Raw genomic sequence first — 70,159 nt, 5'->3', positions numbered from 1 at the left:
GCCCATGGCCCAAGTTAGCAACGGCATACGCCGTAAAGTGCGCTTCACGGTAGACATGACTGAAAGAAAGAGTTCAACTGTGGCGGCTAAAAAATAAATTAAAAAAATCAGCCACCTAGTGTAATGAGGCGGGTCCTTTTTTTAAAATTTAATTTAATAAATAGTACAGCCTCACAGCTATACTGGGGTCTTTTTTTTCTTTATTTTTTTAATAAATAGTATGGCTACGAGGCTATACGGTTAAATGTAATATATTTAAAGAGTATTGCCGCTCGGCTATATTGGGGTCCTTTTTTTTTAATAATTTTCTTTCCCTTATTTTCGTTTAGAGCATTATCCATTACTATTAGGCCATTACTCAAGTCTCCATAGTCCCTTTTTGATTTTTTACATTTCTAGAGTTATTACCCGTATAAAGAATTTAGTATTTTCCCATTTAATACTTGTATTATACACGTATGTACGTGTCTTTCAATAAAACTTCCATTTTCCGTACACATATTAAAGACTCGGTAAAATACACATGTAGCACTCGAGAGAATAGGGTAGATCCAAGGCAGACGTTCGCACGGAAAAAAAAAAAAAAAAAAAAAAAAAAGAAGAAGAAATAATTGAACTCTCATATTGATTTATTGTGAAATTTCCATTTTTTCAATATCTGCTATAGATATGTTGAAACTAGCAAATTAATAACTATAAAGTATAAACTAATGGAAGTAGGCCACATAATTTCAAAATTTCTAGGGCACCCTTCTTTGCAAACTCACCAATTAGAAACTTATGTTTTGCTTCCAACATAACTTCTCTCTGTTAACTGTCTTTCCCGGGCAAAAGGGTACTCGCAAGATGCTCCAATTCAATTGCATATTGAAGTTCCAATTAACCAATGAGTAGATGAAGTGTGCCAAAGAAAGATTTATCAAATGAAGAAGTGATAATGGCATTGATATAAAGAAAACAAAAAGCATGAAGGGTGCTGCCAGCACTAGAAAGAAAAATAAAGAATGGGAAAGAATAGCATGATTATGTTAAAAGTGGAATCCCAATGTCTTAGTGTTTTAATCAATTAAATTTTCTTTAAATTAAATCTTGCTTAAATCTACTTCTTTATCTTAATTGTTCTATTTCAGCTCTGTTATTTTTTTTACACCGCTTTCTATGGATACGACACTCGAACTTCTGAGCTACACTGCTGTATGACACCTCCTCTTGGGTTTTGCAAAGCTGTCAAATCAAAGGCCATTGATATTGCTCACATGTCCTCTCACCAACAATTTACAGATATCTTTACTAAATCTCTTCCAAAGCACAAGTTCAAAGAGTGGAGTGTCAAGCTAATTAAGCTCAACCCGCATATTAGCTTGAGGGTGGATAATAACATTAACAATAATCATCTGCACTCCTACACCCATCAAGACTATAGGAATATTCCATGGCCACGTGAAGTTGTCTACATCCTGATTAAGACCCATCTCTTTTTCTTTCCATGTCTTATAATTTATTCCCATCACATTTTGTTCCACATGCTTTAGTTGTCTTTCCTTTAATACTATATAAACCAACTTTATATAAACAAAACAACACTACAAAAACCAAACGGCAACAATTAATAGAAAAGGAGTGCTTTCACTTTATACCTTTCAACTTTCATTTTCCACTTTATACTTTCACAAATCATTACAACCAGATAAATCATCATCAAATTCAGCATTTGAATTTGCTATAATATAATTCCATTACTCAATACTTCCAGTTTTAAAAAACAAAGAGAAAAGAACAAATGCGTTTAAATTGAGCATCACCTTTCTTTTGCTAATTTCTTCCCATGTTTAGTGGTTTCCGGTTGATATTTTGTGCTCAAACTCGTAATTTACTAGTTTTTGAATATTTTACTAATACTTTAATGGGTAATTTGTGATCAGGTCAGCAACTCAAAGCCCTTGAATTCAATATTTCAATTGAATTCGACAGTTATAAACGGTCAGTACTTTTTAGAACAAATTAATACTATTTGATTGACATTAGTCTGTATAGTCTGACATACCAAATGAGCCCTTAGTGCTTACGCATACCCAAGAAAAACCGCATACATAAGGCAACTTTTGACTCTGTTCAAATTTGAGCTACTTTAGCTTTATCCAGTACCACCCAATTCTAAAATTGCTCCAACATTACATTATTTTTTTATTTAAATAAACTATATTGCATATTTAGAAGGGGAATTTATTTATAAAACCACAGACGTACAAAGAGCGACATGATACAGTGGCTTCATTAAAACCTTCCTAGGACAACCTCATGGGACAAATCTCAGGGGAGGAAAGAGTACCACACACGTCATGGACTAACAGGAGAATCCAATTCAGGTCACTTTGGACCATTACAATAAAAGAACAAGTCAAAACCAAAACCTAACACAAAGACCTCCGACGAGAACCACAACTAGAGACCAACAAAGTAGACCCACATGAGAGGACCGTAGAAATCCCAAATAGTAAACACATAGGAAAGGACCGCAGAACATCCCAATTGTTAAAAGAAGCCTTCTATGAGCAAAATCATAGTCCTTTGACACCCATACAAACTGTAAGTCATACTATAGCAGAAACCAAGAGAGAACACAGAGGACGAACACATAAACAACAGTAAAAAGACGCATGAGAAGTTCTCCACTTCAACTCGAAACCTGACAAAGAAAACCTCATATGACCAAGCATAGTTCTTCGATCAGCGCAGAGTAAAGAAGAGCACCATATCCCAACAACAACCACCAGTGTCACTGCTGCCGCCGCCGTTAAAACAAAGACAAAACATTAGCCACCAGGTATCACAACCCTCCCAAGGAAAGACACAATCCAGCGTCACTACTGTCGCCGATGCCGATACAAAGACAACACCAATCACCTAGAACATTGCAAAAACAACCAAACAAAACAAACAGACAAACAGACCTTGATCCAAACAGATCTAGACTGTCTGAGGAGGAGAAGAGGAGATAACAGGAAAGGAAAATATGGGAGAAAAAGAAGGGAAGATGAGGAGAGGAAGGGTAAGATGGGCAAAGGGGATGAGGGGCAGTGGCCACCTCCCCCCCTTAACTTCCTCACGGTTGGTTGTCAGCAAGGAACAAGGGAATCAGAGTGCAGCTAAGGTTTCTCAGTCGCATATTGAACAAACTTACGCAACCATACAATCCTGAAACAAAAAAATTCTAAATCTAAACGGGACGTTGCATATACCAAACCTAATCATGATTAGTATCGAGATCAAAAAACATACCAAACTATGAGTTATTGCAAGTACGGGGCACATGAGACAGCGATGCACTTTGGAACCATGAAAAGATCTCCATGCAATTTTCATATATTACACCAAGCAGAGATGAATTCAGACCTCCCTTGGTGAACTAATTATGTGTCGATACAAGAGAAATGAAGTTAAAACGACACCTTTTTTCCCCTCCTTATTGTACAATATTGAGAAGTTATGATCACCTTTGATAAATTGAATGACTATAAGTCAGTCATTAGAAAACAATATATATGGTATGAGTCATGCTAATCTTACCATAAAACTCAAGTACTTTTCCTGTGTAGCACTATGAATTATTATGAAAGATTGTTAGTTCGCTATTTTATCCTTATTTAATAATAATTTATTCTCACTTCTTCCTTTTTATTAACTAATAAGGATATTTTATAGAATTTTGTATACAAGATGGATAATTATATTTTGAAGTTAAAACCTTCTATGATCACAAATTAATTAAAAAAATTTAAGGTAGAAATACACACTTTTTTGAAATGAGCAAATCAACCGTAAGCTGAAAATGTATGAATATTCTAGGGGCCCATTTAGTGAGTTGGATTATGTAGTTTGATAGGATTCATAATCCTAGTCAACTATGTGGTGGCCTAAAAACAACATGGATTGGATTATGTCGAATCCTACTAAAGCCAAATGTAGTAGGATTATGAATCCTACCAAAAGGTGGAGATTAAGTTGGATTGAATTATATCTAATCCTACTATAAGCCATGTAATAGTACATTTCAATTAATCCAACCCCTTAATCATGTGTAGTACCAAACAGATCATTGAATCAGTGTTATCATTTTCAATCCAATGTAATCCATTGCAATTCAATTCTACCTTATAATTCAATCCAATCCCAGTCACCAAACATGACCTAGTGTATAGCATTATTGTCGCTTCATCAATTTTTGTACAATTATTGATAAGGGTCAGACCTTTCCTTCACTGTTGTATATAGCATGAGATCAAGAATAAAAAATATTGATGGTAATGTCAATATCAAGGAAAGACATTCCTTCACAAAAAGCTCCAATAGCCAACATTTTCATAACTATCAAAAATAAGTTTAAAAGCTCATCGGCTTCTTGCCATTTCACAGGTTCCGCATTGTTAGGCCAGAATTAACTTGGATGCAATGTAACGAGTTCTTTGATAAAGCAAGCGCTGTCAATGACGTTTTAAAAGAATGATCACTCGATGAGGCCCAATCCATGTCTCGCTTACACGACCAAGGTGACGAAGGACCTGTAATGAAGATGCACAAGGATTCAATTTTATTCACTCAAGTAATTGAACATAAGCAACAAGGGATGTAAGAGAAAGTGGAAAACAAAGTACAAAAAGGATTCGATTCCTTGTTATTCAAGTATTAGCCAGCAAATCCTAATTTGATGAACTTCAATTTCTTAATCTTTTCCTAAAAGGATTCCGATTATCATAGCCATCTTACTAGCTTATAAATAACATGAGAGCTGGTTGTTTGTTCAATCATAATTAGTGAATAAAAATTATTTGTTCATATCAGAGAAAATTAACCATGTATGCTCGTCGAGAAGCACTTGCTCCTAGAAGAAAAAGAATGACAATAGGGCAAAGACTAAGCAGCATCCATGCACTCATCTTGTTATCCTTCCTGGGGATGACGTTTGTAGCAATGCTGTGTTTAATTTTCGGATTAATTCACTCTTTGATTTTTACCTAATGATGAGCAAGGTATTGGCTTTTGCATCAGCTAGGTCTACTCTTGTTTTCAGTTTTCAGCTTTGGTTAGGTTTGTTGGACTTTTATATTGTTTCTCACTTTTTCAGCTTTGAGCTGGTTGCTTGTACATTTTTTGGGCTGCCTCTTGGTTTGTTTGGTTTCAATAAATTTACTTTTTTTTTTTAATTACTTTTTAATTGAAAGACATTTGTGGCGTTTCTCATCCTAAGGTTAGAGCCATTATCTTATAATATTGGAATACTATTATGTGATATAACTTGTGATAATACAAGTGGATTAATTACCCATAAATTTATATATGGTAGAAATACTTGGTTCTATCCATAGGTTATAAATTCATAACTCCAACTTCACCACTTACACTTTTTTTTTTATAAAGAAGAAGAAAGGGAAAATAGAATAAATAAAAATAAATAAAAAAATCACCGATTTTGATTAAAAGGTAGACAGTGTTTCCTAGGGCAAAAAAAAAATTTGATGATTTGGTGTTTTTCTTTATTCCCTACGAATCCTAAACTTATTCTTATAACATCACCACTGGTGGAGACTGATTTCCTATGGGGCAGGCAATGGAAATGGGAATACATGGGAAAATCGTATATCGATATTTGTAAATTGTAACTTATAAGAAACAATAATAAAATGTGTGCAAAAAATTTCAATTGGAAAATAAATAGGATTTATTTTAGAAACCCAAATTTACTTTTATTTTACAAAAATATTTATATTGTAAAATAAAGAAATTTGTCTCCGTATAGAATTCAGTTCAGAAGTGTAAACCTAGAAGTGGGTCCACGGCCATGAAATGTGTCATGTCATGTAGAAAACTTTTGTACAAAACAAAGACACCCAGACAAATGTCATGTCATGTAGAAAACTTTTGTGTGACTCTAAGCTTTCTCCAATATCCCACTCAACTAACTAAAATAGTCCAGTTATTTTTTCTCTCTTTTTTTAAAGATAAACTATATTGCATTGAACACTTAAGTAACAATACAATCAAATTCTGAATCAAAACAAGAGTTCCTCGAACCAAACCAAATCATGATCAGTATCGAGATCAAAACATACCAAACTATGAGCTCAAACGGGGCCCATGAGACAACGATGCACTTTGAACCTATCTCAATCCTCATAGAATATTACACCAAGCAGAGAGAGATGAAATATTACTCAGTTTGAGCTCTAATGTTCCAATATGCCCCACCACTCTCAAACTCTCCAATTTCTCATTGAAGAAAAACTAATTATGTTGACATGAGAGAAATGAAGTTAACACAACACCCTTTTTTCCCTTCCTTGTTACAATGTTGAGAAGTTATGATCACCTTTTGGTTCATTTGTTTATTAAGTATGCATTGTGTTAAATTGAATGACTTAAGTCATAGTAATTAGAAAATAATGAATATGATATGAGTCATGCTAATCTTACCATAAAAGTCATGTATCTAACTTTTTATTAATTTATGGTAACTTTGTAAAGAGGAACCCACTATGAACTTTCACACTATGTAAAGACACATGCTCCCTCTATACAATATATGTATTCATAAGGGTAATGATAAATACTTACGTTGTAAAGATACATACTCAAGTCAGGAGGTCTCAAATATCGACTTTTGATAACTAGAGTGCAATGCATGTGTGGTGATGTAAAATTAGATAAAGGAGAGGGAGGGCACATGGAAATTGAAAACAGGAAAATTGGACTCCTTTATTTTGTGTTTACTTTTTATTTTGCATTTTTCCTTTTCATGTAGTTTTTCTTTTTCTTTATTATATAATTTTAGCTCATTCTATTTTATAATTTGTTTCATCTTGCTTTTATTTTGTCTTTACTTACTTTTGGTTTTCAAATAATTGTATTTCCAGTTTGAAAAGTTATTATCTTGCTTTTTCTTTCGGTTACTAAAAAAAACAAAAAAAAGTAAGGTTGAATACTTCGATACGATTTTAACCTCGATGATTACATTGTTGATTGTCTTTATAATTTTTCATAATAGGTTGATAGGTTTAAAGTTGCTTACTTTTGGCGTTGGATTCTTTGGGGATTAGTTAATATAAGTTGTGTTTTTGTGGATTGGTTAGTATAGTTAATAACAATATGATGTATTGGTTAATATGTGTTTTGTAATGTAGTTTTTTCAATGAATTGTGAATGATAATATTATTTTTCGTCCCAAAATATTTGTGAGCTTTTACATGTCGATCCCCGAATGATATTCCTGGATCCACCACTATTTAAGTCGTAATTAAACAATTAAGCAGAGAGTTTATAAGAAATTGTAGCTAACCTTCCTTATAAGCTGAAATGAAACTACACATAATCTTCTTATTTTCAAAGATACCTCATTCCCATACTGTAATAATACAACAACAAACATAAACACATACATAATATATAGAAATTATATATATAATAATCATAGATGAGGCAAAGCAGTGAGGGTTTTTGGGACTAGTTTGCCACGTTTGGAGTTGTTGCTGTAGCTGCATTTTCCACTATCCCTGGGCTTGAAGTTGAATCCATTTTCCTGGCAAGGGCTTGTTAAGGACAAGACCAAGGCTTGCAACCTTCATGATCATGACACCACTAAGCGCATTGGAAGTCTGTTGGGACAGACTTACCACAGTAATTCAAAAGCAAGCTTAAGGAAACTGGCACATTAAGATTGATGCCCAAAACGTTGGCCTTAATGGCAGTGCAAAGGCAAACAGCAGCATCAACATCAGCAAGACCCGCAATGAGGCTACAACAAGGGGTCTTTCGTGGGGTCCCCACAACAAGGTGCACCAAGTCATTCAACAAATCGCCACATACCCCTAGCTTAAGGGTGTCCTTAGGGCAAGAGGCTTTAGGGCTAGGGCTAGGGCTAGGGCTTAGGGTTGGGGTTGGGGTTGGGGTTGGGGTTGGGGTTGCCGTTGGAGTTGCCGTTGGCGTTGGGGTTGGAGAATATTGTGTGGGGGTTGGGGTTGGCGTTGGGGTTGGGGTTAGGTTTGGGGTTGGGGTTGGTGTTGGTGTTGGTGTTGGCGTTGGCGTTGGGGTTGGGGTTGGTGTTGGTATTGGGGTTGGGGTTGGAGGAGATTGTGTTGGGGTTGGGGTTGGCGTTGGGGTTAGGGTTGGGGTTGCTGTTGGAGTTGGGGTTGGGGTTGGGGTTGGAGTTGGTGTTGGTGTTGGTGTTGGCGTTGAGGTTGGGGTTGGGGTTGGAGTTGGCGTTGGAGTTGGAGTTGGGGTTGGGGTTGGTGTTGGTATTGGGGTTGGGGTTGGAGGAGATTGTGTTGGGGTTGGGGTTGGGTTTGGGGTTGGGGTTGGTGTTGGTATTGGGGTTGGGGTTGGAGGAGATTGTGTTGGGGTTGGGGTTGGAGTTGGCGTTGGAGTTGGGGTTGGAGTTGGCGTTGGCGTTGGGGTTGGTGCTGGTATTGGGGTTGGGGTTGGAGGAGATTGTGTTGGGGTTGGGGTTGGCATTGGGATTGGAGTTGGTGTTGGGGTTGGCATTGGGATTGGAGTTGGCGTTGGCGTTGGCGTTGGCGTTGGCGTTGGGGTTGGGTTTGGGGTTGGAGTTGGCGTTGGGGTTGAGGTTGGTGTTGGTGTTGGTGTTGGGATTGGAGGAGATTGTGTTAGTGTTGGGGTTGGAGTTGGGGTTGGAGTTGGGGTTGGGGTTGGAGTTGGAGTTGGCGTTGGTGTTGGTGTTGGGGTTGGGGTTGAGGGAGGAGGGCATTTTGGGGTTGGAGGAGGTTGTTTTGGAGTTAGGGTTGGGGGAGGGCATTTTGGGGTTGGAGGAGGTTGTTTCGGAGTTGGGGGAGGTGGTTTTGGGGCTGGGGGAGGGCATTTTGGGGTTGGGGTTGAGGGAGGAGGGTGTTTTGGTTTTGGGGTTGAGGGGGGAGGGTGTTTTGGTTTTGGGGTTGAAGGGGGAGGGTGTTTTGGGGATTTTGGTGGTGTTGGTGGACAATTAGGAACATGATCATTTGAACTCACTGTAGTGAACAACACAAGGGTAAGGGAGAGAAGAAGAGCAAAAGTTGCAAATGCATTAGGAGAAGCCATTTTAGAACTAAATTCCCCTCAGGCGGTGAAGTGCCTGATTGAAATATATACTTGCTTTAACTTGTAGATGGAGGTGGTGGATATAGTGAACACAATTAGGGTATTTATAGACTTTCTTTTTCTCTGACTTCAAAAAAAACTTTCTTTTCCTGAAAAAATATATATATAAATTCGTCAAAGACACCCCCCCCATGTGTGCAGACAGCGTACACTGTTCTGGGTAGCAATAGGTCATATTCAAATTTGGAGCATTCTGAATTTTGTGCTTTCTAATCTATGGCACCAAAACAAAGGACTCCCGTGTTCTTATTAGGCAAAGAAGGTTTACACATCTTGATCGTGTCCTTATTTTGCGAAATACTTCCAAGAATCAAGGTTCTCCTTCTACTAAAGGGAGTTACCAGTCGACATCGATTTTGAGTGTGTAGATAGCTCTCTATCACTGAACGACGAGCCTCTGGACGAGTAAGAGATATCACTTTGACAACATGAAGCACCTATCTTGGTTGTGTAGATAGATGCTCTTTACCACCGAATTCATAATGAGAGATATCACTTTCACAACAAGGAGTAATTATGTTATGAAAACTAGTAAACTACCAAATGTGTCGACAACAATCAAACTGGAAATCAAACTGGAACCTTCCGTTCTACTTGCTCACTGGCTTCACACCCAGAAGATAAATGGTTCTCCACTGTCAATATTTTGTTTTTCTTTTTTTTTTCTTTTTTTTTTTGGTGAAAATATTTTTTTATTCTTTAGTCACAAGACAAACAATATGAATTTCTCTATATCAAAATTTAATTATTATGGTTCATTAAAAAAAATCACAATCCATCCATGAAATCTTAATTCTTTTGGGAAGGAAGCTTTCATGCACTAATCCCAGATTTCTAGGAAGCTTTAATTATTATTACTTTTGATGGGGAAAGGGAATAAATTAGAATGAAGCTTTTTTCCCTTAATCATAGTTTAACAAGAACGAATTTTTTGTTTTGCACATGTATGTATTTTCTTTTTTACTTAATTATAGACCTAAACAAATATTAATAATATATATAGATTACCAAAAAAACATTATTTGGGGCCCTAGGCTATAGTCCTCGCGGCCCAGGCTGGGTAGTGACAAATATCTGATGCGTAAAGCTATGAAAAAGCAACTTATCAGACAAAAACAAGACAAAATGCCTCAATCAAATTCAAAGGTCCATTATTTAGCCAGCCAAATAATGTCGACCAAAGTTCGAGCTCAATCGTCATCAAGATCTATATTACAACGAAGAACGAGACGAGAATTTTCATTAATGTCGACCCGTGAAACGATAGATAAGATGTGCTTCATTTAGTGCAGTTAATTTTGTTGTTTGGGTAATCGGAAAAAAAAAAAGTGCAGTAAAAATTCACCTCACATATGAACAAATTACATGACAAAGGGTACACGTTGGCATGATTCTCATAAACAATGGTTAAACATGAACAAATGTGGTTTTGAAATCAAAGCACAAAACACTAATTTTGATTAACAAAACTTGCAACTACAACTTTGGATCTAATTTTGGAATCCATATGGGACATCAAAAAAGCGTTTAGGTTAATGTGTTTATAGCTCAGAACAAAACATAGATTTATTTCGCTGGCTTACAATTAAATTTATAATTTGATTAGATTAATAAAGTGGAAACAAAGTATAAAAAGGATTCGAATCCTTGTTTTTCAAGTATTAGCCAGCAAATCCTAATTTGAGATGAACTTAAATTTCTTAATCTTTTCCTAAAAGGATTCCGATGATCATAGCCATCTTACTTGCTTATAAATAACATGAGAGCCAGGTTGTTTGTTCAATCATAATTAGAGAATAGTAATTACTTGTTCATATCAGAAAGAATTAACCATGTATGCTCGTCGAGAAGCACTTGCTCCAAGAAGAAAAAGAATGACAACAGGGCAAAGACTAAGCAGCATCCATGCTCTCATCTTATTATCCTTCATGGGGATGACGTTTGTGGCAATGCTGTGTTTAATTTTCGGATTAATTCACTCTTTGATTTTTACCTAACGATGAGCAAGGTTTTGGCTTTTGCATCAGCTAGGTCTAGTTTTGTTTTCAGTTTTCAGCTTTGGTTAGGTTTTGTTGTTGTTTTAGGTCCTGATTAACTTGCTGGACCTTTATATTCTTTCTCACTTTTTCAGCTTTGAGCCGGTTGGTTGTAAATTTGTTGGGTATGCCTTGGGCTGCCTCTTGGTTTGTTTGGTTTTAATGAATTTACTTTTATTTATTTATTACTTTTTAATTGAAAGACATTTGTGCTGTTTCTTGTCCTAAGGTTTGAGCCATTATTGTATAATAATGGAATTTTGTTATGTGATATAACTTCGGATAATATATAAGTAGATTAATTACCCATAAATTTATATTCTGTAGAAATACTTGGTTTCATTATCCATAGGTTATAAATTCATAACTCCAATTTCACTGCTTACGCTTTAGTTGATATGGTAGAAGAAGAAAGAAAATACCGCTTATACCCTTTCTCTTTTTTGTTACATTGGGAGGAAAGACAATCCTATTTCAATACTAGATGTCAAGTAGAGAGAAAGGGAGGGCCACAACCACTTGGTAAACCTGCTTGAAAACACTTACGGCCCTTTGATAAAAGGTAGACAGAGTGTTTTCTAGGGCCAAAAAAAAAAAATGATGATTTCGTTTTCTCTTTATTCCCTACAAATCCTAAACTTATTCTTACGGTGGAGACTGAGATCCAATGGGGTAGGCAATGGAAAAAATAATACATGGGAAGGAATACATGGAAAATCGTATATCGTATTTGTCAATTGTAATTTCTAACAGTAATAAAATGTGTGAAAAATATTTACAATTGGAAAATAAATATGATTTATTTTATAAAAATATATACATTATCAAATGAAGAAATTTGTCTCCATATAGAATCCAGACTATTCAGTTCAGTAGTGTAAACCTAGAGATGGGTCAAGGCCATGAATCTGTTAGAAGAAAACGATGTATAGAACAATGACACCCAGAGAAATGTCATGTCATGTACAGTGATGGCGCCATGTGGGGATCTGAGGGGTCCGAGGCCCCTACTCAACACTCAACTCTCAACTCTCTCTCTCTTTTTCTTAAATAATTTAATGTTGTGTGTATGAATTGAGTTAAATTGAATATTGAAAGAGGATACAAGGGTTTTATATATACAACAATCAGAACTTGTGAAAGCTGTAATTTAAAGCTTATTTATTGATTTTTACTTTAGGCCATATTGGTCAAGGAGTCTGAAAATGATTTTCAAGATGCTCTCATTCTCTTTATTTTATATTTTACAAGAGGATCCTCTCTAACCTCAATTTCTGACTCTATCACTGATCATGTAGAAGATATTTTTTGTTGTGACTCTAAACTAGCATGTATTCAAACTTAAAATACTTTAGCTTTCTCCAATATCCCGTCCAACTAACTAAAATAGTCCAACATTACATTCAGTTATTTTTTTTTCTCTCTCTTTTTAAAGATAAACTATATTGCATTGAACAAACTTAAGTAACAATACAATCAAATTCTGAATCAAAACAAGAGGTTTACAATCAAATTCTAAATCAAAACAAGAGGTTCCTCAAACCAAACCTAATCATGATCAGTATTGAGATCAAAACATACCAAACTATGAGCTACATCATTGCAAGTACCGGTCACATGAGACAATAACGATGCACTTTGGAACCTATCTCAATCCTCATAGCTTACACCAAGCAGAGATGAATCACTCAGTTTGAGCTCTAATGTTCCAATATGCCCCACCACTCAAGTCTCCAACTTCTCGTTCAGGAAAAACTAATTTTATATATATGTGTTGACATGGGAGAAATGAAGTTGAAACAACACCTTTTTCCCCCTCCTCATTGTTACAATGTTGAGAAGTTATGATCACCTTTTGGTTCATTTGTTTATTAGGTATGCAGTGTGTTAAATTGAATGACTTAAGTCAGAGTCATTAGAAAACAATGTATATGATATGAGTCATGTTAATCTTACCATAAAAAGTCACGTATCTAACTTTTTATCAATTTATGAAGTTTGTAAATAGGATCCCACTATAAATCTCACACTACGTAAAGACATATATTTCCTCTGTACAACATATGTATTTAGTTGTGATATTGTGAATTTAAAAAGCATCGTAAGGAAACATTACTGATAAATATATATGTTATCCCGATTACAAACATTAATCGAAGTGTCCTTAATAATATCTAGTGGTTCTTCAAACTACTCAATTGTAGACTTACAAGAAAGAGCACACCTAGCAAGTCTATGAGCCACTTCGTTAGCTTGATGCCGTGAACATAAAACTAAACCCACTGTGGTCTTTAACCAGGGTTTTTATATTTTCAATTAACTACCAAAATAGGATTGGTCTTCATCCGGTTGTGCGAGGGCTGTGATTACTTGCATGCAATCTCCTTCGAAAAATTACATTTTGCAGCCCAAATTTCTGTGCAAGCATCACAGGCTCACAGCCTCTCTTGCCGCATGCGCATAAGCCTCAGTGTCACCAGCCACTAAAGCCTGCGCAGTGTGCACCACAGCAGCAGCCACAAACTGCCTCTCATCACGCACCACCATTCCTACACCTCCAGCCTCTCCCACCGCCCCATCAAAATTTACCTTAACACATCCACTCGGACGGGGCAGCCATGGAATATGGTTATCACCAATTTTCTCCTTCAACTTTCTCGTGCAAGCTCAGGGACAGTCCTACGTCCATGTTAATATGGGCTATAGCCCGGGTGACCCTAGTCCAATATTAATACTTAGTCCAACAAAGCACACCTCCATACACCCCATCCCAGTGATCCCAGTCACAGAAAATCTCTTTTTTGTTCTTTAGTTAACTAATCCCACAAGTGTGGCAGTACGTAAAATAAATACTAACCCCACATTAATATTTAATACTCAGCCTTTTTAGAAAACACACTACTTTTTTCTGTCCAATTTTTTTTTAACCTTTTCTAGTGTACATAAAAGGTTAATTCATTTTTTTTCTTATAAATTTTGGCAGCCTTCTTTTCATTTTTATTTTCCAAGTTGGCTTGGCTCTAGATAGATTAAAATGCTTCAGTTTTTTTTCTTCTTCTTTTGTAATGGATGATAAATTAATGCTTTCAATTCTTTTCCTTTCATGGAGAAGTTTATCATGTAATTGTTAATTGACCTTAAAATTCATACTTAAATGAAATTCACCAGTATCGTCAAGTTTTCTAAGTTTGTATGTAAGGTAAATTTAGCCCACCCTATTTTCAAATCCTGGATCTATCCTTGTAGGAGCCCTCTCTGCATCCAATTGCAAAAGCACCAATTTCTTGAGGGCTCTTTTGTTACCATTCCAAAATTTGTTATTGCGATTTGTCCAGATAGCCACAAAGTCAACAATATCAAATCCCGTACTTCCCCTTCTTTCTCCCTTAAGACCATCTGCATCAAGGTTCTGATTCCTATTCTCCCCCCCTCCCCCCCCCCCCCCCCTCCACACACACACACACACACAACACTCAGAGGAAAAACCGCCACCTCTCTCTTCATCAAGTTCTCCTTGGTGAGCACAATATCATGGGCAAGCTTCCAACAGAACACTTTAACCTTGTTCGGGATCGATGACTTCTTCCTTTTTATTAACTAAGGATATTTTGTAGAATTTGTATACAAGATGGATAATTATATTTTGAAGTTAAACCTTCTGTGAACACAAATTTTTTTTTTTTTTTAAAGCAAAAATACATACTTCTTTGAAATAACCAATTCAAGCATAAGCCGAAAATGTATGAATATTCTAGGGGCTTGCTTAGTGAGTTGGATTATGTAGATATGATTCATAATTCTAGTCAAATGTTTGGTGGCCTAACAACAACATGGATTGGATTATGTCTAATCCTACTAAAGCGAAAATGTAGTAGGATTGACGTAGCCTGACAATAGATTGGCAAAAACCTTAGCCTAAAACATGTAACTTTGGAATCCACCAGGAAGATATGAGGAAACCTTGAAGTTTATTTCATAAATTAGAATAACAAAATAGAATAGCCACGAGTAAAATCTGTTTGAATACTCCTAGAAACCTAAGGAATAAACAAGGAATTAAAATAGAAAAAATAACAAAGCTTCCAAAAATTGTAAAACCTTTAAAACTGGATTTCGGGAAACTAAACGATCTCAGATGCCCGAAAAAACCCGTACGCATAGTTAAGCAATCAGTTTTACTCATGACGTCATTCTTTTCAAATCGATGGGTTATGGGCTCGATTCTGAGCTCGAAGCCCAAATCTTCAATTTGCCCGATTTACCCTTGCACGTGCGTCACTCCAGCTCCTCTTCGATTGCTTCCGCCATATGTTATACATCAAGGATTATGAATACTACCAAAAGGTGGGGATCAAGTTGGATTGAATTATATCAAATCCTACTAAGTCATGTAATATAGCACATTTCAATTCATCCAACCCCTTAATCACGTGTAGTATCAAACACATCATTGGATTAGTGTTATCATTTCAATCCATTGCAATTCAATTCTACCTCATAATTCAATCCAATCCCAGTCACCAAACATGGCCTAGTAGCTCATCAATTTCAGCACCATTATTGATAAGGGTCAGACCTTTCCTTCGCCCTTGTATATAGCATGAGATCAAGAATAGAAATATTGTTGGTAGTGTCAAGATCAATGAACAAACTATATGGATTTCTCTGTATCAAAATTTAATTATTATGGTTCATTGAAAAAAATAAAAATAAAACAATCCATCCATGAAATCTAAATTCTTTTGGGAAGGATGCTTTCATGCACAAATCCCAGATTTCATAGGTAGTGAAAAATATCTTATGCATAAAGATAGGGAAAATGCGACCCATCAGACAAAATACCTCAATTTAGCATCTTTGTTCATACCTCAATTGCTGCTTGCCACACAAGGTCCACTATTTAGCTAGACAAATAATGTCGACCAGAGGTTGAGCTCAATCTTCATCATGATCTATAATACAACAAAGAGACAAGAGAATTTTCATTAATGTCGACCAGTGAAACTATAGATACGAATGCGATGTGCTTCATTTAATGCAGTCAATTTTGTTGTTTGGGTAACCAAAAAAAAAAGTACAGTAAAAGTTCACGTCACATATGAACAAATTACATGGCAAAGGGGCACACGTAGGCATGATTCTCAGAAACAATTTAAACATGAACAAACGTGGTTATGAAATCAAAGCACAAAACACTAATTTCAATTACCAAAATTTGCCCCTACAACTTTCGATCTAATTTTGGAATCCATATGGGACATCAAAAACGCGTTTAGGTTAATGTTTATAGCTAAGAATAAAACATAGATTTATTAGGCTGGCTTTCAAATAAATTTATAATTTGATTAGATTAATAAAGTGGAAAACAAAGTACAAAAAGGATTTGATTCCTTGTTTTTCAAGTATTAGCCAGCAAATCCTAATTTGATGAACTTAAATTTCTTAATCTTTTCCTAAAAGGACTCCGATGATCATAGCCATCTTACTTGCTTATAAATAACATGAGAGCCAGGTTGTTTGTTCAATCATAATTAGAGAATAGTAATTACTTGTTCATATCAGAAAGAATTAACCATGTATGCTCGTCGAGAAGCACTTGCTCCTAGAAGAAAAAGAATGACAACAGGGCAAAGACTAAGCAGCATCCATGCTCTCATCTTGTTATCCTTCCTGGGGATGACGTTTCTGGCAATGCTGTGTTTAATTTTCGGATTAATTCACTCTTTGATTTTTACCTAATGATGAGCAAGGTATTGGTTTTTGCATCAGCTAGGTCTAGTTTTGTTTTTAGTTTTCAGCTTTGGTTAGGTTTTGTCGTTGTTAGGTCCTGATTAACTTGTTGGACCTTTATGTTGTTTCTCACTTTTTCAGCTTTGAGCTGGTTGGTTGTAAATTTGTTGGGTATGCCTTGGGCTGCCTCTTGGTTTGTTTGGTTTTAATAAAGAGATATTTAGTTATATACCCATTTTTATGACTAAAATTATAAATAAATCCTACACTATTTAATTTCTATAAACAAACCCAAAAAAAACTCAAAAAATGATAGTTGACCCTATTGAATTTAATTTTGATTATTAAATTACTTTGATGCCCTATTAAGTGTTTTAAGCTTTTTTATGAGGTTTTGAAGTTGGGTTTGTTTTAAGAAATCAATGGCAGTTTTGTAATTTAAAAGAAGTTATAAGCCTTTTTGTTATATTGTAAATGGATTTTGGATGTGTTTCTAAAGTCCATTTCATATATGATTTTTTATCATTTGGGCTCCTATATTAGGTATAATAGTGAATCTCCCAGTAATATATTACTTTTTAATTGAAAGACATTTGTGGAGTCTCTTATCATAAGGTGAGAGCCATTATCGTATAATACTGGAATACTTTTTTTTTTTTTTTAAAATTATCAAGAAGGTGAAAAACTTCATTCAATAAGCAGCCAAGTACAAGAATTCCTTGCAGACCGGATAACCTTGCGTTGAAAACTCCCAATAGAGGAAAATTAGATATAAAAAAAAGAGTACCGCAACATCTTAAAAAACTATTTTAGAAAAACATTCTAACTATTCTCTAAATCCTTTTCCAAGAGCGGTGACAACCAGCTTGCAGCGATATATTCCCAAAAGCAAAAGTTTGTGCTTTCAGACCAAATTGTGCCAAAGAAAGAGCCAAGCAATTGCTCCACCAATGTTGGTGAACCACTACACCAATGTCCAATTGAGTTGCGAAAAAATGAATATCATCCACCATATTTGATATGATCTTGTTTAATAAATTACGGAGAAAGAGTTGATGTATACAATGAACGGTAACTGAGACACGTGACAATCTATATAGCTAAACCATAAATACAGGTGGCAGTCTTCTTGTTATTCAAACTTGAAATACTTTAGCATTCTCCAATATCCCACCCAACTAACCAAAATAGTCCAACATTGCATTCAGTTTTTTTTTTCTCTCTTTTTGAAGAAAAACTATATTGCATTGAACAAACTTAAGTAACAATACAATCAAGTTCTGAATCAAAACAAGAGGTTCCTCAAACCAAATCAAATCATGATCAGTATCGAGATCAAAACATACCAAATTATGAGCTCAAACAGGGCACATGTGACAACGATGCACTTTAAACCTATCTCAATCCTTATAGATTACACCACTCTCAAACTCTCAAATTTCTCGTTGTGGAAGAACTAATTATGTTGACATGAGAGATGAAACAACACCCTTTTTTCCCCTCCTTATTGATACAATGTTGAGAAGTTATGATCACCTTTTAGTTCATTTGTTTATTAAGTATGCGGTGTGTTAAATTGAATGACTTAAGTCGTAGTCATTAGAAAACAATGTACATGATATGAGTCATGCTAATCTTACCATAAAAGTCACGTATCTAACTTTTTATCAATTTATGGTGACTTTATAAAGAGGAACCCAATATAAACTCTCACACTATGTAAAGACACATGTTCCCTCTATACAACATACGTATTTATAAGGGAAATGATAAATACAATTATGTTGTGATACTGTGAATTTGACCACACATTAAAAAGCCTCAAAAGAAAACATTACTCATACAATGTATACGTTATAAGAACATTACTGATCACTCATACCTAGTCCGTCAACAATACGAGAAAATATCATGTCTGTACAATATGCACACACAAAGCATGTGAACCATGGAAGCTTATGCATATATCATGTATATACATTTAATCATCCTAAGTTTTAACTTAATACCATTTGACCTCACCTTGAGCAGTCTTAGCAGAAACTGTTACTATTGACTGTACGCAGCATTCTTTTTCACTATAAAAGCATAAGCAAGGCAGACATACTAGTCTATCAAAAATTCAACCAATTCAACCATAAGCCGAATGTGAGTATTCTAGTTGTATTATTGTCGCTTCATCGATTTTGGCATAATTATTGATCAGGATCAGACTTTTCCTTCACCGTTGTATTATATATAGCATGAGATCAAGAATGAAATACATTGTGGTAATGTCAAGATCAATGAAAGATCTTCACAAAAAGCTCCAATAGCCAATAATTTCATAACTATAAAAAATAAGTTTAACCAATTGAGCACAGCCTAAAAAGCTCATCGGCTTCTTGCCATTTCCAAGGTTCCACAAATTGTTAGGCCAGAATTAACTTGGATGCAATGTAAGAACTTGCAGTTGTGTTCAAACTTGAAACGGATTAAGAACCAAACCGCCAGTTCTTTGAAAAAGCAGGCCCTGTCAATGACGCTTCAAAAGAATGATCACTCGATGAGGCCCAATCCGTGTCTCGCTTACACGACCAAGGTGACGAAGGACCTGTAATGCAGCATGCACAAGGATTCAATTTTATTCACTCAAGTAACTGAACAAAAGTAACAAGGCATGTAAGATAAATGCCATTGCAAAACCTTGCACTTGTCAAGCCATCATCTTCCAAGTGGATATAGCACAGAAACTCTTTTTGTTTAATCACTTATTCAGAAGGGAGGATCAGAACTTAAGACCTCTTTGCTAGAAGAGAATGTAGCCATTAACTAAATCATACTCAAGGATTATCTTACATACATGACTAGCTAACTCCATTTGTCTCAACTAAAAAGATAACAGAAATCAAGTACAGCAGATTGATACAAATACCAGGGTAATTTGACCAAAATATAAAGTATTCAGTTTGTAGTTCATGAAGCGTGGAAGGTAATATATTTACTCAAGTTAAGTAAAAAAAAAAGTGTAGTTTTCTTAATTGAACTATGATATTTTTTGTCCTAATTTCTTTTTTAGTTTTTCACATCATAAAAGTTTGAAAAATAAAGATAAGGCACAGACTTACAGTTAGTATTGCTTTTCCAGTGTTGTCAGGCTTCAAGGCTGGTCCCTTCATGTCAGTTTCGAGAAAGAAGTGTTTTCCCTTTACTGCTTCTGTCATTGCAATATCTCTCAGTTCCTGCATATTTTAGTGTGGGTATTGAATACTAAGGCATAAGTAAGCAATTACATGCCATGCTCGGGAATATGACTACTTAAGCAGCAGTGACAGCCCACATGCCCATTGACTGAAATGGTAACACAGATCACAGAGTCCCATATTCCAAAACCCTACTAGACGCATCATTTATAACCAACAGAAAACACAATGGTGTTGGAACGGGACAGAGGAAAGGACATTGCTATTTCTCTCTTCTTCTTTTTTATATTTATTTCGAAGAGTGCATAGTAAGCAACACAATATGAGGTGGCCTGCCCTCAATCGTGAGAAAAGTGAAGTAAGCATGCCCTTTTAACCTGGGATCAATTCCCACCTCCAAGGATGGAGAGGCTTATATGATGAGAGATAGCGATCTCCCACTTTGTAACCCATGGGCCCAATTGGCCACCAATGGAACCCCAGAACATTGAGAAGCTATAAGTTCACTTACCAGGGCCTTTTCCCAACTATCTCCTGCCACCTGCATGATAATTGGTCACCAGAGTGAGACCTGTGCAATAGCATTAATGTACAAACCAAAAACTCAAAGAGATGGAGCATAAACCCTCTTCTTTGGGGCAGATATAAGCTGAGAATTTGCTTCAGCATATGTTGCCATGTCATTAATAGCTGCATTGATCTTTTCTACAGTGAGCCTTCCTCTCATGTATCTGCAGCTAAAAATACTTAGAGCAACCAAATGACGTGAATAATAAGGACTAGATACCTAAGAACTCATTTTCCATCACCTATCCACCATGGAAAGAAAATTGGGGAAAAATTAAAAGGAGACAATATCGGATTACCCAATAGATATCACAGTTCTATTGAATTACGAGCTATCATATTCTCTTATATGCCAAGGCAACACAAAGAAAGTTATGTTTCAAATTGGAAACCTTCATTGTTATAGTATGTGTATCATAGCTGGAAAGAGTTAGAGATTTTGAAGTGGTGGAACATTCTTATGAAACGAAAGGATAATATTATGAGATAACTGTATGAATGGAAAGAGAACACCTTCTAAATCCTTTTTAGCATTGCCATATTTCTTGCTTTTCATCAATTTTATTCCCGTAGCATTTTTTTGTTTTTGTTTTGCATACTTGCATACTAGGGGAAGCTTTTTGTTCCCAACAAAGGAAATGTCTGTAGTTTGTGGATGTATAGTACTTTAAGATCAGGTCGACAGACAAGTCATCTAACTCATTTTTACTCTGGAATTAGAAGAAGACGTGACAGCGACAAGTCATCTAACTCATTTTTACTCTGGAATTAGAAGAAGACGTGACAACCAACTTTACTTGTTAACCATTTGAGACAAGGCTTAAGTCCAATACTATTACTTGTTTGTACATGTAGGAGTTCGACCTCATAGATTTACACAATTACTATACCTCTCTGTCACATTTATACAACTTGATTTTGAGATGTCCCATTTGGACAGCCTATGCCCAACTCAGATGTGAACGCACCTATCATGTAAGTAAGCTTTTGTTTTCAAAAGCATACAGTGAAGATGGGACGCGCTCTTAACAAATAAAGTAAGAGAAATTAAGAAAAGTTCACTCACCCTGACAGGGAATCCAGCTCTTCAGCAGTTATGAACCACAGTGGTGGAGTGGAACGACCCTTTTTCTCCTGAAATTAACAAAAATAGAAAGCACAGATGACCCTCCTATGGTATCTGAAATATATAAAAAAAGATGGTTCGAGAACAAACTAGCTAAAGAACTGAGCAACAGTCTTCCATTATCATTTTCTGCACATCATTTCCCAAGGGCACAAAAGAACCAAAAAAAATCCAATCTTAGTATGATAGTACCCAACCCTAAGCAATACACCAATAGTCTGAAGAAAAGGGCCACTCTATAAGAAATACTAAGCAATTTTCTGCACATCATTTATTACCTTAGGTAGTGCTGCAGGCACCTCCTCAAGCTTCAACGACCCGAAACCGGTGTTTTGTTGAGAGCCTTCGGGGAATAAACTGAAACAAACAACACAACACAAATCCTCTAGCTATCAAATGCAAATAAACTTCAAACTCAAACCAAAGTTACTTAATCCATATGGATGCCTGAGAAATTTGTTTTACCATCTATTAGTAACCAAACCTAACATAGACATTCTTTCAGGAATATGTGAGGGCACATAACTTGACAGGTCCTGCAATTTCTTTTGCTGCTTCACCGCCGCATCGATGAGTTTCTGCCATCACATTATAACATCTAATTGTAATTCACTGAGAATTATACAGGCAAAATATGTACCAAACACACCCAGATGATCAAATTCCTTTCTTTTACAATCCTAGTTGCAAGATTAAGAATTTTACTTCATTTTTTAATTTCCCCTTTTGAAAATTCAAATTTCGAATATTGAAAACTTGAGAGAGAGAGAGAGAGAGAGAGAGAGAGAGAGAGAGAGAGAGAGATGGAGAGAGGGGGTACTTTGGCTTTGGGGATGGCTAGGGTTTCGTCGCGTAGGCGGTCCTTGATGGCCTGAACCTGAAGCTCCATGGTCTTCACTGCGGCGTCAACGGCCGACAAATCAGTGACGCTGCTCTCCGGATACACTGCCACGTGGACACTTCAGAGCTCAGATTTACGCCTGGGATTAGAGAAATTGAATAAAGCAGAGTAGCAGTTGGGTCGGGTCGGGTCTTACTGTTTCGCGCAATGACGAGGTCTTGAAGCTCCGCGATCCGACGGTTGAACAATGAGATCACCGAATCCAACGACGCCCCTGCTTTCTTCACCTCCATCTCTCTCCCTCTCTCCAGAAATTTTCAATCTCTTGTTTGGTTTATGCGTTGTGGGTTGTGGGTTGTGGTTGTTGGAAAATCTCGAGTTTCTCTTTCAATTTGGAAAGGTTGTTTTGGCGGGAAATTGTGAACGAAGAAGAAGTTTCACATACACACACCTGAGACCTCCAAGGCCCAGCTCCTCAGCCCACCTCATTTTGGGAAAAACCCAAATTCAACGCAAAAATAAATGGGCTTTTTAGCTCCATAAATTCGTTTATATAGGTTTTTTTAATCTATTTATGATCACCAAAATCCGCTGTAGCAATACTCACAAATGGATAATTGTTAATCCGGGTTCGAATCCCGGCAGCGGAATTTCTTTTTATTGATATTTTTTTGGGCTTGGAAGAGATTTTGTTACCAATTTAATATCTAGCGTAAATTAAAATCGTAAATTTCAAAAGATACAAATTTGAGTGTAACTCGTGAATTTGACATCTAGCGTGTAAGAATATGCTCATCCATTTTCAAAATATCAGTAATTTGACATCTAAAGTTGAATTCGGTGATAAAATATCAGTAATTAGAAGAGTGTGAATCTACACTCATCCATTTTCAAACGTAGCATTTGACTTGAGAATATAAAAACCAGGAGCACCGATCCATCAAAAGTACTTAATGCCCAATTTAATAATAAATTAAAGTGCATAATTAATTGGTAAAACTAGGCTGCCTCCACTTAATCTTGGGAGACAAAATGTATAGGAAGCCTCAATCTGGTTTCTCAAGTAGAGAGAAATGATCTCATCTTGGAAAATGCAAACTTTTCCCACCTCTTCTTCTTTCTTTCTCATTTATTTTTTCTTTGGGATGAATGATTAAAAAAAATTAATAATCGAAAAAACAAACAAACAAGGAACAGAAATTAACAAGGTTATGTGATGGGGATTAGCATGGAGTGCAATTTGAGCCGTTGGATCACATGGGGAAGAGGCACATTGGGTTTCAACTTATGGATTTGTTAAGAATTTTGGCTACTAGGGATACATGGGATGTTTGTTGCCATAAAGATTGTTTATGGGGATTTTAAAATTTTGAGTTGAATCACATCTACAGATTGCCTGTTTTTGGAGACACCCTTGAAAATGTTGCATCTTATGTCTCTCTGGTTAGGTCTGGGTCCTCTGGGTCTGGGACATGGCGCATGCCTAAGTAGATTTTTGTGTTGAATAATAAATTAATCAAAATAACTGGACTTCGAGGGGCTGGTTGTATGAACAATATGTATAAGGCAGGCATGAAGGTCAAGCAGTAGAAAAAGGTTCACTGTTGTCTTTTCTTGGCACAACAAATAGAAAAGAAAGACTTATGAATAAGATATGGATTTGAAGTTCATTGCATTGTCAACGACCTCTAAAAGGCACAAGGAGTCAGGACCCGCCAAAAAGGAAAGATAGGGTGATGTATGCTAAGTAACCGTGGAGTCATTTTGTATGTGTGTTTTTCTATAGAATTATGAAAGGCATCAACACTCTTCACGTGTGTCGTCATTTAAGCATAACACGTGAAAGTACGGTAAGTTGTTGGCCATGACATATGGATAACCTGCTCCAATACCATATTAGAATGTGAACATCCAATTCAAAATCAATCAGGTCGAATTTGTGTTAATATTGTGCGAAAGAAAAACTTTGCTTGCATATGGAGCTCTCATTCACCAGATGATCATTAACTGCTAGCCCTTCCTCGCAAAGGAAATATATACCAATGCAATAACATGCAAGAAACATATAAACATCAACTAGAAGTGTGGGGTCATCAAACTACCATTGCCACCCTCATTAATTCAGAGCCAACCAACCACTTGATATATATCTCACCGCAAATATATGCTCTCTCTCCGACCCATCAATGTCTTAGATAATGCTTAAGGCCATGTATCATTTAATGCTTTCAATTCATTGTTTACCTTCATTGTCCACAGAATTGAAGGTTTCTTGAGCTCCATGCCCATCAAACCATGAAAATATCAAAGATCTGGGCAGGAACATATACAAATTAATCAATTAAGTCGATCCCAACACATGTTCTAAATAAAAACACAACTTACCGATCTCATTACAAAACGGAACGCCTTTAGCAAGGGCACTTTGTGGTCGGTAAAGGCATTTTCCCATTGGAGTGACCCTTTTTTTTTTTTTTAAGTGTCTGCATGACATAAATTAACCTGAACTTTACCATCAATTTTTTTACCAAAAGCTAAAATTGGGCAGGTAAGTTAAGTTATATATTTTTGCCGATCAATTAATATGTTTCCTGGTGCGCGCTATTCAATTACCGAACCATTGACCAAAAGCACAAGCATCTGAAATTAGAATAGTTAGGCATGCATGCAGTACTCTTTCACATTTTCCTGTTTAAATCCTGATAGTCCACATGAAATGATAAGAGGCTGCTCTGATGTAAATTAATGAAATGAAAAGCCTGATAACACATAGAATTTCCACTTTTGTTATGCGGTCATATAATATATGTAAATAAGCATTTTAACCTAGCTAGCTATGAGGACTGTGAGGCCCTACAAGCTTTCTTCACTACCGTAACTTCCCACATGCATACATATGTTGATGGAACATTGCATTGAGAGAGAGAGACAGAAGTGTATATTAGTATTAATTATTAATGCAAAGGCAAGGGAAAGAAACAAGAACAAGAAAAAAGGTGGGTCATCAGCTGGTGATCATGTAGTTATATATGATGAGAATATATATCAGTTGTGAGAAGGAGGGTGTGTCTTTGGGGGTGAGTAGTCCAGATTGAACCCTGGTTGTCTCTGAACTCCACGTTTCTTGTGGGGAACACGCCATGAAACCGAATCGAAAGACGACTTGTTATCATCATCATCATCTACAGTTGTTGGATGATGTTCAACAGCACCTGAGGCCGACCTCTTTGTTTTTCTTGATACATCACTGGCTTTCGTGTGCGTGGGCTCCTTAGTGTTGATACTGTTATCACTTTGAGTCTCTGCTGTGCTTTGTTCTTTTGCCACTTCAGGTGCTGCCTTTGATGAGAAAGACTTCACCTTTGCCACAGCTGGAATGTTATCAGAACCCTTTTCTTTAGTACTCTGCACAAAACCCAAAAGCTAGCTAGTTAAGTGGATTGGTTTAATTTAATCCAAATTTCAGATTTGGACAAGTGATTTATTAATATCATATACCAATCTACAGTATCTGGTACATTGTCGATATTACAAAATATTAACGAAATATCAAATATAGTATCGAAAATGTATCAGATACTGTACATTGATACCCAGTATCAGACTCTATTTCCCATCATCTATTTATGTTGTGCCGCCACTCAAATTGAAAGAATTGAAGAAATCATATTAAACAACATGGTGCACATGTTACCTTGTTGATGAGATGAAGTTTGTTTTCAGGCTTCTTCTCAACCGCACCGAGACGCCGGGCATTACATGCATGCAAAGAAAGGCAAAGAAGGAAAAGAAGAAGGCAATGAGCACTAGGACTTGTTGACATATTAAGAGAGAAGGATGCAAACAAATGGAATATTAGGGATACTGAGAGAAAAGCTCGCTTGGGGAGGGGGTGTTTGCAGTAGAGCTAGTGATCAGAGAGGAGGTATATGTAGAGAGAGGGAGAGAATGAGCAATAAATGCAGGTATTTGATCAGAAGATTTAAGAGGTTTGGTAGGTCTAGCAGAAGAACATGGAGGTGTATGGGTAAGGAGTAGTAGAAAAGAAAATGTAGATATGGGTGGTCTCTTACTTTGTCCTTTCAATTTTCTCTCAAATTTCAATTGTTGGGTCCCAAGGCACAAGACACACCCACCAGAGAAAGGGATGCAACTCTCAACCCTCTTCAAAATATATGGGGGGCCTGCTCACTCTCTTTTTTGTTTGTATTATGAGAGAGAGAGAGAGAGAGAGAGAGAGAGAGAGAGAGAGAGTCAAAGAGATCTAATTTTACTTTCAATTGTAGAAGGGTTCAAACATATATATATAATAGAAAAATGGGGCTGCATGCACAAGAGGTGAAACAAAGAACAAAATCAAGAAAGCTAGTGTCCACTGTCTGCCTAATTGTTCAAACCGAGGCACACTCTAATATCACTTGTCTTTGAGATATAGCGTAAATTAATCGCACCCATTTGCATGTTGTGCTTCCTTGTTCCTAGCCCCTACCTGCCTTTTTACCTCTTGGAGCTTGGACAAATTAACTAATGACTTTTTTAATCACGAGTTAACTATGATTATTATTATATGATTAATTAATCATCAAATCATGGTCACATTCAAAAGGCAGCTAGGGGAATGACCTTTTTTGATGTAGTACGTCCTTTTGCTTTTACAAGCAACGGAGCAATGGATGGTGAATTAATTTTCTATTTCCAAGCAAACTATTGATGCATGCATATTGAAGAGCTAACAAGCAATATTATGAAGCAACTAGGCAGGTAACTCTGGGAAAAATTTCACTCTTCGAACCTCACTCTCATTTCGGTAATAACTTAAATAATGTCACTATTTATACCATGTTATATTATGAGCTCTACATATCTCATAAAGATAAAAAAATTCACGTTCATGTGTGAATTCGAATAGTTCATTTATTTCCGTTTAATAAATTGTGTGTTTGAGAGGTTTAGTCTATTGTTCTCTAAAATTGAGTGACCGCTAGAGAGGCTAGGTTTGAAAATCATGATTAATCAAATGAAGTTTAGGAATCAATGGGGCTAGCCTAGGCTATAAACTATATATGAACTCGATCCATGCTTTTAAGGAAGATGTTTCACTTCATGGGTGATTAATTAGTTGGTAAGCATCCACGCTAAATGCCTTTTAATTAGTCTCTCCTATAATTTAAAATATTGTTTATATGACAAAAGGGTTTGTGCGTACGTGCAACAGAAAATTTAAAAATTCATCATTAAGCTGCTTAGAAAAACAATGTATGCAGCCTTGTAGTTGATCACGGTAACGCAAATTAATTAAGCGTAGGTGGTAATTAAAACTTCCCCAAATTCAGCTTCATGTCATTATAGTAGTGTGTTGATCAACATATAGTAATTTTTAGGTGCATATGCTAGTAGATGTAGAGATATAGGTAAAAACTTATCTATGATAAGTATATACATCTCTGTCCGTCGTATGTTCCAAGTCTAACTCTAAATTTATCTATCATGAATATTCATACTCATTCGACACTTTGATATATAAACATGATCAATAACTTATTTATCATGCTTGTATACACCCATTCTCGTTGTCTCTCTCTAAATCCCAACTCTACTTATCTTTCATGAGCCTATATAATACAATACACTATTCCCTTTTCTTAATATCTACCCTCAAACGATTGTATAGAGAAGAGTGGGTATGGCATAATGGCATTGACATAATTCTTGAGATGGGATAGAAATTGAAATAGCGTAACATGGCCCACATGTAGGGCCTACATAAATGTGTACGATGTGGGGACAGCAGACAAGGGCAGCGTGGACCATACCCCTCTTGTTCCCCTAGCAAAGACCCCGACAAAATGTCCTAACCGTCATTACCGGCCAAGCTTGACACGTGGCGCTCAGCCATGTGAAATAGTCATTTACCAGGCGCTGTCGCTGAGGTCCCCACGACTCCCTGGGGCCCCATTCACCCCAAGGTATATCGAACCAAATTGAAGCATGTAATCAGGCTTTCGAGTTACGGCACAAATTGTGCGATTATAACTTCTTAAATATAATTTTTGCTTCTTCTAGCCTTTTAAATACGTTAGCTATATAAGATTTATAGCTAGGACAAGCATTAACCGTTGTTTACCAATTCTTCCATCAATCCTAAAATCCCTCTCTTCAATACTGAATTTTTGCAATAGTTTTATTCAATTCATATGCTCCAAGTATTATTGCAGAAATTTAATCATATCCCACAAACTTATGAACGTCTTTCCAACCAAATTTTAACGAGTATCAGTAATTAACTATATTTACCAAGACAAAGGTGCATTGCCATTGAATTTCAACCCTAAACTTAAACTAAGAGGGAGGGAGAGGGAGAGAGAAGTTGCTGTAGATAGATACCTGTAGGGAGGTGGGAGGACATTGTCTAGAAATATGTAGATTGCCTTTTCTGCACTCAGTTTAGATGCATAGACAAATTGTTTCGCAGTCAAGTAAACTGAACTAGGTGCTTCAGTGCCTGTCATGCAGTCAAATAATCAAGTCATTAATATATAGATTTATATATATAAGCAGTTTAGCTTTGATATAGCACAGTAGGTAGCAATTTTTTTCTTCAAAAATATAGACCATGACAAGAAAATGAGCCCAATTAAGTTGAAAAGCTCCCTCCCTGGATAGAGATTTTGGGTTCACACAGTTTACAAAAAATGGGAAGATCTTAAATATTTGCAAAACTATGTTTAGTTAACGCTCATTTTCACAAATGGTCTCAGAGGTTTATAAATTATCACCTTTGGTCCTTTGTGTTTTTTTTTGTGACATGGTTGGTCCTTAAGGGGTCGTTTGGTACACAGGCTTGGCTTGGACTAAATTTAGTACTATGTTTGTTTCATTTAATTCTAGTCTTAGATGAGATTGCTAATACCGGGCCCACCAAAAACACCTCATTAGGAGGGGACTACTAAGCCCATGTAGAAAGGAAGAATTAGTTAGTCCTATGTTGACCAATGTATAAGATGCATATATTATATATATTACTATTATTATTATTATTATTATTATTATTATTATTATTACATACACATATACATGTATGATTACTACACGTACATCAAACTGGTCCATATCGTGAGATTCAATAAAAAAATTCTGTTAAATTGCTTACAACACACATGTCCAATAATAGCACCCCACATGGATTTGGATTTTAAAAAAAATATTTAAAATGTTTTTTATGAAACCAATATGATTCTAAAGATAACTTTAACCAATTCACAAAACTCATTACAACAGGACGTAACATGAAACTGGTGTTTACTTTTTCCTGTCAAATTGTCAATGTTCTCTGCCTTCTCCACAATGACCTTCAAAGCACAAAAGAAATAATTAATCAAGGACTGAATGCATTTGAACCAGCATGATGTCAGATAAAGGCTGCATTTCTTTTTTTATGCATTTGAAGCAACGATTGATGTACCAAAAGTTTACCAGTATGATGCATTTTGAACCAATATTACCATTGTTTTCATGCATGGACTGAATGTACGATTTAGAAAGAGAACAAGTAGCACCAACTTAATAATCTTTGCAAAAATATCTGGCACTCTTGAGCGAAATGAACCAAATATATTCGGGGTTTCTGAAGCCTGCTCGTAGAAAACCAGGGCGGGGTTACCTGGTTAGGTTCTTTTACAGAAGAGAAAAATATTTGTTCTCTCACTCGTAGGCAGCTCATTGCGCAGTGAAGTGTATTACGTAGGAATCAACCATTCATATGATTCTTTGATAGAAAGAAATCACAGAAAATGGTATGTTGCTGTCATTTTGAAACGATTTGAAGATCACCGAAATAATGTCTAAATTATTCAAGGCAAAGATTATGGCTGCTTTGATGTTTGGGCAAGCTTTCTTTTTATTGCTCGTTGACGGCCCCTTCGGCCTCCCCTTCTTTTCTTTCTGTTATGACAAAGCAAAGCAATTTCTTGCCGCCTTCTTTCCCATTCAGGCCCAGCTAAATACATGAGAGCCAGGCCCTTTTGAACAGAGTTTAAGGAGGGAAAATTACCAAATTGACAAAGAGATTTTGCTTTTGACGATAATGGGCTTTTCTGAAACGGCTAAAAAAGAAGCCAGTATGCTAGTCTAGTTCTCATGCCACATCCGCAGTAGAGAAAAGCCCAGAACGTCCATCTGGTAAACCCCCTTAGTTTTCACTCCTTTTGCTAGGCATTGACCCAATAGGTCAAATCCACTTGTCATTCATTTGGGTCACTTCACTTGCATAGTCCAATTCAAATTAATCTACTTCCAAAAATACGCCTTATAAAGAGCTCTAGTTTTTATGTGCAGCTTTGCTGCCTTGTTTGGAGAATGATCTCCTCTTTTGTGATCATATTGGTGCGGTTTTTGATTTTTTTTTGGTAATGGTGGCTTGGTTTTGTATTTTGTTTTGATTTTGTATGGGAAAGATTTGTTATACTAAACTGTATTGGGTTCTTAGTTTAATCTTCTCTGTGCTTGTGGTACTTTGTTTCTGCATTTTGCATTTTCGGCCTTGTATTCTATGTTTGTTTCCTTCTCATTTTTGAGGTTTTAATGAACTTTGATTGACCAAAAAAAAAAAAAAAAACCTCTAGCTTTTCAATATGGAATTAATTTCAACTCAAACATAACTTGCAATGCCTTGCATAACGAACATGTTTCACGTGCTTATAAACTGTTTTTATGAACTTTTAGCGATGTAGAATTTTAAGAATTTATTTCAAACTATATGATTTGAGTTAGAAATAGTGAGAAATTTTTCAAAAAAAAATTATTCTGGTCAAACATTGATTTTTGAAGTCACAGAATAAAAGTAGAGGTGATTACTAGCTCGTAAAAAATTTCAAGGAATTTTTCTGTGTTTGGAATTATTTTGGTGAATTTTAAAAGTTGAAAATTATTAAATTAATAAGTCGTGACATGAAAAAATGTGGAGCATTGGATGAGGAGAATGGTATTCTAATCATGTGGTTGCATGGACGCCAGCTTAGTAAAGCGTGTCACGCTATTTTAGCATCCGCTTGGATGAAATGACGTAATATCTTATTGGACTATAAAGAAGAAAATGAAAAAGCAAAGAAAAAAAAACTTGCTTGGTTATCCGAAGTTGAATTCTCTCGTATTTTTCAAACCAAACCTTTATTTTGTCTATAACCTTTTGCAAGTCCAAAATCATGAATACGAATCGATTTCGCCTTACGATCAAGAGAATGAACTCTACAAGTTGAGGTAAATTATTATGAACTTTGAGTAGGTTTTCAGATTTTGTCCACATTTAGATTATTTGGCTAATTAGGCTATGATTCTGTGATTTGAGGTGTTGTTTGAGTTATTTGAGGCTATTGGAAACTAAGTTGATTATTGATAGACCCAATTGAAGAATGTGAGGTAAATTCCTTATCTGTTATGATGTCAAATTTTTTTATTTTGGCTGGCCACCATGTCTAACAAACTTCTGTGCTCGTTATATTCTTCATCTTAGTCAAAATGGGCTTTGTGAAGAAACAAAAGAATTAGGAAGGTCATTGCCAACATGATTACACATGCCATTATTGCTTCTTGAATTTTAGAAGTCTATTGAATCAACTTTTGGTATTTACTGTCTGTTTCCAATGGCACAAAACGCTACATAAACAGTTGACATTAGCATGTTCTAAATTCTAATGCTCTTAGCTTCCCTTTACTATTGTCAAGTATCAATAAGAATTCATTAGTCTAAATTTGTCTCACAAAACCTTGTAAATTTTGCTCCTAATGAACTTATGTATGAAACTGAAATTAAATCAACATAATTTAGTTATTAGTCGACAAAAATTCAATTTTTTACGCTCTCTATTCAAAGATGATATCAGCTAAGTCTACCCGTTTGTTGTAGATGAATTGACCATTTTTCTTCTTTAACCGTTGTTTTGAGCGAATATTTTCAGCCACTTAGGACAAATTTAGTGATTGAGACTGAATTAGATAATTTGGTATCACACTGAATTATATTACATAGGTTGAAGAGGGCAACGGTAATCGAATAGTTCATTTGGTGCTAGTACACATAATTAAAGAGCATAATTGATTGAAATATACTATTACATGGTCTAGCAGGATTAGACATAAACTCATTCAGCTTAATCCCATCTTTTTGGTGGGATGTGATTTATAATCCTATCACTTTCATGTTGATATTAAGTTGCCAAAACATTTGAATAAGATTATGAAAAAAATATAAGCCGAAAGTTTTGAAAAGCAAAATTTGGAGGGAGAGTGCAATGAGTATTTTGGGGTTTGAATAGAAAGTATTTAAATTGTTACTCACTGATACAAACTTCGACAAAAAAATTGAAGCTCTGAATCGCAACCACATATTTTTAACTCAAACTAAATATCTGGTCCGTCCAATCCATCTCGATATCTTCAAACCCAAAAAAGGCCACGCATTAACGTGCCGTCAGATTCAGTTTCGAAAACCAGGACGAGCAGAAGCTGTTCTCCCTAAATTACTTAAATAGCCCTATACTCGCAGAGCCTTGCAAGAGCAGTGGAGCTAGATTGTAGCCAAATGGAAAAAGGTAATTTAGGAAATGCTACCAAGTTGCAAAAGCCACTTCAGCCAGTTCATCTTTTATCTGTCTCTCGTCGCTCTCTGTAAACTAATAAAAGAAATAAACCATCACAAGGACAACATTCTCACGCGCCCTTTTAGAAGAGTGCATGGGAAATGGGATTTTTCTCTTCTAATATTTATTAAATAAATTTTATTTCTTTGTGATTTTTTTTTTTGGGCATTGTGGAAATTAAATTGCTTAATTCAGTTGGAAAATACATTTTTTAATATATAAATATATTTCTTTTTTTCATTTTTGGTGTGGTTGAACATATATTTTAATTGTGGCAAAACAAAAACATATAATTTAATTGTCTAGGAAGTTTGCGATTGGCATTTACGTGTGATGCATGAGAGTGGGTTTGAAGTGCGTGACAGTAACCCTAGCAGGGAGATAACTACATCTACAGACAAAAGCCACATAAAAAATTGTAATAAAAAATGAAAATGAAAAATGCAAAATACAAAATAATAAAAAAGTATGAAAACGAGAGAGAGAGAGAAGCACTTTACCACTTTTATATGTTGCACGCATCCACATAGCAGAAAACAGAAGGAAGACGAAGTACTACTCCCCTCAAGGCACCGGCAGAGGAGAAATCAAAAAAACCCACCAAAGGGCCCAAACCACACACAAGAAATGAAGAAGAAGATGGTTCCAAAAATGGGTCTTGAGCCTTGAGGTTTTCCATCAAACACAAGAGCTTGTTTTGTTTGCAACAAAGACAGGCATCAGGCTACCAGAGCAACAGCAGCAGCAGCTAAGAGCCTAAGAGCTAGGTGTCTCTGTGTTCTGAGATTTCATTTCAGCTGTGCATGCACTTGGGCAGCCTTTGTTTGAGTCAGAATTTGATTTAGGCCTAAAAAACCAGAGCTTTTGCTTCTGTAAATTTAAGCATTGAGCTCTTGGGTTTTTGTAAATTTGAGAACCCATTTGTATTTTGTTCTCTTGGAGTCTTTTGGGAGGTGGGTTTTTGTTGGTCTTGAAAAAACTGGAGGTTGCTGGGTTCTTGGGTTTGTGTGTATTTTTTTCAGTGTTTATTTTGTTAGATGAAGGCCATGCCCCTACCCTTTGAGCAGTTTCAAGGGAAGGGGGTGTTAGATTTCTCTTCTTCAACTTCAGATTCACAGCCACCGCAAAATCAACATCTCCACCACCACCACAATCAGCAGCAGCGGCAGCAAAAGTGGAACCAAAACAGCAACAAAGAGAATTGCTATGTGGGCAGCACTGAGCCCACCTCTGTTCTCGACACCAGAAGAAGCCCAAGCCCTCCCACATCCTCTTCAACACTGTCTTCTTCTCTCGGCGGCGGCGGCGGCGGCGGAGCCAGCGGCGGTGGTGGTGGCGGCAGCGGCTCTACAGACACAACCACCTGCTTGGGCACTACTGCAGCGGCGGTGTACGAAAACATATCTCAAACACCAATAGAAGAATCAAAATGTGGGCCGGCGCTTGGAATGGAGGACTGGGAGAGTGTCTTGCCTGAGTCTCCGGGTCAAGAGCAGTCCATTCTGAGGTTGATTATGAGTGATATTGAAGACCCTTCTCTTGGATTGAACAAGCTGTTGCAGAGTGGAAGCGGTTCTGATCAGCAAGATTTGGAATTCAGTGCAGGGTTTCATGATGTGGTGGATCAAGGAGGCTATGATGGCTTTGAACCCAATACTGGGAATTTGGTGAGCAACATTAATGTTGATCCTTCTCTACATGCAACATCTGGTTCTGATTTTGCTTTCAGTAATAGTAGCCCAAATGTTCAGAGCACCAATGTGAGGCTTGGGTCATCATCTTCACCAAGCCCCATGTTCTCTGCTTCAATGAACAACCCTTTCCCTGCTTCACTTTCTCCTGGCATGTTTCAGCAGCAGCAACAACACATGGGTATGGATGAGAAGCCTCAAATTTTCAATCCCCAGATGGTGATGAACCAAAACCAAGCTCAATTCACTCAAAATCCAGCTATGTTTATGCCTTTGACATATGCCCAATTGCAAGAGCACCACCTTCTTTCACCACCACCACCCAAAAGGCTTAATTCTGGTGGCTTTGGACCCAATTACCCGGTCCAAAGAGCACCGTTTTCGAATCCTGGACAAGAGCTATTGGTTCGGGCACAGCAGCAGCAGCTTCAATTTCTTCCACAGCATCTCCAACAACAGAGGCCAACAATGTTGGTGAAGGAGAATATGTTGAGCCCAGCAGAGGGAACTAAAGAAATGATGAACCAGAACCAGAACCAGCAGCAGCTTCAGCAAGCAGCAATTGACCAGCTTTTCAATGCAGCAGAGCTGATCGAAACAGGAAATCCGGCACTCGCGCAAGGGATATTGGCGCGGCTCAATCACCAGCTCTCTCCCATTGGTAAGCCTTTTCAAAGGGCTGCTTTTTATTTCAAGGAGGCCTTACAATTGCTCCTTCACATCAACACCTCTAGTAACTCTTCTAATGCTTTGTCACCATTTAGCCTGATTTTCAAGATTGGTGCTTATAAATCATTCTCTGAAATCTCACCTGTTCTCCAATTTGCCAACTTTACTTGTAACCAAGCCATCCTTGAAGCTGTGGAAGGCTTCAACCGTGTCCATGTTATTGATTTTGATATTGGCTATGGTGGGCAATGGGCTTCTTTTATGCAAGAAGTTGCCTTGAGAAATTGTGGGGCACCTTCTTTTAAGATCACTGCATTTATATCCTCCTCCACGCATGATGAATTTGAGATTGGTTTCACTCGAGAAAACCTCAAACACTTTGCTAGTGAACTTAACTTGTCATTCGAACTCGAACTTGTAAGCCTCGAGGCGTTGAACTCTGGTTCTTGGGGATTGCCCCTTCATGTCTCTGAGGGTGTGGCAGTTGCTGTTAATCTCCCAATTGGTTCCTTTTCAAATAACCCTTTATCACTTACTATGGCCCTGCGCTTTGTTAAGCAGCTTTCTCCAAAAATTGTGGTCTCTTTGGACAGAGGCAGTGACCGGACCGATGTTCCATTTGCCCACCAAATCATCCAATCCCTTCACTCTTACTCCGGCCTGCTTGAATCACTAGATGCTGTAAATGTAAACCCAGATGCCCTGCAGAAGATTGAGAGGTACTTGCTCCAACCAGGCATTGAAAAGATTGTAACCGGCCGCCACCTTTCGCCTAAAAGAACACCTCCATGGAGGACTCTGTTTTCGTCATCTGGGTTCTCCCCATTGACATTCAGTAATTTCACGGAGTCTCAAGCCGAGTGCTTAGTGCAGCGGACTCCAGTTGGGGGTTTCCACATCGAGAAGAGACAGTCTTCGCTTGTTCTCTGCTGGCAGCGCAAGGATCTCATCACAGTCTCGGTTTGGAGGTGCTGAAGAACCAGCATTTTGAACTTGGTTCTACCAATTAATTCTCGTCTCCGAGGTGCTTCATAACTTACTGCTTTAGTTTCGGAACCTTTTCAGTTTTCTTCCATGATGCTGCAACTATGCTAATTGTCTATTGTTCTGTAGTAGCCCTTTTGTTTCCAATGAAGAAACCGAACATTCGAAAGTAACTCAATGGCTTTGTACAGTTTTTTCATATTTTCAGTTTCTTACTATGGATTTGGGTATATCTATTGTGGTGTTTTTTCATAATTAAGTTGGTGAGTTTTTGTTGTACACTACACAACAAAGAAAAGTAGAACTCAAGATATTTGAGAAAATTATATAAACTTCAAATTTGATGCCCCAAGTTTTCAAGCTCATTTGAAGTTTTTACCAATTGCTTGGAAATTTTATGACCTGGTATTCAACAATTCAAAGGATTCTTCACCAAACCCCAATGATTGTGAAATTGTGTACCAATACTTCATTTGTATGTGAAAATCCCAGAATATTGGAATTTATCTCTCTCTCTCTCTCTCTCTCTCTCTCTCTCTCTCTCTCTCTCTCATGAGGTTCTAGCTGAAATCTTTGCCCCCTAAACCAGTACTTGTCAGAAAGATGTGTTCTCTTGCCATGTTTATTATCTGTATTTCTCTTCACATATCTTTCGGTGGTTTTGAAAAAACAAAGTTTCTTGGTACAACAGTTTGGTTCAATCAAATGTTATCAGAAGTACTTGTTCAATGCCGACTTTGTTTTGGTCTCTATCAGATGTGATTATTGGCATTTTCTAGTGGCTGGGACAATCGAAACTATTTTTGGCTATATTTCCGTCTTTAGTTTGTCAATTATTGTCTTTCCAATACTCGATGGACCCATCCATACTTTCTGCCAGTCGCAGTTTGACATATATGTAGAAAGAACTCATTAAAAATACAAATATATAAGTTTTTTCGTATGCATTAAACTTTTTTTTAGGACAAGCAACAATCTAAACTAAAGAAAAGGGGCTTTCTCTCACACACACAACTAAAATGTCATAAGAGTTCGAACTCGAAATTTTTTAGCTGCAAATCAAAGTCATTTTCAACCGATCTAGACCTCGTTGGCCGTATATGCATTAAACTTTGATTGGCTGTTAAGAATAATTGGCAAATGTTTATGCCAGTTGAGTTAGTTATGTAGTCCAAGATTGGAAACCAGACCGGTTGTATATATCAAATTAGATGATAAAATCTACAACAACAAAAAAAAATAATTTATGATTTAAATAAATAAATCATATATTTCGTAATCAATCAAACTTTGAAACGACACTTTTAGAACAATCAATTTATTGTAATGATTTTTTTTTTTTTATTGACCATAAATTATTAGTGCCAAAGTTTGGTAGGTACTCCATAAATTACATATTCATTTGGCTAAACCTTTTTATTTATTTATATATATTTAAAATACTCTTCCATTTCTTTAAGGCTCTCAAAGGATGGGATGTTCAATCGTGCCCTAAATTGGCTCTATTACATACATGCATTTGTGAGACTTCATCAAATACATATGACATTTTGTGTTTGAATGTCAATCAATCATGGTAGGTGTATTAGATAATTAAATTCATCACACCTTCTCTCATATACATCTACATATGTTATTGCTAGACATTGTGTATCTTAATGCATGTATTTATGTCAGCCCCTTGTATTATTATACACTAAAATGTTTTGTTGTTTACTAATTTTTTGTGCCTCCCCTATTGAAATCACATGGGTAGTGTTTTATTGGACCCCCACATGATTAGTTTAGACACTTTCTTTTTAGCACCTTGGAAACACTTCATTAAACTACTTTTGTTTAATATATACTAAGGTTAGAAGATGAGGCCATGTTGTTGCAGGAAGAAGAAAAGATGTTTCTGTACCATTATTACTTTGTTTAAATATGAAGAAAGCCAACACTGGTTGGCTCCAAGGACAATAAAGAGTTTAATAGTTGGGCAAGTAATCTTATATTCTCCTTTTTCATATTTCTATCATAACATAACCAAGAGGATTAAGTATATTGGTTTTATGCAGACATAGGCTTAGTCAAGTTGGCTAGAACAGATGTGCTCTTCACTTTTCATTTGAGTTCGAATCTACCTCCTTATAATTTATATTAGATTAAAGTAGAATATCATTTATATACATTAGTTTTACTTTGTTTCAAGTGAATAAATAATGACATTAGTTATTGGCCTAATGATATTTTTCACCATTTTTTTGACGAAATTTAACAATTAATTGATTGGATAATGGTGAAAAAAGTGATAAATTTAAGAGTTAAAACTAGTTGCTTGTAAAAAAGAATGATATAATAAAATTAGAGTGTGATATTATCGAGGCTTAGGGCTCGTTTGAGACTGCTTCTTTGGAAAACACAAATGCTCTTAAGCGCTTCTAATAAAATCGTTTTTATTATAAAAATGTTGAAAATTTTAAAAGAAATCCAAGTGCTTCTTAAAAAAGCACTTGGGATTGCTTTCTAAAGAAACACATACTAGATGCTTCTCCATAAAGTGTATTATTTTAAGTCAAACATTGTCAAAAGCGTTTTTAGTTATCAAAAAACACTTCCAAAGACACTTCCAAACAAACCCTTACTAATTTACATAGATCACCAACCAACTTTTGTTTTGTTTAATAAAAAAATATAGCGGTAAACACCCACTCCTTTAAATTCAACATTCACAACAAAACACCCATATATAGCCCTAATTATTTTTCACTAATAGAAGACGGTGGTTGTCAACTTGTCATGGGTGGCACGCCACCCCTATGAGGGGCAGTACCAGCATGTATAGTGAACCAACGTCCCTTACAGCCTCCTAGGGCTAGGGGGCGCAGCCATGAGAGCAATGACCTCCTTGACAAGTGGGAGAGTCATGGCAACTTCGAGGTTTATTTAGAAAATAAAAAATAAAAAGTTCAAATGTCATTTCTAAGCAATTTTAGAAAGGGTCAAACTGTAATTAGATGGATGGTATGGTAGTAGCCCCACTCTTGACTTTCCGTTGAACTTTCAAAATGTTGTAATGTACCCTTTATAGTCCAAGTAGTGAGGGAGGGTAGGAAAATGAGTTGAGATTAGAATAGCCTGTCGGTGGATGCATCATGCATTGGCATGCTAGCTTCAAACTTCAAAGTACGTTTCAGTGGATTTCATTGCTCATGGATTCGATCTAGATATGTTGTCCATCTTTTAGTTAGAATTTGAGTGCTTGCAATGTCCTTGAGACCAAGAACAAGGCCATGGCTCTGACAGTTGGATTCCCTCGATCTCTCTTCTTCATGATGACGACTTTCACTTTGTTTCTTACTTTTGTTTGAAGAAAAATTCGATTTCCAAATTCAAGCAGGTGGGGTAGAAAACTTTCTATTTCCTCACTCAAAAAATTAACTTCCAAATTGTTAGTGTTTCCTTGACATCATCTTAGAGATTCCAATTTCTTAACATGGGAAAGTTCTAAAGGAGCTGTTGGAGCTTTAACGTCCTTGTGATCCAAGAAAAAGATTTTTGTCCAATTGATGTCAGCTTCACCCCTCAACTAGAGCCAGCATAAGAACTGACAAAAAATGCTAGGTATTGATCAACTTTTGGATTGTCCAGAAAATTTGAGAGGCAAAGGCTATAGTTGGGGAACAAAGCCATTGCCATGTCCCTTTAGTGCAATGAATGATAGGTTTTACAAATGCTTTAAGAACTATGATTAACTTAGGCCTGTTTGATAACCATTTCAATTTTAGTTTTTCATTTTCATTTTTTGTGTTAGAGTATAGAAAAATGAGAGTGAGAATGGGAGTAAGGATGAGATTGGAAGGAGAGGATAAGAGGGGAGGATGGGAGAGAGGAGTAACAAAAGTGAAAACAACAACTTGAAAGTGAAAACAATTTCAAAAAGATTACAGTTTTTTGTTTTTGTTTTCACTTTTTTTTACTCCTTCCTCCCATCCTCCCCTCCCATCCTCCATCTCAATCCTATCTTCACTCTCATTCTCACTTCCATTCTCCCTCTTTTTCCTCTGTACTCTAGCACAAAAAAAACTAAAAACTAAAAACTAAAATTGAAATGGTTATCAAACAGGCCCTAAAGTAATCATAAATTTTGGTTGAGGAACAAAAAAGGGAATTTCTTATCCATGAAATAGGCTATTTCAAAAGGCAATGCATAGTCCATTTCAGGCTTAACTAATGTGTCAATTATTTAGAAGGGGTGGAAGCATTGCCCTCCACAAATTAGGTGCAACCCCACACATCAAAGGTTAGCCCTAAGAGTAGTTTTCAAGGAGCATATGCAGAGAACTCCAATTAAAACCCATGAACAACACCAATGAAAAATTTGTTCATCTTTTTGCTAAGCTTTAGTTGAAGGTCATTTTGCATTTTTGCCCTTGAGGAAGATATCAAAATCTTTACAACTAGCAAGTATGGTCCTTTCTTATGGTCTCTAGGTGGCCCAATTGGGGGTGAAGAAAGGGAAAGAACATTTTGGATGGACCTGCTCTCCATTGTTTGCCCTTATCAATTCAGAAGCTGAAAGCAGATTCCATGAGGAGGCCAGGGAGGCAAAGATAGAAGGATAGAGAGACCTATCTAAGCATCTTCTAGATATGGAGGGCCGTAAAAGCAGCTCACTTTTTTCAAGTTTTCTATAAGAGAGAAAATCAACCTTCCTTGGAAAGTATAATGATAAACAACTTTTTATTAAGGAATTTGTGGTAAGCACTTTTGTCTTGGAGAAGCCTCCTCCTAGGAGTGAGGGGAGATTTCAGTTATTTTGAAAGAACAAAGATATGCTAAAGCTTCCCCCCACCCCCTTCAAAGACATTTGGCAGCTTTTGTCCTCTTCAAAGTTCTATAAATTGGGTAGGACACTACATAAAGCCTAATTGATCATGCATTTTCAATCAACGAAAAATCCACCATCAAATCTTGTAGAGGTTATTACAAAAATCACATAGAAAAACAACGAGACCCCACTAGCATAGCAGGAATTATATATCTCAATCAGCTACAATTCCTCTTCAAATGGGATTGAAATTTCTATTTGTGGTACTATTTGTTCAATAATTTACAAGGGATCATTTTCAAGAATCATATTCCAAAACTTCCCATATTTTTCTAAATCATGTCACGGTGTGACATTTTCAAAATCATCTTCTCTTTATTTATTTCTGCATGCATATCCCCCTCTGCTTTATGTATCAATTATTTCATGCACGGCTCTCAATCGAATCTCCTCCTCAAATTGATACTTCCTTTCCTTAGTAGCAAAGAAATGAACTGAGAGCCATTAATTAATTTGGCTAGAATGATCTTTGCCATGCAATTAAATAGGTTGTATATGAGAAAGAAAAAAAGAATTATAATTGCAGGTCATCTAGTGTTCGGGTTTCTTAGCTTTACAGTAATTATGCTGTAAACCACATTTTTCTAAAAGATATTTTAGTTACTGAGCAAAGTTCGGCTCCTTAAAACTAAGATTTTTTTACAAAATATATAAAGATTTTTTTACAAAATATATAAAGATTTTTTTATTTTTATATATACGTAAGAACAATAAAACAGAAGCAACAAGAAGCCAATAGCAAAACCATGTGGGCATCCAATGCAAATGGCTAAGAAAAGTAATAAAAAGAAAAGCAAAAGTTGGTATGAGGTGGAAGATGGAGTGGGGTTGGAGATACATGGAGAGGGGGGGTGTGTGTGTGTGTGTCTTGGAAAAGTTAGGGGTTTTGTAATCAGACAATCTTATTAGCTTCTCTCTCTTTTTCTTAACTTTTATAGATGCTTGCCCACCATGCATATCTCCTCCAACTCTCCATCTCTTTTCCTCATTGTTTTTAATTTTCTCTATCTTTCTACTTTAATTTATCTCTTTCTTGTTTTCTTATTTAGTCAGCTTAGATACAACGCATTCTTTGCATCCCACACATTTTCTTTTATGCCAAAGCCCCAAAAAGTAAGCACTCATATGATTGTCAAAAGCCATTCATGGTAGGCCCTCAAAAACAAAACACAAACACTCTCTCATCTTATTGCTCAAGTCTCTCTCTCTCTCTCTCTCTCTCTCATATTTGGTGGTGTTCTGGCTCCACAAAAAGTTTGCATGGATGAGTTGACTGCAACCTCCAATTCAGGGCCTGTTTTCTTTTTTATCCCTTCTTCTATCTCCATCTTTCTATCTGTATGGAAATCTCATCGAGCTGGGTCAACCCAACATTAATCACTTCTCATGTCTGTTTCATGCTTTATATTATATTATATATCACATCAACTGTGGTTTCGTTTGGTTTAATGTTCTAAATGACCTCATAATAGACACATTATATATGTAAGTTTGCTTCTGCCATGGATGAAAGAATGTACTAATTTTCATGTAACCAATAATCTTTTTCAGTGTATCTTTTCAGACACATTCAAATCCATGAACTGAAGAATAACACTTTCATGTTATTTGAACAAATTTTTTTTATTTTTCTTTATCTTCAAAATGTATAGACAGCTTCAAATTAATGTTATAAGAAATTCAAAGTTCGAATCCTCTTCTTCGTTATAGACATCAAAATAAATTCTTAAATTTATTGGGAATTACATTGGTCTCAAATAGGTTATTTTTATACCAACACCCAACATAAAAGCCCAACAAACATCTGTTGGGTCACTCATATATCTTGAGTGGTGATTGTCAAATTGGCCTGCCTGATAAATAATTGGTGACAACTTTCTTCAATTATTAGGATTCTTTCGGTTTACATGCATGATAAGATATTGACTTTCTTTTCTTTTTCTGTTATAGTTCATGCTGCACCAACAAATAAATTAAAAAGAGCTGACCAACTAAACAATTATAAGTCAATTGACATTAAACTAATTATATTGAGTGTGATGGTGGGATTTTGAGGGGAAAGGGGGGCCTTGTCCAAGTAAGCCTTTAGTTTTCTGTTAGGACAAATGTTGACATATTTGATGAGCAAAGATTATCATTTTCATTTTTCAATTGACTAAAGATTTTATGGGTTAACAACTAGGTAAGCCAATTTATTGCACGGGTATCGTGAGGGTTTGAATTCAAAACCACTTAGGAGCACACTATAACCTGAGCGAATCCAATTAACACCCATCGTAACCACCAAAGTTTTCAATGATTAAGGATTGCATTTTTTAAAATATATATATATTTTTTAAAGTATCAATGGAGATGGTTTGAATTGACAACCGATGTCAACAAATAACATTTACCGTTACCACCCAAAAACTTGGTAGGCAAAATAGTCTTTGAGTTAAGATCGAGAGACAATCAAATGATTATAATTTGAACTATGAGCACTCAATAGCAAGACCTTTTTTTTGTCAACACCCAAAATATGATGTTTTTCCTCAAAACCAAAATGATTTAGCCAAAATTCAAGGATTTCAAACCAACAAACACTTGCTACTTTCTTTGTAGCAAAACTTGACAGTTTCAAACCCTTAAACACTGCTTCAGTAGAGTTTTGATAAGTTAAGCAGGTGAATATTACCTTCAACTGGCAGTGAGTTTTTTTTGTTTCTTATAAATATTTTTTCAAAGCTACATATACTGGCAGTAAGTTGGCATTCAGAGCTAAAGACAGAAATTGACGGATAAAAGAAGAAAAAAAAATTGAAGAGGTATAATTCAAAACTTCCACAACCAACGGGCAAGCTCAAGTATTTCAACATTTCTTTTTGGTAAATAAAGAAACAAAGAAACTTGAAGAGTGAACACAAACAACAGAACAAATGGGTTTCCCCAAAGAATGATGCAACCTTTATTGACAATTAAATAGTTGTTATTATTCACTACAACAGTAAAACAAATAAGAAGAAAATGAGACTCATCCAACATAAATATACAAAAATAAAAAATAAGACTCCCAGATAAAGGGTGAGGTGAGGAGAAAACTAGCGTCAATGGCTCAAAGCAGCTCTACCGTAGAAATCAGAGATGACCATGCCACCGCTGGATTTTGGAAGCAATATTGAACTACAACTGATGTCATGCAATTCAACAAACATTGTAAAACAAGTATTCCTTTGAACGTGGATTTGGTATCAGAACCTGGAGAAGTCAGGAAATATTATCTCAAGCCCCTTACAAGTACTGAGGAACATCTTTCTAGATCAGATTAAATTAGGACTCGGAGAAATCTGCCCCTTACAAGTACTGAGGAACATCTTTCTAGATCAGATTAAATTAGGACTCGGAGAAATCTCTCTCTCTCTCTCTCTCTCTCTCTCTCTCTCTCTCTCTCTCTCTCTCAGATTGAGTAAACGAGAGAATTCGTCCCTCCAACATGCTTGCAGCTCATGCTAACCAAAACAGCTTTGCCTCATTTTGACTTGGTAATGACCATGATTTCCTTTCTAATATCACTTCGCAATGATCAAATATGTCTATCAAACTCCATAAAGTGGCAAGAAGGTTTTGACAAAGGAGTATGCAAGTGCACCCGTGAACATGTAACTGTCCACTCTATCTAGTATTCCTCCTGCATCAAATGTCAGTTGATCACCAAAAGAAAGTTAAGAGAACTCTTGAAGAATTTCATGTTAGGTAAATGATATAATGCAATATGCGTTAATATAAAATAAAAGAACAAAGATTATAAGAGTGGAATCATGGTCTGAAAGGGAGCATTATTACTCAAGCAACGAAGGACAGTTGTTGAGCATTCTTATTATCATCCATTCGGCAATAACAGTTTATTGTCACACACACACATAAGTGGAGAGAGAAATTTATTCTCTAATAAGGACCTTCTTTAAGATCTTAAAGAGGGACATGTTTCTCAACCATCACATCATTATGGTGGGCTGAGATACACACAGAGTGAAATTCATCTCAATAAATCTCGGTCACCCATATATGGTTTCAGTTTAACAAATGCGAAACAGGTCGTCGTTTAAGGCCTTATTGGAAAATAATTACACACGCATGCACACTATACAGAAGCAATCTACTGAGGACCTGAGTTGATTTCTTAACTTGCAGACTTCAACATCACTCTTTAGATCATATATGAATGATTGAAATACATTTCACCCACTTTGACCTGCTTTGCATCTCATGGGTTCATATATGATCTAATAATTCGGATGCAAATCGTCAAATTAAGTTCTCAATCCTCATTGCAACACTACCTCATGTGTGTGTGTGTGTGTGTATTCCCAATAAGAAACTTTCAAGTGAACGTATAATAAGACAAACATTCTTGAAATAATTTGCATCAAACAAACAGATAATGCACATTCTCCAAAACTTTTCAAAAGTGTAAGCTTTGGCACAAGATACAACCATGAGTTGAAGGTATTACCATGTCCTGGTATTAGAGACCCAGAGTCCTTTACACCCGCATCACGTTTGATCATCGATTCCGTAAGATCACCAAATACGGAGCCAAAAAAATTCAGAAACCCAAAAGCCATCGCGCTGGAAACCATCCAAAAAAATACAAAATAAATGCACATGAAACATTTTTTTAAAACTGTAATGATATCAAAAACTGTTAATGCAGTATGCATGTTCGTCTTAAAGCAAAAAGGACTGCTCAGCACTTGGATAAATTGATAAAGAAAAATTTTCATACTGCACCACACAAGCAAGTCCTAGGAACAATTACTTGATACTTTGATTCAGAAGTTAATCCAAACGGAAAATCAAACACCATCTATTGGTGCTCCTTGCACTGAAGACATAATAAATAATCAAAAAAATCCTATTATAGGTACCACACATAATTCAAATCAAGTTTTTCCAGCAACTCTAAAGATTGCACTGGAGGAAGATGGAATACCTTAATAAAGATTTGGGCCAGCAAAATATCCTTGATAATACAACAGAAGTGGCTATACAACCGCCCAACCCTACAATAGTTCCTTCCCATGTCTTCTTTGGGCTAACAGTAGTAAGGGGTGTCCTACCAAATGCCTGCATTTGGAGTACAGAGCTATATCAAGAATTTATTACAGGCATGTGACCAAATAATATTATAAAATAAGGAAGTCTTCCACATCAATCGTACTTATAAAGAAGATGGAGCTAAAAAACATGAACACTAGTTTCACAGGTTCCTTGTAAGGAGACATAAAAGTCCTGACCTCTTGAAATTTATAAACCTAGACAACACAAAAAAGTAAACAAGATTGAATAACTGCTAACTAACCAACTTCACATTCATTGCAAAAATATATATATATATTAGTTACTGCAATCTCCTCAGTATAGCTGGATAGGAAAAAGAAAAAAAAATTATTTCCAAAAAGTTTCAGACACACTGAGGCACACATTAACAATCTAAAAATTGATTTATAAGAGGAAAGAGCATATTAAACCCTCCCTAAACTGTGTGAAAATGGAAAGTAAAAGTTCTCAAACGTGAAAATTTGCAGGATAAGTACCAGCAGTAGCACATAAATAACCCAGGAATTTTGAAGGTTCAATTTTTAGGAACTTTCATGGTTTAACTTGGATTTTGCACACCAATCAAAAGAAAAAAAAAAAGAACTTGGATTGCAAACTGCGCCAGCATATCTATAATAACTGCAATGGTGACTGTCCAATTAGGAGCCATCTGTTGGGAGTGCTCACAAAACAACCCTGAAGCCTTAGTTACATGGCAGGTTCATAAGAATTGGGACTATGATACCTATAGGACAAAGTTTCAAAAAAAAATTCCAGATGCAGTAACTGAAGCTCTACAAAAAGTTCATAACAAGAGAAGGTATATTCTGAAGAAAAAGAAAAGAAAAAAAAAAGAAAAAGAAAGGAGAGAGTAAATGTACTGCGGGGCAATTTCAAGAGGCTAGATACCTTGCCACCCAGAAAAGCATAAGTGTCAGCAGCAATTATGCTACTGAAAGAAATCAAGGTTGCCACAAGACCAACAGTCCAGTGAGCTTGTCCACCAAGAAGGATGGGCCATGCTGATCCAAAACCTGCCAAAGAACAAAATAATTAGGAACCAAAGGTTGACATAGAACACCAAAGTCAGTGCCCATTTTGAAAAATCCCCCTATTCTTCAATTTCCAGTATAAATATGTAAACCCAACTTCTTACTAGTGTTTAGGGCTGGTGCTGCTAGGCCACATCGAAGCTTAACCCAGAAACAAGGAAGATATCCACAGTAAAATAGCCCAAACATTGTGCTACTAAGCTGTGCAAAGCGAGGATTTCCTCTCTGTAAAAGCAATGCCATAGCAACAAAAAAGGCAGCAGATGTAACGGAAACATCAATTTGACCACGATACCTGCCACACATCAGAAGTTCTAATCAGAGATCATTATTGACCACATATCCAAAAACGAACTTCATGCCTATACAAAATTTGATAAAAGAAAGAGAGAAAAAATCGTTTGCATACATTTCCCACCAAAAGAAACCAAAATTCTAGGATTAAATGGTACATTATTAAGACAAAACTGTTTTTTTTTTCTTCCCAATGAAACATATTTGAAAACAAGATGAATGAAAAAGCATCAGCATAGACACTCAAATGAGGCAGTGAATAAATACTTAATGCAGGTTCAATTCTCAAAATTCCTATACCCATCCCAAACATATCTGTAAAATGTAAGTTTAAGTAGCATAAGAAGTTAAATTGAACAAGAAATGAACAGCTCAACCATGAAAAGGAGATATAGATTTTCTACAGCTCTTTAGTTGGAAGAAATCAGAAACAAGGTTAAGGCTTTTTGCCTTACATGAGCATAATGAATACTTTCCACAACCATATCCAGATTAAATGAAGTGACAATGCTAGGATTTCAATGTAATACACATGAATGACATCCCTTAAAATGGAAGGTACAGACACCTAAAATTGGTCCTAACCTGATTCACTATCTTACGTATTGGAATTTTACTCTTTGGTCCAATTTTCTTGACACTGAGTACAGGAACATGATTTCTATAACAAATGAAAATTATAAGGAATCTGGATAAAATACACTTTTATTTCCAGCTTCCAACTGAATTTGCATGTTTTCAAATGGAAATAACAGTAAGCATATTATCAAAAAATTCCGGGCTGCAGTCCTACAAAATATTTGAGACACGTTACCAATCTTACAAGGTAACTAGGGGCATGAGAGCACAAATAACAGAGCAAACTCGTGACACATATCGAGGTGGAGGTGTCATCCCTGCAGTAATTCCATGACTCCTAACCAATTCAAAATACTCGCGTGCGCCAACAAAGACAGCAGCTGCCACAGCTGCTGTGAAAACCCATCCTCCAGCCAACACGACAATGCCTACGGATAACCCAATTCCGAGTCCAAAAAAAATTCTTTTCTTTAACTGACTGGCTTTCTGTTGATGCTCTGAGACCGCATCCTCATTCATTGACAATTTATGGCCTTTGTGGACTTCCTACAACATACCCATTTCAGTACATTGCTTCAATAAAAACATGCAACCTCTCAAAAAAGAACATAAATTTCGAAGAAAAATTCAATCAAGCAGACTGCCCCTTAAAAAACTTCACATTTGTAACATTACCCGTGAAACAATTTCAAGACCCTTTGAAATTATAAGTTAATACCATTAAACGGTCAAATTATGCCCAATTATCTCACAAACATTACCAATAATGAGTAAAAAAAATATCCATTTTCCAAGCTTTTATATCACTATCAACACACCAAGCCATTAAAGCAAGTTCCTTTTCAGCGCCAAAACCACAACTGACATTCAAATTCACCGCCACCTTCCACCACATCACTCCCACCATAATTTTTCACCATAATGCCATTCCCAATCACAGCCAAACCAAAATTCAGAAACAAAAAATAATCAAAATCGTCCCTTTCTTTCTCTAGTACCTGGTGGGCATTGTCCTCGCTAAGCCGTTCCGGCTCGGCTCGAGCCGCGACTGCGATTAGCCGGCGGCTAGCCAAAGCTCCATTTTGGCCAAGCCCCAGCGCACGTCTATTTCCGTCGAACAAGAGATCCAGATGACCCAATTTTGCGCGGTGACGAGTGAGAACTAGGGTTTTGGAGGGCGAGGGGCGGCAGGGACAAGAGCAACGAGAGGAAAGAGAGAGGGGGATTGGACTGCACCGATGGAGTTGGAAATACGACGTCGTTGCCATGATGAATTGAGGCTCACTACTTACTGGTCAGTTTTATTTAGCAAGAGGAAGAGCATGTTGATTTCTGTTCTGCTCTTGCAGTGTGTTGTATGTGCCACCGATATGGTGGGCGGAGGTGTCGAGAGGAGTTGATTGATAGGTGTTGCTTTGTTTGTTTCCATCTTTTGTTGCTTCATGTTTTTGGCCTTATTCATAAATATTCCCCAATTTTTGGTTCTTAGGTAATCAAAAAATTTCGTCCAAAAAAAAAGGTAACCAATAATTTTATTTTGACCAAAGAAGGTAAACCAAAGAATTTATTGAGAACAAGATTTGTTTTCTGCTAAGGAGAGGAAAATTACAACATAAACCCTCTACAATAGCTTGAATTTTTTCTATAAAAATTAAAAGCTAAAATCACATGTAATGTAAAAGATAATTATTTTAGGGTAATGATTTCCCCACTTTAATTTTATCCACTTACACTCCTTTTTTAGTTATAAAATAGAGTATAAATGGATAAATTTGGAATAGGAAAATCACCACTCTTATTTTATTGTGTATATGAATTGTTTCTATTGAATGTCCATATTTTGTTTGAGCATCAATTATGAAGTTAACCTCTTGGATTTGGAATATGTCAGAATTGAAATGAATCAAATTATTGAGAGATAAAATGAGTGTTCTAAATATACTGTCTAATTGCCCAAAGAATATAACATGAGCCCTTTGACGCAATCAACTGAACTTGGCTTTGTTATGCGGGTTAATGCGTTTCTTCTTGTAATTTTTGTGTTTGTTGTGCTATGATTTGATGTTAAGGACTTTTTTTTTGTGAAAAAAAGTTTAGGGGAGATTGACTACTCTCACCACCAACACCAGAACAGACTCACAAGCTCGAGCAGGAAAGACTTATCAACAAGGACTGTTGGCAGATGAACTCGAATATTGATTGAGCTACACACATGGACTTTATCAACTGAACCAACCCTAATTCGCGATGTTACGGAATTTTAAATACAAGTTATGTCAACAAAATGACTCTTCTATATATCAAAGAAAACTTTATATCTTAAATTGAATTATAATTGAGAAAATTTCTCTCAGTTAAATAGTCGGTAGAAAAGTACGGCAAAATACAATAATATTGGTGATAATCAATAACCAAATATTGGACCAACAGCAACAACGATTTAATTCAAGCTACGGCTCGAACTTTTGAACGACGTGTCGTTATACATGTTTGTGAACTCCGCGAAACCTATTCTTCTCGGTTGAGACCGCGCATAGCGAATTTGCCAGAATCTGATAATCTCACAGCTCCATTCTCATAATCCAAAATGCCCAAACACGATCTCTCAGACTCGGAACACGAAGAAACCTCCGAGAACTCAAGCTCAGAGTCAGAGGAGGTGGGAAAGCCCAGCAATGGCCAAAAAGACCGAGTGGGATCATCAGTCTCAGAGTACGAGAAGCAGAGGCTATCGCGAATTGCAGAAAACAGGGCAAGAATGGAGGCTCTAGGTCTGCCTAAAATTGCTTCTTCCGTAATGGGTTCGGGCCAGAATGGGAAGAGAAAGAACAAGAAGGTGCAGAAGGGGAAAGCCAAGGTCTTTGAGGACGATGAAGAGTATAGGCCTGAAGAGGAGGAATCTTGTTCATATTCTAGCCAGGAGGAAGCTATGGAGGAGGATGATGACGATGATTATTTGGGTGAAAAAACATCTGGGTCACGCAGAAAAAAGGTTAGTTCGTGTTCTGTGTACGTCTGTGTGTCTGGAGATTTTACTTATGAATTGGTGAATTGGTATACTTTATCTTTGTTTCTGTTTGGCTTTTTCTTTGGTGAGATATACATTATGTATAAAAAAGAAAGTTTGTATTTTTTCCAGATACAACAATGCATACGTGTGGAAAGAATGAATATACGTTTTAAGATAGTTGTCATCTATTGATGCTTCAACTATGGATATGGATAGAGGAGTTTCATAATTGAAATCAAATATAGAAAAGGAACATGCGAAATTGACAGTGTAAGTTGTAACTTAGGGACATTAGATTTTTCACCAAATAAGGAGAGTTATGTGAAGTTCTTAAACAATGGAGGAGATTCTCATGTTTTCTTGACTAACTTTTGAATTTGAAACCAATTTAGTGGATTGATCCCTTAGAAGACTATGAACTAAAGTTGCTAGTCTGGTGGAGCCATGCAGTGCACAGATGGGTCTAGGTTGGGTGCATTCAGGATTCTGCATGAGAGTTTTATAATAGTGATAGTTGATTTAAAGGTAAACAAAGCTTCAATGTACGAATTGAGAAGACAAGACGTTCTAATTTGACACCTTGGATTGGTCAGCAAGTTTTCTCATTATATAGAAAGACATGTGCTATGGCATGACCTCTACTAGTTGGCTGACTTTTTAAATTCTTTCTTTGCTGAATCTCTATCCAGGTGAAGAATAAAGGTTCAAAATCTAAGAAGGCTCTTCCCCGAAGTATTTTGAGTAACAACGATTTCATCGATGATGATGAGGCGTTGAAGCAGGTATGTTTCAGTATCTTGTTAAACACAAATAATTTCTCATTGCCCAGTGTAGATTAATAGTGTGACCCTTAACCAACTGCTATGATACTGGTCCTAGGCGATTATTCAGACAACTATGCTCATCCATTTGCATTCATATGCAGGCAATTGCTATGTCATTACAAGGGTCGGTAGAAGTTTCAGCTGTGGCACATAGTGGGCCTTTACAGCGCCCTAATGTGGATAATGCTAAGGTTAACGAAAGAAAGGGAAACAATCAGATTCCGGAAGATACAGGGAGGAAGAGGAAAAAATCGGTTTGTTATCTTAAGCAGAGATGTTTCTCCTTTCTCCTATTGTTCTTAGCCGACTGTCCCATTTGGGTGGTTTTCTTTGATTTGTGTTCGGCAGTTTGCTAGTCGGCTGCAGATGACAGAGGATGAATTGGTTTTGCATTTCTTCCAGTTTGATGGTAAATTCTATTATCTTTGTCTTGTAGAGACTAGAGGGGGGATTAGGCGATGCTTATTTACTCTCGAAGTGGGTACATTAAGGAGAGACGATGCATCATCCCTTTCTTTATGTTTACTAATGGTAATACCCTACATGAAGCACAATTCGCGCTAGTTAACATAGATCTCACTGCATCTTTAAAACAATTTCATGGTTTGAGAACAGAAGCACCTTAAAAGCGATAAATAAGGTTGGTTATGAAGCTAATAGTACAAAGAAATGGTCAACAATAACAGGATACTAGATCTGGTTTTGTCTAGTCATTTGCTGATAATTATAGCTCCCACCGCATGCTATATACATTTGAGTAGTTATCTGATTTAATGCCATCTTGAGAAGAATATCTTTCTATTAGCTTAAGTCTTGCTTGGTTGATGTTTGACTTTGTGAAGAAAGCTTTTAACTGCTTGCATTTGAGACTTCTCCGATGAGCATGTTTAGAGAAAACCCATTGCTACATTGGATAGCGCACATCTGACCATGGTGGAGTTTTGGTTTCACTTTCACTATGTCTTACTATGAAACTTGTGGCACATTCTCTTAGTTTATATATGTTTCCTACTCAAATTTCATATGCTTTTGAGTAGTACAGTCAACTCTTACCGAGCCAAAGTAGAAATATGCACAAGTGTCTTAACCTTGGTCATTGCTCCTGGCATGCAGAGAACTGCAATGGAGGACTTTCTCTGCGGGATTTACAAAGAGTGGCAACTGCTCATGATTTTATGTGGACTGATAAGGAGTTGACTGACATGATTCGCTGTTTTGATAGTGATGGTGATGGGAAGGTCAGTTCCTGCTGCTCTGAATGTTTAAGCAACTTTTTTGTTTCCCTTTAACATCTCTACTAATTTTAACTTTTTTTTCCTTCCTTTCGTTGAATTGAATTGAAAAGAATTAAGTATTTTTCTAGGCTGATAAATGTAGTTTTGGATATGATTTGCAATGTATTGCAGCTGAGTTTGGATGAGTTTCGGAAGATTGTTGTTCGTTGCAACATGATAAAAGAGCCTGAACAGTCTTGATGGGTTGAAAGCGATTGTGAACTGAAAAGAATGTTTTAAATTTCAGAGGATTAGAAGGTACATAATATCTTTGAAGGTTGGAAGCAGATGTAAGATGATACCGGAATCTGTTTCGGTTTATGTGAGTTGATACACCAACAGGTGGGCAAAAACGAGGTGAAGATACTTTCAAGAAAGGGAAGGGTGGTGCTTACTGTTTTAACTTCAGGGTGTGCGCTTTGGCTGGAAACTGAAAATTCTAACTTGCATTAACTCATTTAACTAATTATGGTAGAATTTGCTTGGCGGAATGAGATTTTATGAATCTCGTACCCATTTCCATTCGTTTTGAAAATATTAAGCATAGAAATTGTGTTATAGGACACAAATATGCCATTATCATCCACCCATTTCCTTCTCTATCAAATTCTTAGGTTAAAAACTAAAGAATGAGAAAAGGGATAGAAAACCTATTCTTTCCAATGTTTGCACCTACCAAGTATGAAAATGACATGTTACCCCATTCATAAGTATAAAATCTGCAAAACAATACCTAAACACAAATTGTTTCAGACCACATTAAAATCAACTCTTCAATTCCGATTATCTCACAACACTACAGTCAATCCATAACAATTACTTCATTTGGGGAAAGAAACACAAACAATGTTCACGAAGGTGATCACACAAAGGAAAACTTTCAATTTCCATTGTCAATTACAAAACCCGCTTAAACAAGTTACCTTGGTGTCGACACCAGCTAATACAATGACCCAAAGTTCCCTCTAAAAGTCGCACATTTCACAACGTTCTCTACTGTCAATACAGATTGGTAATACGATAAGCAAAAGTTACTGCTAATCAATCACGCATTCAATTTCTGGTGGGTTTTTTTCTTCCTGTTTTTACATTTCATTGTCCAGCAAAGGGAGTGCCTGGTCATGTCTTCTTCAGAAGGTACCCCAAAATAATGCCAATCAAGCCAACTAGAACAACATATATAAATGGGATGCCGCTACTGCTTCTGTTGGCCCCGCGCTTCAAAAGATCCTGAAAATGATAATCTTTTAGTTAGATCGTCTCTCTGGAAAGCTACTATAAATTTCTGTAATCGAAACCATAACTATTTATCGAGAATGAAAATTGAAATAGTTATTAAACACGGCCAAAAACAGTGTTAATATGCCTTGTTCTATGTGCCTATTAACTATATACTGCAGCTGTATATAAGTAGAAATTCTTACAATTCAAATATATTGTTTCTAATCCCATCCCCCTTCTTTTATTCTAATAACAGCCACAAAGAAAAATGTGGCAGCATATTAAGACATAATAAGGAAATTATAATACATTAAACACTTTGAAATGGTCAGTATTTAAACCACCACAAAGTCATTAACTAAGCTTTTACTTTAATCACATCTTTTCTTTATCATGGATTCCATGATAAGAGAAAGTCCAATAATCACCTGGTGGAAAGGAAATCAGTGTGGTTTAGGTAGTAACTATTTTGAAATTATGGGCATTTATGTTTTGAAGAGGACTTCATTATGCAAGAGGCTACCCCAGTTCCAAAAGGCATACTTAGGCAATGACTAAATCAGATGGTTGCAATAAAATCATGGGAGGAATTTTCCAGTGGTATAATCCAGAGGTGATTAAAACAGCCAGATTTTTTATTATTGGCAAAATACGAAGCTAAGCCTGACATTAGCCCACACCCAACCATTCACCTCACAAGGCCCAAATATGAAATAGCATTTAAAAAGTCTCACGCAGATGAATCACTTTTCACAATGTTCTCCCTTTCCTTCTATAGCACACAATTCGACAATCTTGTCTTCACCTTCTCCAAGATGCTCAATTCTATACACAGATTTGTAACACAGCTTAAACATGCATAGGTGTAGTGTCATTGTGGTTATGTTATCATGAATGGTGGTTCCAAGAAATATCATATGCTGTCAGATAAGATTTGACAAAATAGCCACAGTAAAAAATTATATTCGGTATGTTGCCAAAACTTTAAACACCTAGGCCATTTAATGAAGAATGAAGCTTTCTAGATTTCAATAAGCGTTTCAGATCATAATCAGCCAAGAATCTAAATATCATTATTAACACAGTTACACAGCCCATTTAGCTCAAGTCGGTAGTTCTCATGAGCATTTAAAATCATGAAAACTTCTAAAGATATGCATCCATAAAGAGAGGGCCAACAAAGTAGAAAACAAACACCAACAGGTTTGATATGAGCCTCAAATATATATCAACTAGACATTAGAACGATTGAAATAAAATGTCCCTCACCAGTTCTTGCTGAAGCCTGTTATTTTGCTGAATAGCAGAATTTTTCTCCTCAGTCAGCCTCACAATTAGTGTCCTAGTCTGCAATTACAAAAATTACTCAATAAATTAATTACCATGTACCGCCATCAATATTGCAGCAACCCCACAAGTTCATTCAATGATAAGAAACATCCTCCAGTATTAAAAAGTACACCATGTCAATGCTTGGAAGAAGGATAAACAAGGATATAATTGGCAACGAAAATTCAGCATGGTCACCAGCAGTGACTCTGAATGACAAACTTGAAGTGGATAATCCAGTTGAAATGATGCTTAAGCTCACTATACAGTATTGTCAAAAGGACATTTTCCAAAGTGAAATTTCTCAAACTACACAAACACAAGGCTTACAAACTATACTGGAGTCCCATGCTCCACAAAAATCTGAACTGAGGGACGGACTCATAATTGAAAAATGGTAACTTCGGAATAGTGCCTTTATGAAAAACAGAATCTAATGGAAGGCAAGCAAGGCAGTTCTCTCTGTTTCTATTGCCCAAAATATCTGAACAACTTCACAAGATACAACTAACCTTGATCTTTGACACTCAAGTAAGCACAGCCTAGAGTCCCCAATTGGAAACATAAAGCACACGCCCTCAGGTCTGCCAGGTCATTAAAATGCTTTTCCATGATGATCAAAAGCAGTTTAAATTCTGAAATTGGGAGTTCCAAGAATAGCTCAAGTTCTTATGGATGGTTAACATGAAAGGTAGCACACTTGGATAGGGTTATAAGTTTGAAATGTAGTCTTGGCTAATGAATTTATGGAGTGAAGCATTTTATTTTTATTTTATTTTAAATAAAACCAATAGTCTAAACTACTCTAATTTAATCTATCTACAGGGAGGGGGATTCGAACTTGGGTGCAAGGGGGCGGGCTCACTACGCTGGCCAACTGGCCTAACCCACGTCTACTAAGTGAAGCATTTTATTAGTTGAATTGTACTAAATAAAACAAAAGCAACTGTAAATCATGCAAAACAACCAACATTTATTAAAAAATTATAATTTCCTCCAAACAAACTTCAAGTGACAACCATACAACCCTCCAAAGTTCAAGACTTAATATTCCACATAGTTTAAAATAAAAATATACCTCGGATGAGTTATCTTGAGGCTCATGTTGCTCGGCAAAAGCTCTTGAAGCCTGAAACCAAAATTACATAATGACAACATATTATATTACAGTTAAAGGGAAACATAAATTGTTTTCTTTCTTTTACGATCTATCAAGAAGTACTCACAGCTTTAAACTCAGAAGCAATTGCACTCCCGTTGTCCACTGAAGCCCTGGGTGACGAACCTTCCTCTGAACCTTCATGAACCGGAGATGGTGGCCGAGGCGGAGCAACATAGAGAACCCTCAACTTACACTCTTCAACATTATGCCCCGACTCCTTATTGAACTGAAATGAACAAACACAAAAATCCAGTTGCACACATATTTTGCTAAGTAAACAACTAAACTCATACACAAAACCACTTAGAAGTCATGTGACTACCATCTCTGGAGTGATATCCTTCGGGGTAGCCCCTGGGCCAGCAACTACGCTCTGAAGAAGGAACTTGTCCTTGCATTGCATATCCGAAGGTGCTTCCTTTTGCGCTTGCATTGTTACTAAACCCACATAAATTTAAAATGTTAGCACATAGGGATATCAAAATTAAGCACAGAACTAACCACAAAGCGAAACCAATTTAGCATGAAATATAGTGTGTGTACCTATAACATCACATGTAGACCTTGGGGACACAACCCCAGTGTTGGGTCTAACACAATACTTTTTGGGATTTGTTGTCTTTACCTAAAACACCAACCAATAACACCAAAATCAAGATTACAAATCTCTAACAGGCAAAATTGAACAAACCCACAATTCAAATGGTCTGCTGAAGAAAAAAGAAGAGTGAAATTGAGTACCTTGAAAGCTATATAGCTATCGGTCTTATTGGAGAGAAGTAGAGAGCAAGAGATCTGCTTCCTCAATTCAACTGTTTGCTCAAATCAAAAGAATCAAAACCAAAGAAAAAGATAAAAGGAAAAATCAGAAACAGTGAAAACAGAGAAAACAAAAAACCCCGGATCTGAAAGCAAAAGAGAAATAGTTTAAGAGAGTTAAGTTTGGAGAAAGTTTACAAGGGAATTGGAGCTCTTGGGGTTCGATGCTGAGAAGCTCGCCGGTGCTCATATTTGAAGCGATCGGAGAAGACAGAGAGACTGGTGGTTTTACAGCGGAGATGAGCGGTTTTCCAGCGACGGAAAATGGATGAGACAGATAGAGATTCAAATGATTTGAAGAGTGGTTTCCGAGAAATGCAAAGAGTGAGAGAAAGAGATGCGAAGAAACAACGTGGGACTGTTGCCTTGTCTCTCTTTCGCCTCGGGTTTTGGTTTGTGACGTTCCTTCGATTCGTATCAGGCGGTTTACTATTGAAGGTTGGAGGATATATTTGTCTTTTTCTTATTCCTCCATTAACAAAATATTGTTTTTGTGTTTACGTCCAAAATTCACTCTTTACTTTTATTTTTATTTTTTTATTTATTAATGGAGAGGGAAATTTAAACTTGAAACATTACGGATAAATGCTTTGAGTCACTTGAGCTACAACTCCTTACATAAAATAGATAACTATAATAAAGCCAATTAAATTAAATTAATCTAATTTACAGTGAGAAGAATTTTCAATTAAATTAATTTAATTTAATCTACGATAAGGAGAATTCGAACTTAGGTGGCATGCTCATTTCATGCCTTTTATTAATGTAGGTTGTTCATTTCCGGCAGCTAAGAGCAACTCCACCCCTAAGGGCAAAGTCTAAGGCAAGGGCAAGCAAGGGCTGATACTATTCACGTGAATAGTGTCAGCCTTGCCATTTGTAGTTCCACCCACAAGGGCAAAGTTTAGGGCAAGTCTAGGGCAATTACTATTCATTGTACTTTATTTCCTATTTTTTTATACTTTAAATCATTAATTTTGATAATCTTTTGTAATTAAATTTTCGGATAAGATTTTCGGATGTGAATCTCGGTTGCCACGTGTCTTATTCCAGATAAAATTTGTGCTTGTATGATCTATTCAAAATAAATAATTGGAAGTGCATTCAAAAAATATACAATGCAAGAAATTATAAACTATTTTCAAATGCAAGAATAAAATTGATTATGTAAATAAATATAGACAAATTGAAAATGCAAAAACAAAAATAAAGATTATGCATGAAATTATAAACTATTTTGAAATGCAAGAATAAAATTGATTATGTAAATAAATAAAGCCAATTAGGAAATGCAAAAATAAAATAAACATTGTGCAACAAAAAGAAATAGAATATGCAAAAAAAAAGTTACATTAAATTGATTAAAATGGCAATTAAAAATATTTTGGTGTGGAAAATGAATTATGTGAGTGGAGAGTAGAAAATATTGTATGGAGAAGAAATTGTATGAAGATTTGGTGTTGAAAGTAGATAAAATGGTTAGGTATTTATAGGGAAAAAATACATAAATTTTTGGTATTTTTTTAAAAAAAATTTCAGAATTTTTTAGGATTTTTTTAAAATTTTTTTGGCCAAAAAAAAGAGAACCGTAGGATTGCTGAAAAAAAATCCAATTGGAGCCACCCGGTGACGACACGTGGCAGTCAACAGTAAAAAAAAAAAATTGATTTTAGTGCGCTGACGTCAGCGCTGACGTCAGCGAACTCGGGCTCGAGCCCAGTCTGATTTCGCCCTTGGGCCAGCCCGGGCTCGTGGGACCCGCAGCTTGCCCGGGCTTGTTTCTCTGCGCTGGAGCTGGACTCGGGCTTGTTCTCCCCTTTTGCCTGGGCCAACCCTCAGCGATGGACATGGCCTAAGGAGAGAAGCTATCAGATGTTGCTTGCAGAAGTGACGTTTTATAAAGACATATTCAATGACTCAAGTACGGGGATCTAGTAAATTTGGTTGACTATGCCATTAGAGACTCTTCCCATAGAAACAGAATCCTAAAGTTTTCTTCAAGCAAATATTACATGCTGAAATTTATTTTTCTGGGGACATAACATAGTGCACATAGACAAGAAAAATGTAAGGTTGCATTGCTAAAGATCACTTTAAGGTCACAACAAGAAAATTGTGATCTTTACAGACTGAGACAAAAAGGACCTGTACTGCATGACATGACATTTCTTTGTAGCTCATAGATACATCATTTGTGCATATTGATATTAACAAAGCAAATAATAGCGTCACTAAACCACATATTCCTTCACCTATAAAACAAAACAAATATTTAAAGCCAGCGTTGATTTCATTTTTCTTTTCCAAGCTAGGGTATATATCACTAGTCATCATCAGAAGGCCGCTGTTGCTGATGAGGAGTTCGAGAAGTAAAGCCTGCATACCAAGCAACTCTCATCAGCTGCATGCTAAGAATTAGCACCCACCAGGACACCAGTCCCCTAATTGTATGCATCATCCATGCTGGTGCACTGAGCTCAGTTCCAAGCTTCAATCCCCTCATCAGCTGCAACAGACGGTAAGCCTCGTACACTACAGGGGTCACCAGCCAAACTGGTGACTGCCAATGCCAAGTCAGCATCTCAGTCAGTATCTGTACTGAAATAAGCAGAAGGTAGGGACCCATTAGAACTGAAAATGAGATCAAAGGCAGCTGGGGTTGGAGGAAACCCTTTTGGGATCCAAAAGCCATCATCAGGGGAATGATAAATCCAGTCACAGTTGCAACCATATTCCAAAACTGGTAGCTAAAGGGAGGCTTGCTTTTGCAGGCTTGTGCTGGGAGTTTGGGGCGAGCACAAGAATCAGCCATGAGGAGAAAAAGGGTTGCACCAAGATTAAATATGCAATCAAGTCCGACCAAGGAAAGCAGGCTGGCTATGTTGGGGCCAAGGAATATGGACGATAGCGGTAGCCACAAAGTTGGCACCATGCCAGTGATGAGGAGAAGAGAAGGGCCCAAGAGCCACATTGGCCATTTGAGGAACTGAACCTCTGGTCTTGTCTGATTACTTGCATCAATACGCTTTTCACTGTTGGTTTCTTGTGCTTCATTAGTGCTAACAGAAGAAAGGGTTTCAAATATGTTGGTGGTTTTATTTAAGAAGCTGTCATCAGCACTCTCGGTGGGGGTGTATGTGGCAGATGAGGGCTCCCAGCGAGTCAGTTTTGTGCAGCAAACAGGGGAATGTTTCATCCGAATGTGAGACAGAGTATGTAAATGTACTGCATGTGAGGTTTTCAACACTTTCTGCATTGGGGAGCGGACTCTGGGAACTGAATTGGTAGACATCATGAATGGAGGTTGAGCTAAACATGCCATTCTTTAATTACAAGTCGAGTATAACTTTGATTAGGGCCTATGCTTTGCACTCTGAAACATATGAACATAAAATTAAAAGAAAGAGAAATAGTAGAAAGCACAAGACTTAGAAAAAAGATAATGGCCTCTGGGTTCATGAATCATATAGTTTATTCCTATAACGCAAGAAAAGTCCATATCATAACCTTAAAAGCAGACCAATAAACATATGAACTTTCAAACGTCATGTGCATTAGGCTAAGCATAAGAATCACTTATGGATCGATATATAATTTGCAAGCAGATCCTGAAGTCATCTTTACTATTGCCTTTTGACATGAAGGTTCCTCAAACAGCTCAAACGGGTAGTTGTACCACAACTTGCAAAATTCGCCTCACCAAATCTCCTCAATTTAGGGATGCAAGATTTACAACAGTGAACTGGTTTTCACTATTCCGGGGTATCGAAATGCCCCTTCTAACATGGAACACCCAACCAAAGTGACTAAACTGGATATTTTGTAACCCCATCTAGACCCAACTTGTTCATACTAAGTTACCAACAATCACCAAGCACCACTCTTTTTTTGGGGGGTTAAATTTAAGATCAAACTTTTAGTGAAGACCCTCTGGTCTGGTTCATTAGAGAATAACAAATTCTCATACAACTCAGAAACTTAACACTCCCACAAGAAGGTGTGCTTCAGATTTAAATTGCCAACAATAGGACCCTAAGAGCAACAAAACCCAATTTTTATTCAAAGATGCAGTCTTTGACAGAACCATTCAATTAGAAAGAAACCCTTTCCTTATAAATCTATTGCCATTCAAGTACTCATGTTTTCTCTTAAAAAAAAATTGATTTATTACATTTTATTTTCATTTCCCACACTTTCCCAGCAAGCAAACAGAACTCAAAACAAACATGAAGGAAGAAACAGAGAATTGAAAATTTGGGGTCAAAATTACGTTTACCTGATTGAGGATAGTCCTTTCCTTCAGCCAATCTGGCAATCAATCTCACGGTCCACGACGTCGTCGGACCGTATACCGTTGCGACGATGGCGACGCTGCTGAAACCGGACGGCTACGACCGGGTAAAAAAATAAAAGGTGTCGGGTTTGTCGTGCAGTGTATTGGGCCTTACTTGGCCTTTTCTTTTATTTTTTCGACAAAAGAGAAAACTCAAGCTCAAGCAAAATTATATTTTTTTCCCAATTTTTTCTGATTTTAATTGTCTTTTTCTTTTTGGTTTTGTATTTTTTGAGGTGTGGGGTCCAGATTTAGACCAGATAGAGATTGATTGAAAATAAGTTCACGTATATGATACTTGCTTGCTGTCAGTATTTTATGACTTGTGTTGTGTGAGGATTTATTTTCAATTTCAGCTTCAAATGTTGATGTGTCATATCGACCAACGCACACGTTTCACTCTCGTGCGACACATCTGACTTTTGCAGTTTTGAGTGATAGAATATGTGCATGGATGAATGAGCTTACAAATTGCAAGCAAAGATCGACTCCTGCTCAACAAAGTCATAAGGGTCGAGTTTAATTAGTGAGTTGAGCTTGGAGTTAATTGTTATAAATTTTTATGTACAACAATATAGACCAAGAGCTTCAATTTCAGGATCCCGCAATTGCAAGAATGTTATATGTGAATTTGGAATTCTGCAATTTCAATTTCTATGTTAATAAATAACGTTCATATTGTAAGAAAAGTACACACATTTTTTCTAGAATTACTCAATAATATATTCAACAATGAGAACAATATACATTTTAAGTTATCCTTTAAGAGTTTGAAGTCGTTTGGTCATATAAAATGTGTAAAACAAACACAATTCTTTACATAAAATTGAAACGAAAATATGGATAAGTAGTTTCATGGTTCAACTAATTTGTTGCATAGATTATCCTTGAATGATGAATTAAAAGTTGAACGTTTTCGATCATTGATTTTTAGTCCAACAATAAGATGTATTTAGTTGAACTTGGGTGCATGACTGATTGGCAGCCATTGAAATATGTGTGCTACATTATGAGAATCATATGCATTTACGAATAGAAATCACCTCCACGTGTGAGTGACTCACCGCAACAACCCTCTATATATGAAAAAAGAAAAAGAGGTTGGATTGAATGATGCCTAGCTTGTAATTAGGTTGGGCTTACAAAAAGTTTTTGCCAAAGATACAAGCCCAATGATGACATAGTGTATGAGAACAAAAAATTATTGAATAATGATTATAGATAATCCATTTAGATTACCATGGTCTCCATAGGTATAATTTTTTTTAAAATAATAAATAAAAATTGACCAATAGTGCATCCAACTTATGGCAAAAACCTCAAGGATTAATAAAATCTTAGTATTCAATAATTGCTCAAGGATTGAAGCATAACTCACATACTCATCTTACATGTTTACGCTTAGAAATACTATCGTGGATAGTGGGGTATAACTCAGTTGATTAAGCTCTTTCACCTCTTTATTTTTTTTTGTAAACCCCCTCTCCCTCAATCAATTGTGCTTTAAAATTTATAAAAAAATAAAAAACATGTATTAATTGACAAATACGTAAGTCCTCAAATGTTCCAAGCATCAACAAGTTTTAATGATCTCATATCTCATTCCTAAATTAGGTATGCTAAATAAAATACTTAAAACACTTTGCTTTGCCTAATAATTCTATCAATTGTCCAATCTTTTTCTTTGAATGCCCATTTCTTATAAGACTTTTTTTTCTTCTGGGTAAATTAGAAGACTAATCTATAAGAGGGTAAATCAATAAGAAACAAACACACACAACAAAAAGAAGCAAGAAATATAATAAAATAAACTAAATTTGATGTAGTTTCTTTCTGAATTACAATACTCTTGCATCTATATAAACTAATAAAAGAATTGCATAATAATCAAAAACAAAATATAATCCGAGCTACATATGAATTGAAATGTTCAAGAGAGACGAAGCCCCTTTGGTTCTGGTCTTGGTGGCATTTTGAAGCCAGAGTTGATGTCTCTGCAGTTGTAAATAGGAGTGATCAAAGAATCAAACACTTTACTCTTGCAAACAAGGCACTCCCTGTGTGCGCTGTAGATATTCAACCAACTGTACAAACAAGGCCAGCAATATAAATGCCCACATGAAGTCACAACTGGCTCTCTTGCCACTTTCATGCACATGTTGCAGTCAAAGTATAATACAGATCTTGGTGGGGACAATGGCACTGTCAAATAGCCCTCATCATAATCACCATCTTGATAAAGGGTTGGATCTTGATCATCATCTTGATGAACGGTTGGATCTTGATCATGACCATCCAGAGACGGAGTATAATAATGATCACTTGTGAAGCTTTCAAACTCATGTTGATCAATTTCATCTTGCACAAGCAGTGAGAAAACACTATCATCATCATCATCATCATCATCCTCATCATCCTCATCATAACCATCATCATAATCCTCATCACCATCACCATCATCATCATTATGATAACAATAATCATTATGAAAAAGACAATAACCAACCTCCTCCTCCTCTTCCTCCTCCTCATCATTATCATCATAATCATGATTATCCATATGTTCGTACCATTCGTGTGCTGGTTTTGGGCCGTGGAAAATCTCGTGGGGCAACATGAAACTCATTGGTGGCTTAAGTGGTGCTTTAATTTCGTTGCTGGAAGCCATGCCCATGAATATAGAAACAAAGGAAAGCAAAAAATTGAACACTAATTAAGAACGCTTAGAAGAACAAATTCAACAACAAGAGAAATAGTAGCTATAGCACTTGGGGTTTCTATTCTAAAAAGGCCTGTGTATATATAGGAGAGAGAGTTCAAAATTTAAACCAAATACGATTAAGATTAGGACTAGGACTGGGATTTCTTGATTCACAAGTTTCCAAATCCGACTGACAAGTGACAGTATATATATATATATATATATACACAAGGATAATAGAAACGTGTATATAACAGAATAATTAAACCTAATCCTAAGCCTACTAGGATTAGTATTGGACTTAGTTGATAAGTTTCCAAATCCAACTTGATGAGTAACAACTTCAATATTTTTTTTTTTTAAAGAAAAAATTTACATCCTAATTAGTGTAGGAAAACAATCCTTGTACAATTAGGACATTATTGCTTTCTATAAATACCTCCTTTGAAGATTAATACTACATACAGAAGTTCCTATATTTTCATATTTTAGCATCTTGAAACATAAACACTCAAAACAGAAAATTGTTGAAGAAAGAATGGGGAAGAGAAAGTCGTCGTCGAAGGCAAAGCTTGTAGCTAAGAAGCCAAGGGAGAAGCTTGATACAGTATTCTGTTGCCCCTTCTGCAACCACGGGAGCAGCGTCGATTGTGACATTGACATGAAGAACATGATTGGAGAGGCTCTCTGCAGCATTTGCCAAGAGAGCTTCAGCACAACCATCACAGCTTTGACTGAACCCATAGACGTCTACAGTGAATGGATAGACGAATGTGAGCGGGTCAACACCATTGTTTTTGATGATCTAGCTTAGGAAACAGATAGGGGTTTTTATAATATAAATTCATAATTAAAACTCCAAAATCTTTTGCGGCATGTCTGTAAACTCCATATCTTTAACTTGTTGATGCCATTATAAATTTATAATTTTATCTTGGTCCACAAGTTTCCAAATCCAACAAGTGACAACCTTCATTTTTTTTTTTAAAGAAAAAAGAAAAAAGAAAGATAGAAACCTAGGTATATATTGGTCTGATTTGGGCTGATTAAGATAGAGTTGGATTTGGGCCTTTGACAAGTGAAAAATAGCGGGCTCTTTTGAAGTTTTACTCTACTAATCACACTGCAAGGTGACCCCATCATCAAGAACTAGTAGAAGAAAAGGGAAAGTTAAAGTTGCTTTTGGTTTTTTTCACAAGTGCTTTTAGCTTTGAATTTTAAATGTAGTGGGGTTTAGCGGATATATAAAAACAGAAGTGCGTGAGAAAAAACCTGAACGACCAGCTTGCCATCCAGTTTTTCAAAAGGGGTAAATAATGCTTTGATATTCTAATGACCTTGTTTCACAAAAGAACAAAAACGAATATGTTTGAACGCGTGCACTTACAACACTAGCTAAATTGGGCTACTAAATTATTATTATATGATAATTTTTACATTCTTTCTTCTATGAAAAAGTTCTAGTCAAATAAGATCAAGCTGGTCAACATCAGTCCAATCTACAAGAAATTATATATAGTGCTTTTTTGAACAAGATCCCTTCAAAAGTCTAGGTCTATGATAAATGTTGCTATCTACACCAGTGTTTCTAGAGGGCTTACACGAAGAAATATATGGCAACGTGTGTGTTGGGGTTATGGCTAGGTTAGGGAAATCGAGTAATTATAAAAATAAACTAGAAAACATTGTCGATCGACCCGGATCGATCCGGCCCTCTCTTCTATTGAGTTGTCCGGCTCAAACAACCTCTAGACCTCAACAAATAATTTCACTTGTCAACAATGTATATCAAATTAATGATATATGTTCATTTTGATTGCATATATGTATGGACAGTCCAAGCATGAGGGCAAAGCTATATATGTATAATGCTTTTAATATTATTTATTATCTATTTGGTTAATTTTTTAATAGATGGTCATTGAAGAAGGGTCTAAACATATATCATAAAATCACATTTTGAGGTGGGCTAAAAAAAGTTATTTGTGATGTACATTGTAAGACTCTCTATCATTTGGCCATTAAATATGGTACAAATCACATTATTATTTTGTTCACTTATGATGAGGTAACAGTTTATAAACAAAAATCTCATATAAGATCATATATAGGTCAATGAATCCAAGTGTCTTTGAATTTTTCCGAATTGAAAATTATAAAAATAAATTAACAAAATTAAAGTTACAAAACGACATACATGAACCAAAAGTAACTTTTTCCGTAATCAATTTCACTTTCTAACATTTTCCTTTTGGGCAAGCACAGCTGCACAGCATATATAGCAGAACACACTCCATTAATTTTGCACGCATCTGATGTAAATTACATAGAAGATGCCACAATGAGTCTTTTTCCCCATTCATTGTCTTGTATCAACTGATTAACCAATTTCATTGGCCAAGGTGTTAAGGTCTAAGTAGAAAGATTGCCTTGTTTCTTTAATTAGTTTGAGGGCCCGATATAGCTACTATTGTAAAAGCCAGCACAGTGGCAAGCTTACTTGTAATACTATACATGGAGAGTAGGGAGCAGCACCACCCAGTCTACCCAACTGGCTTTGCGGTTGGGAGACCTAGCAGCAACAAAGTCTCCAAATGGCATCAGATCAAGAAAAGGAAAAACAAAAAATAAGAGGTATACGCTGTGAATGATCTCCTACTTCTCTTCTTCGTATTATTGCTGATTCTGCTAGCTGTTTTGTTATATACTAAGTCTTTTATCAACTCATTATATATATTGCGTACGGTACATGGAGGTTGCTATATTTTTCATCTTAGACATGGCCAAACAACCATGATCATGTCATGAGAGATCAACTTCAACAACAGAACTTAAGGGCCCGTTTAGGATCCTACTTGGATCTAATTTTATAAACTCAAAAATAGAATTGCCCCAAAAAGCTGTTTGGTAGGCTCATTTTTAAAAACTCAAACCCCAAAAAAATTCAAAAACACCCCTATTATTAAAAACAAAAAAAGTGAGGTTTTTGTTATATAATTAAGGGAAAATAGTAGAGAGAATTGGAAAGTAGAGAAAGACAATAGAATTTGTGTCAATTAACTTGTATCTCTCATCCTAGTAAGGCCTCTTATTTAAATGCTTACAATGGGAAGAAGACATTAACAACTCATAAATTACAAGCTCATAACTATGGTATTTAGTGTATAGGTTACATAGAATTAGAAATAGTGAATGCTAAGAGGTACGATGGTCATCCACCAACTCATGCATTTACAACAATTATATATATATATATATATATATATATTCCTCTCTCTCTCTCTCTCTCTCTCTCTCTTGTTAATTTCAATTTGGGGATTAGGGTTTATGATTTTCTTATTTTAATTTCAATTTTTTTGGATTTTAAAAATAGTTTGGAGTTTAATACCAAACAAGTTTTTAGATCTTAAAATCACTATTTGAAAAATCATGTTTTAAAAAAAGAATCATAATTTTTCAGTTTACTTTTTTTAACAGGATACCAAATAGGGCCTAATTTCCCACAACTACTTCTTCACAAGCATATCTAAATATTTTGTTATTACTTTTACTTGTACGCACGTAAGCACATAGGTTTGTCATTCTACAAAGCTTTATAGCCTAATGGTGGCGCTCGCGCAAACAATGAATGTAAGAATTACTTAAGGTGTCTTGGCAGGTTTTGAGCAGAACAGTTACCAAGAGATGGATCATGGCCGATCTGGATCATATTTTATTTTTAATTAACAACATATCCATCGTTGAAGGCTAGCCCATTTTCCACTTTTTCCCAACTGTAGGAACCGGCTAAGTGTGTTATTCATATAAAGTAAGTTAGTAGCTAGGCACTTTGCTCTCCAACACTTCTAGCCCTCATGTGAAACCCCTGTTTTGAGTGATTTTACACGTCTAACAAGCTTAATTATGGTTGCTTTTGGGTGATCATGAGTTCTTAATTATGTGAGATTCATTTTAAGATTAACTTTTATGTTTGGGGGCTTTGATATAGCACATTGAATATTAATTTATGCTAAAATCTTATATAGGACTTCATTTGGATTAAAGGATTTGAAAGAAATGATTTGGATTTGACACCAAGGCAAAATTTACTATATAAACAATAACCGCATTAGATTGAATATGAATTTGAAATAACTAAATGACATTTGAAATGAATGTGAAATGAATATGCAAATAATCATTTGATGAAATCCACTTGTTTTCTTTCATTCTTTCATGTTCAAATCTTGGCATACATTGTTAGAAATCCATAGATTTAGAATCCCTCCATCCACCTTTTTATTTTGTTTTGCAATGTAAGCTATGGGTTGGATTATTGCCAACTGGATTATATATATATATATATATATATATATATATATAACATTCCCATTTTATTGAGGGATTCCTCAAATATTATTTGAGGGACACCTTTTAGAGTCTCTTACGAATTTTTTTTCAACGATCCAAATGATCTATTTTTTAAGTCTACATTCACAGATCATCCTTGCAAAAAATTAAACAAATCGGAAACCGTTTCAATATCCAATTGTGTCCTATAAAATCAATAAACATGGTGCTTCAAGAAAGTTCTAAAATTTCAATAATTCAATTGAGTGGTCAAATGATATCGGATTCAAGTGATTTTTTTGTAGAGATGATATTTGAATGAGTATCTACAAAATAAATGGTTTGTATTAGTGAAATGCATTACGGAGTGGAGCCTATAAGGATGTCCCTCAAATAAACTAATTTGAGGGATCCCTCAATGGAATATATATATATATATATATATATAGTTCTATATTGAGGGATAACCTTGTAAGGCCCACCACACATTATTTTTCAATGATCCGAATTGTCTCATTTTTAGCTATTCCCTCAAAGATCATATATGCAAAAAATCATTTAACCCCTAAACCATTTAACCACTCAATTATATTATTGTTATTTTAGTATTTTCTTGAAACATCGTATTCATTTATTTTGTTGTTAGCAATTAGATGCCTTAATGATTTTCAGTTTTTCTTATTTT

General features: G+C 36.1%; 9 protein-coding genes across 11 annotated transcripts; 2 read left to right on the top strand and 7 right to left on the bottom strand.

Annotated features, from left to right (window-relative positions):
• Positions 1-7,308: 7,308 nt before the first annotated feature.
• Positions 7,309-13,724, bottom strand: LOC117618241 (pEARLI1-like lipid transfer protein 1). The gene is made up of 3 exons (XM_034347840.1): positions 13,617-13,724; positions 8,273-8,580; positions 7,309-7,891 (listed from the first exon to the last, which is right to left on the bottom strand). Exons 1-3 carry the CDS (start codon positions 13,722-13,724, stop codon positions 7,630-7,632), a joined length of 678 nt encoding a protein of 225 aa, XP_034203731.1. The 3' UTR covers positions 7,309-7,629.
• Positions 13,725-19,091: 5,367 nt separating this feature from the next.
• LOC117618910 (spindle and kinetochore-associated protein 1 homolog) lies at positions 19,092-23,041 on the bottom strand. Its single transcript, XM_034348676.1, has 9 exons — positions 22,820-23,041; positions 22,603-22,727; positions 22,248-22,360; positions 22,061-22,139; positions 21,723-21,790; positions 20,715-20,820; positions 20,601-20,630; positions 20,015-20,128; positions 19,092-19,500 (listed from the first exon to the last, which is right to left on the bottom strand). Exons 1-9 carry the CDS (start codon positions 22,914-22,916, stop codon positions 19,423-19,425), a joined length of 810 nt encoding a protein of 269 aa, XP_034204567.1. The 5' UTR covers positions 22,917-23,041; the 3' UTR covers positions 19,092-19,422.
• A 2,499-nt stretch (positions 23,042-25,540) lies between these two features.
• On the bottom strand, positions 25,541-26,707 carry LOC117619480. The gene is made up of 2 exons (XM_034349451.1): positions 26,318-26,707; positions 25,541-26,028 (listed from the first exon to the last, which is right to left on the bottom strand). Exons 1-2 carry the CDS (start codon positions 26,444-26,446, stop codon positions 25,669-25,671), a joined length of 489 nt encoding a protein of 162 aa, XP_034205342.1. The 5' UTR covers positions 26,447-26,707; the 3' UTR covers positions 25,541-25,668.
• Positions 26,708-33,752: 7,045 nt separating this feature from the next.
• Positions 33,753-36,835, top strand: LOC117619099 (scarecrow-like protein 6). Of its 3 annotated transcripts, none has more exons than XM_034348931.1 (2): positions 33,766-34,924; positions 35,114-36,835. In XM_034348931.1, the coding sequence occupies exons 1-2, from the start codon at positions 34,295-34,297 to the stop codon at positions 36,590-36,592; spliced, it is 2,109 nt and encodes a 702-aa protein (XP_034204822.1). In that variant the 5' UTR covers positions 33,766-34,294; the 3' UTR covers positions 36,593-36,835. The 3 variants fall into 3 exon arrangements, with proteins under 3 accessions (XP_034204820.1, XP_034204822.1, XP_034204821.1); XM_034348930.1 differs by having other exon boundaries at positions 35,111-36,835; XM_034348929.1 differs by having other exon boundaries at positions 33,753-36,835.
• A 7,556-nt stretch (positions 36,836-44,391) lies between these two features.
• LOC117619914 (phosphatidate cytidylyltransferase 4, chloroplastic-like) lies at positions 44,392-49,913 on the bottom strand. Its single transcript, XM_034349979.1, has 7 exons — positions 49,471-49,913; positions 48,717-49,018; positions 47,704-47,894; positions 47,457-47,581; positions 46,441-46,574; positions 45,961-46,076; positions 44,392-45,135 (listed from the first exon to the last, which is right to left on the bottom strand). Exons 1-7 carry the CDS (start codon positions 49,738-49,740, stop codon positions 45,044-45,046), a joined length of 1,230 nt encoding a protein of 409 aa, XP_034205870.1. The 5' UTR covers positions 49,741-49,913; the 3' UTR covers positions 44,392-45,043.
• A 926-nt stretch (positions 49,914-50,839) lies between these two features.
• Positions 50,840-54,085, top strand: LOC117617819 (DNA topoisomerase 1-like). The gene is made up of 6 exons (XM_034347383.1): positions 50,840-51,464; positions 52,172-52,264; positions 52,408-52,560; positions 52,655-52,715; positions 53,420-53,544; positions 53,713-54,085. The coding sequence occupies exons 1-6, from the start codon at positions 51,060-51,062 to the stop codon at positions 53,779-53,781; spliced, it is 906 nt and encodes a 301-aa protein (XP_034203274.1). The 5' UTR covers positions 50,840-51,059; the 3' UTR covers positions 53,782-54,085.
• Positions 54,086-54,327: 242 nt separating this feature from the next.
• On the bottom strand, positions 54,328-58,525 carry LOC117617820 (vesicle-associated protein 1-2). The gene is made up of 8 exons (XM_034347385.1): positions 58,250-58,525; positions 58,034-58,104; positions 57,836-57,917; positions 57,615-57,730; positions 57,357-57,518; positions 57,209-57,259; positions 56,071-56,148; positions 54,328-54,810 (listed from the first exon to the last, which is right to left on the bottom strand). The coding sequence occupies exons 1-8, from the start codon at positions 58,299-58,301 to the stop codon at positions 54,700-54,702; spliced, it is 723 nt and encodes a 240-aa protein (XP_034203276.1). The 5' UTR covers positions 58,302-58,525; the 3' UTR covers positions 54,328-54,699.
• Positions 58,526-60,164: 1,639 nt separating this feature from the next.
• LOC117618714 lies at positions 60,165-62,602 on the bottom strand. Its single transcript, XM_034348419.1, has 2 exons — positions 62,388-62,602; positions 60,165-61,484 (listed from the first exon to the last, which is right to left on the bottom strand). Exon 2 carries the CDS (start codon positions 61,431-61,433, stop codon positions 60,435-60,437), a length of 999 nt encoding a protein of 332 aa, XP_034204310.1. The 5' UTR covers positions 61,434-61,484; positions 62,388-62,602; the 3' UTR covers positions 60,165-60,434.
• Positions 62,603-64,374: 1,772 nt separating this feature from the next.
• On the bottom strand, positions 64,375-65,118 carry LOC117618240 (FK506-binding protein 3-like). The gene has a single exon (XM_034347839.1). The coding sequence runs from the start codon at positions 65,116-65,118 to the stop codon at positions 64,375-64,377; it is 744 nt and encodes a 247-aa protein (XP_034203730.1).
• Positions 65,119-70,159: the final 5,041 nt, after the last annotated feature.

This window comes from Prunus dulcis, chromosome 2 (assembly GCF_902201215.1).
Source record: "Prunus dulcis chromosome 2, ALMONDv2, whole genome shotgun sequence".
NCBI classification, from domain to species: domain Eukaryota; kingdom Viridiplantae; phylum Streptophyta; class Magnoliopsida; order Rosales; family Rosaceae; genus Prunus; species Prunus dulcis.
The sequence above is the reverse complement of the archived record's forward strand: the minus strand, read 5'-3'. Positions and strand labels throughout refer to the sequence as shown.

Bases quoted from the DNA above. Each gene is read 5' to 3' on its own strand.
- LOC117617820 (XM_034347385.1), bottom strand. From the start codon at position 58,301: ATGAGCACCGGCGAGCTTCTCAGCATCGAACCCCAAGAGCTCCAATTC. The intron at 57,260-57,356 runs GTGAGTACTTCT...TTTTGGTTTCAG, and splicing joins TTGCTTCTGAGTTTAAAGCT to GCTTCAAGAGCTTTTGCCGA. The intron at 54,811-56,070 runs GTGAGGGACATT...TATCATTTTCAG, and splicing joins ACAGGCTTCAGCAAGAACTG to GATCTTTTGAAGCGCGGGGC.
- LOC117618714 (XM_034348419.1), bottom strand. From the start codon at position 61,433: ATGGCATGTTTAGCTCAACCTCCATTCATGATGTCTACCAATTCAGTT.
- LOC117618240 (XM_034347839.1), bottom strand. From the start codon at position 65,118: ATGGGCATGGCTTCCAGCAACGAAATTAAAGCACCACTTAAGCCACCA.
- LOC117618241 (XM_034347840.1), bottom strand. From the start codon at position 13,724: ATGGTGGTGCGTGATGAGAGGCAGTTTGTGGCTGCTGCTGTGGTGCAC. The intron at 8,581-13,616 runs GTGAGCCTGTGA...ACCCCAAACCCA, and splicing joins CGCATGCGGCAAGAGAGGCT to ACCCCAACGCCAACGCCAAC. The intron at 7,892-8,272 runs AACCCCAACTCC...CCCTAGCCCTAA, and splicing joins CCAATACCAACACCAACCCC to AGCCTCTTGCCCTAAGGACA.
- LOC117618910 (XM_034348676.1), bottom strand. From the start codon at position 22,916: ATGGAGGTGAAGAAAGCAGGGGCGTCGTTGGATTCGGTGATCTCATTG. The intron at 22,361-22,602 runs GTACCCCCTCTC...ATGTGATGGCAG, and splicing joins TAGCCATCCCCAAAGCCAAA to AAACTCATCGATGCGGCGGT. The intron at 20,631-20,714 runs GTTTATGCTCCA...ATTATCATGCAG, and splicing joins TATCTGCCCCAAAGAAGAGG to GTGGCAGGAGATAGTTGGGA.
- LOC117617819 (XM_034347383.1), top strand. From the start codon at position 51,060: ATGCCCAAACACGATCTCTCAGACTCGGAACACGAAGAAACCTCCGAG. The intron at 51,465-52,171 runs GTTAGTTCGTGT...ATCTCTATCCAG, and splicing joins CTGGGTCACGCAGAAAAAAG to GTGAAGAATAAAGGTTCAAA. The intron at 53,545-53,712 runs GTCAGTTCCTGC...AATGTATTGCAG, and splicing joins ATAGTGATGGTGATGGGAAG to CTGAGTTTGGATGAGTTTCG.
- LOC117619099 (XM_034348929.1), top strand. From the start codon at position 34,295: ATGAAGGCCATGCCCCTACCCTTTGAGCAGTTTCAAGGGAAGGGGGTG.
- LOC117619480 (XM_034349451.1), bottom strand. From the start codon at position 26,446: ATGTCAACAAGTCCTAGTGCTCATTGCCTTCTTCTTTTCCTTCTTTGC. The intron at 26,029-26,317 runs GTAACATGTGCA...GGTTTTGTGCAG, and splicing joins AACTTCATCTCATCAACAAG to AGTACTAAAGAAAAGGGTTC.
- LOC117619914 (XM_034349979.1), bottom strand. From the start codon at position 49,740: ATGGCAACGACGTCGTATTTCCAACTCCATCGGTGCAGTCCAATCCCC. The intron at 47,895-48,716 runs GTAAGATTGGTA...GATGTGTGGCAG, and splicing joins CTCATGCCCCTAGTTACCTT to GTATCGTGGTCAAATTGATG. The intron at 46,077-46,440 runs GTATTCCATCTT...GATGGTTTCCAG, and splicing joins TGGCCCAAATCTTTATTAAG to CGCGATGGCTTTTGGGTTTC.